Below are 72,089 nucleotides of genomic sequence, written 5' to 3' on the forward strand. Positions count from 1 at the left end.
GATGACTGATTGGAAATACAAGGCCTTGTCAGTGAGGGTCTTTGGAAGGGAAATTCAATACAGCCATGAAAATCATCTCTTTTTATGACATACGATATAAGGCATAAGAGAAGGACTAACCTTCCCCATTAATAAGAACTGAAAATAATATTTACTCATACTTCCCAAATAGCTAAAAAAAACCCAAGAAAAATGTTACTGTGAAGTAGAAGAATCATATGGAATCACACACGGCATAGTAATTCTAAGGAGATTCTCTAATGCAGAAAGCAGTCCATAATCTTTCAAGCACTGTCTTTCAAATATAAAATGACCCAGTTGCTCAAATATCTACCTATGCATCTATAGAAGTGAGATGGAGAACAACGAAGAAGTAGTTTCATCCAGTATCCCAAGAGAGAAAGAAGGGAATTATATAAAGAAAAACTTCCTTTCTTCAAGGACACTGGGCTGATTTTTCCAGAAAAACACAGCCAACTTGTTTATTTGGTCCATCTTGTGCTATTCATTGTACTAGTCACAATACTCAAATCTTATAAATGTACTCTTAATCAAACAACTCTTACTATTGCAGCTATAAAGGCGTATAATTTGGGTGCATAGCAATTAAGAGTTGCATTATAGCCTTTGCTTACGGAACATCTAGTGGGGAATAAGGCATTTAGTCTGCATGTGAAAGGGGTAAATAGCATTTTCCCCCTCTCTTCCCTCCTTGTCCTCAAGTTACTGAAAACCCAGATTCTTAATCTACAGTTCATCCAACTACAGATTGCTGTCATTAGGTCCTTGAAATAGCTTAGGGAACACGCATATGATGTGAAGCCAGATCTTGATATTGTAGAAATTGCTGTGGTTTTTGTGTCCAAGGGAACAGTAATCATGAAAGAACAACTTATTAGCTGAAAGAACTATCAGAAAGGACAACTAATTGTGGAGGCATCTCCTTTATAAGGGGCAGGGTGACCTCTGTTTTGTCTCCCTACCCAATCCTTGTACTCTCTTGCTGAAACAAAACTAAACTCTCAAATTGTTAAGTAGAAACACCATAAGCCCTTTAACAAAATACTGCAGTTGCAGGAATCACAGGGCTAGTATAGTAAGCTGTTTCACATCCTCTACATTGACACCACCTCTCTGTAACTTTTTATACCTCAGTTGGCAGTCTGTTAGCTTAACAGAAAGCTATTAAAACTTTTCTTTTGTTTGGTGGTGAAAATAAGCACCCAGTGGAGATTGTACAGGGACAACAAAAAGAACTGCTGCTAAGTGAAACATGAAATTTCAGAAGTTTAAGTTAGAAAGTAGGAAAAAAACCCAGGCCCAAACGCACTTGCATGTGCATGCTTAGCTACACCCCCTGTGAAATTAGAGTTTGTTAGCAGACACAGTTTTCTGTGAAAAGTATGCAAAGTTTTATCAATCTTAAAAACCCTGAAGACTGTATTTAAACTGATACATCTGAGTGACTTAAAGGAACAAGTTATGAACAGAGTGGGTGGCTTCATGTGGGAAGTGAATGAAAGTATTCAGCAGTGAGGAGTTAACAAATACTGAGTGTTGCCACTATTGTTTCAGGCATGTGAACCCAGATTGCTGTTAGTGTTAATGCAATCTTCAGCTAATCAGTTGCTTAATCTTTAACCACTACAGGTTATTAAAAAGGTATCTGCTCAATCTCAAAACTAGCTCAATTAAGTTGCCTAGAAAGTGAAGTACAAGTTGGCATTTCTGGTTAACTCCTTCACTGTACAAAGCTGTTTCATAATATAAACATTCCTTATGAATCTTCTCCCTGGAGAAATACATGGGTGCCTATAAATAATAAAAGGAAGGATGAATACACACAAAATCTTGTATTTCTACTCTATTTTACTACTAAATTATAGACAAATGTAACCCCCAGTTTCACTTTGTGATAAAAACCACCCTCAATTAACTACTTCTTTTGTAGTTTGCCTGTGGCTTGTAGCCTGGCCTTTTCAGTTCAGACTTGACTGTTCAGCTGTGCAGTGAATGATGCAAATCAGGCTCCCCGTGCAGGTCAGCCTTCTTTACAAGTTGCTACTTTTTTCAAAATCAATTTTGCAGTTACAAGGTTGAGGTAAAATCAGAAGGTCTAACAGTGATAATTTCAAAATTACTTTAGTAATTTTAGTTCATTATTTTAGTTCAAGCCAGCTCCAGCATGCTCCAAGATTCCCAAGTGTATATAGGACCTAACTTCTGTAATGTAAGCAGATCATACGTTGAGGTCAGAATCTGGAGAGGATCATCACTCATCAAGTGATCAACAGGAGTAGCTGAGTGGTTCATGGAACTCTCCAGTCAGAAACTGGCTTGGATATTTTACATTTCTGCATGATTCCTCTGGTGTGACACACCAGATCTGGCATCACGAAAACAAAGCAATGCCTGTTGAAAGAGCTCTGGAGTCTGCTAGCATGTGTCTCTGGAATAGCCTGGACACATCTAACTTTAGTCTCTCAGTGTACCTTGGCACACTGTCTCTGTTATGCAAAGGTCTCTGGAATGTGCTATGTGTTGCTTAGAAAACCAGAATTTACCACACATCTCTTGATCCCAGACCACCAATTAGTTGATCAGCAGCTACTTGGGATTCTCCCTGGATACTGGCAATGCACTTCTGCATAGTGAAGATGGCTCTCCTTCTCTTGAACCACTGCTGCAATACTGGAGTCCAGTTATATTACAGTTTCAAACTGCTCTGACTTTTATCCTGGAATCTATCTACCGAGAGCCTCCACATAGGAACAATACACATACATGACCCCTGATCTAGCAGCCTTGGAAGGCTCCTTGGGAGGCATATATCTGTCCCAAGAACAGCTATGAGCCCTTCGTCTCACTCTCCTGCTGTTTAGCAAGTAATGTTTTACTTACATCTCTTGAAAAAAAAGCCGTTTAAAAAGCAGAGTGAAGCATTTTCTCTAACATCCATTTTGAGAATAAAACTAGAAATCAGTGCTTACGCTGTGGGAGTTAAAGAACTTCTCCTGGGAATATATGGGAGTTTCTTTTCTTCTCCCTCAGCCCAGCAGGTCTTTCTGCCAGTATCTGCCTTGGGAACTATAGGGTAGGGGCACATCAAAACCAGTATGGTTTTTTTCTCTGGCTGTAGAGTCAGAGTAGAAGCCTTCTTTCTCAAATGACACAGTCAGAGCAGAAACAGTACTTTTGGCTGGTACTTGCCTGTTATCCCAGGCATCCATTTCTCTTGCACTGACAGGGCAGCAGGATAAAACTTCTCTTCTCCAAGATGATGAAGCACTCACTGACAATCCAATGTAGGTGCCTCAGCTGTTTTTCTGCACCTCTGACTGTACAGAGGGCCAAGAAATGGGAGCCCATTTGATTTGCATAATCCAACTGCCTTTTTACAAAGGCATAGATTTTTTTTTCCTCTGTTGTATCTAATCCAAAAAACTACAAAAATACAGCGATTTAACACTTTAAGTGTGTGAATGAGTGTGACTTACCAGGGACCAAGATCCTCAAAGCAGACAAGCCACTTTGCCTGCTCTGTCTTTCTGTCACCGTGTACTATTTAAAGCATCATACTTGCATATCAAAATTGCCTATGAGTCACAACAGTACTTTTTAATCACAAAACCAATCTTGCTTGTGCCACGGATGAAAAAATAGCTTAGCTGTGAGTGCTAGCAGGTGGCAGATAATTAAATGCATGTGTGTATGTGAGCAGATCTCCAAAATTGAACTTTTACACTCCCAGGCAGAAGCCTGCTACTTGCTAGTTGCAACTGGCGTGGGGGACAGTTATAAATGTTGGTAAAACCTGGTCTAAACACATGTGACATGTTCTGAATCCTCCAGTTGGTGAGGGGACATGAGACATCACTGAAGAGGCTGATCACACGTCCTGGTTCTGCACAGACTATGCAGGTTGATAAAGCTGGAGCCTGGAAAAGGGCAGGGGAAGATTCCGGCTGGAGAAAACATCTTGGAAGCCAGGGAAGATCCTCGAGATCAGAGAGCTGGGTGGAGATCAGTGCCAGGAGCTGCCCAGAATCCTTAGCCAGTAACACTCATGAGGGGTAACTGTCAGCAGCAGCACAGCAGGAGCCTACTTGACTTTCTGCTACTGGATCAGCAGTGACCTCTCTGCCAGGGATGGAGGTCAAGAACTTGGGAGCCTAATGCCAGGGAAAGTAAGGGAGTGAGTGTGTGAAGAAGCCTTAATCCCACTGGCTTTTACACAAATGCCAATACCCATATCCTTGATGGGTTGTCATTCAATCTGCCTCATTTGTGACAGCTTGAGAGGCTGCTTCATACATTTTTTAATGATTCTGAAAGCATTTCAGAGCTGACATTTACTAACATGTGCCAGCTGATGCACACAGATGCTTTGGAGTGGAGATCCCACTGCTCTTTTCCACAAGTATTGAAAGAAGTGATCATAAAAAAAAGTGCAGAAAGCAATTACCCCAGTGGTTTTGATTGCTGGGAGGTTTTTTTTGGAAAAAGGAATTTTCTGCTATAGTGAAGTGATAAAAGACCAAAAAAAAGAAAGCAATTCTGTTTTCAAAATATTGAAAATTCAGAAAAAACTTCACACTAAATGTTCAGCAAATCCATTTTATCAGCTAAAACACAAGATGGGGTACCATACACAGTCTTCTGTTGACCACTCCACCAACTCATATAAGAAAGCAGACAGATCTCTAGGCATACTGTAAATGTGGAAGTACATTATGGTGCGTCTCTACTAGAATTCTGCAAATACCACTGCATAGCTCTACACTATTTTTACCAGACATTTTGAAGAAAATACAAAATTGTCTTTTGGCAAAATTTGCAAAAAACATGGAGGCAGGGAGAGTAGTAAATACTAGAGTGCCCAGTCCTGTGATCTGGACAGCTTAACTGCCTTGCCTCAAACAAATATCATGTACCTGTTTATTTCATAACAAAAATGAATACAAGGTGTATGCTTATGTAGGGTGTATTTATTCAGCAGCTAACTGTGACATAGGATGGACTATGGTAAATAATCAAGTGAACATGACTTCTCAGTGCAGCAGCATAAGCAAAATGGCAAATATGCTGGTTTCAGATGTATAAATAGGGGCATTACATAACCTCTGCATTTGGCCTTAGCAAGATTGGCTCTGGCGTATCACATCCAGTTCTCAGCATCCACAAAAGACACTGAAGTTAGACAGGATCCAGAAAAAAAAAGCCATAAGGAACATTTAAGGCTGGGAAAATGAGCTATACCTTGAAAAACAAAACCCACAATCTATTTAGCTTGTCAAAGGCAGAGTGAAGGTATCTGCTTGATCTCAATGGAAATGCAGCTTTCATAAGGGGTCCTTCTACTCACCATAAAAGTATTGTGTGTCTGGAAATCCAAGGTAAACAAATCCAAACTATAAATAAGGTGCCTGCCTTCCTTTTTTGCCAGGAAAGTTTATTGTTACTAAAAATATTTTGGCATGTCTTATTAAAGGCCACAGTGAATTCACCATTACTGGCAAATTGTCTATCAAGGTCTTCCTAGAGAGACACCCAAACATGCATAACCTCAGGCATTGCCAATGGTGCATATAACACAGATGACTGCACTAGAGGATCACAAGCGTCCCTCCCTCTTTATAGAAATTTAGCTGCATGTATGGGTGAAGGGAACAGCCATGGAACACATCACAGTTAAACAGCCTCACGTATAGTGTTTCAGCTTAAAATCTGACAGAAGAAGGAAATATCTTGGTATCACTAATGTGAAAAATTGAAAAGTGCATTTTTAAAAAAAAAAAAAGGAAACTTTACTTAAAGTGTTAAGGAAGTCTGAAGAAAACATTGTAAAACCCATAGCAATCCCTTAATGCTGCAAAACCACAAACACATCTAAAACCAAACCTGAACCTGATAGTATTCATATGCAGCAGAAAGACTGCAGCATGGATAGGAGTCACATAAAAGCAAAATTGAAAAAAAGCTGTTATGATGCTAGCCAACAAATTGACATGATAAATAATGACAAGCATGATGAAACAATGTTCTTGGACAACACTTGGTGAAAAAGGAGAACTGATCAAATGCCTCTTACCACTCATACATGGCCTCTATAACATGCCTCTGTTTCACAGAGTTCTGCTTTGTGGCAGTATGCTGTCTATGTGTCCGTAATGGTCCAGTCAGTATAGTTTCCCCACAGCTTTTGCAGATGCATTTCCAACTGAACAATTTTGCTTTGGTATTGTTTTTAGGAGAAGCCCTGTAATGCTTTTGTGAATTTTGTCAAGGTTCTCTTCTAGATGTGTCAACAACAGCATGGGTTGTACAACGTGTTTCCCAGACATCAACTTGGGATTGAAGGGAAATAGCACACCACAAAATTGTGAACACTGTAATTACCTTTGGGGAAAAAAAAAAAAAAAAGACTGGTGTCTTCAGAAGCAGACAGATACTTTGAATCACAGAATGGTTTGGGGTTTTTTGACCTTTAAAGCTCACCTTGTCCAACCACAGGCAGGGACCTCTTCCACTAGATCATGTTGCTTAAAGCTCTGTTCAACCTGATCTTGAACACTTCCAGTCACTGGGCACCCACAGCTTCTCTGGGCAATCTGTTCCAGTGTCTCACAACCCTTATAGTAAAGAGTTTCTTTCTTATGTCCAATCTCAATCCACCCTCTTTCAGTTTAAAATGGTTACCCCTTGTCCTGTTACTAAAGGCCCTGGTAAAATTCTTTCTCTGCCTTTATTATAAGAAATAAAGGAGAATATGTATTGAAAGGTCACAATAAAGTCTCCCTTGGAGCCTTCTCTCCTCTAGGCTAAACAGTCTTAATTCTCTCAGCCTTTCTTCACAGGAAAGATGTTCCAGGCATCTGACCATCTTCATGGCTCTCCTCTGGACTCACTCCAATAGGTCCATGTCTTTCTTGTGGTGGGGACTCCAGAATTGTATGCAGTACTTGAGGTGGGGTCTCATGAGAGTGGAGTACAGGAGGAGAATCACCTCCCTTGACCTCCTGGCCACACCTGCTTTTATGGAGCCCAACATACAATTGGCTTTCAGGGCTGCAAGTGCACACTGCTGATTTATATCTGATTTTTCAGCTACCAGTACCCCTAAGTCCTTCTCCTCAGGGCTGCTCTCAATCTGTTCACCACCCAGCTTCTACTGATGCTGGTGGTTGCCCAAACCCATGTGCAGGATATTGCACTTGGCCTTGTTGAATTTCATGAGGTTCACATTGGCTCACTCCTGAAGCCTGTCAAGGTCCCTCTGGATGGCATCCCTTTCCTCCAGTGTGTTGACCACACCACTCAGCTTGGTGTCACCTGCAAACTTGCTGAGGATGCACACAATCCCACTGTTTATGTAATTAATAAAGACACTGAATAGACACCAGTCCCAATGCAGACCTCTAAGGGGACACCACTTCTTACTGAACTCTATTTGGACATTGAGGCATTGATTGCAACTTTTTGTATGCAGTCATCCAGCCAGTTTCTTACCCATCTAATAGTCCATCCATCAAACATATATCTCTTTAATTTAGCGACAAGGATGTTGTGTGGGACAGCCTTAATGACTGAAGGATCTACCTTACTTACTGGTGTGATTCAAAGGGATAGAGGTTTGATCTGATGCTATGTGTTGTGGTTCTGGGACTGTATACCCGAGTTGTGTTTACCAGCAATGGAGTTCATGCTAATTGCTGGTCTTTAGTATGCACCATGTGTATGCACCTAGTAAGTGATTTCCAGCTGAATATGTCTATAGCTGATAAGTGAAACTGTATTTCTGTAGAAGCATCCCAGACTGCCTAGTCTTTACTAACAGAAACCTGTGCACGGGTAATGAGCAAACTACTGAAGGACCTTGCAGACACGTTGCAGAGGGGGACCTGTGTGTGGCTTCCTGCATGCAATGTCATCATGGGCTCCCTCCAACCAAAAGGGAAACCATGCCAAGCACACAAGTAAGCAGTGCACACAGGTTGACACTGCATGACACTAAATGTAGACACAAGATAAATCTGTGCACACACCCCCCTCCAAAAAAAAAAAAAATCCCGTCTAGAAAATCTGCATGTCCAGCACAGTAAATTGCTAAAATAAACATATTTATTGGGTATCAATATGGCACACACGTGTTATACATATATATATATATATATATAACTTTGAAGTTATACCACTGAGTGCTTGAAAGTCAGAAAGCAAGATGAAATAACAGTAATTTTGTGAGGATGAGTCACACTACTGCAAACCCTCTGGAAAACACAAGCAAAACACAGCCAAAAACTAGGAGTAAGGAAATGGATACAGGAAAGACTAAGGCCCATCAACATCTCTTCTTTTGCAGCCTTAGGAAATAATTTTTTCTAATGTGCTCAATGGTCCCTACACAGGATACTGACCAGTACTCTAGGTTTTAAAGTTTCTTAGCCAGTAGCCAAGATCCCATAAAAGCCTGTTAGGAAACAGGTGAGGTTGGGAAGCATTTGTGAAAGAAATATTTTTATCAACCTTTAAGTGATGAAAACTCCACTTTTCCCCACTTGCTGTACTTATTTGCCTTTTTGGGAGGTAAGGGGGCTTCTATCAACTTCTCAGGTTGAACTTGGGTAAATAATACTGACATGCACATCTACATAATGGTTATCACCAATAAGTTCCTTCCCTTCACCACCACCACCCTCTATCCCTCCCTTCCCTCTCCCTCTTCTCTAAGAGGAACTGTTGGGAAGTTGAAATGTTGTATACCTCAGATAAGAGATTGCCACTTTTAAACAGCTTAGAAGCTCTGTTTTAGATGGAAAGAAGAAACTTGCTATCAACAGGTCATAGAAATAAATTCATTTTCAATTCCAGAACTGATAATCCATAAATCTATGTACCTGTGAATAAATAAGTTAGTTAATTTTGTTTACACACATCACTATGACCACTGGAATTCAGTAAATGTTTCATTTATTTTTTTTTTATTCTCACATATTTTTGTTTTAATAATTGCTGGAACAAAGTGATGACATAATAATACTGTGACATTATTTTTATATTTCTAGTAGACTTCCTCCAACCTGATTACAAAACCTTTCATGATGATTTTACTAGTTGGTTGGACACTAGAACACATGAATAAGTCCTTTGTACAGCTTAGAAATGCAACTGCTGGTTAATACATTGCAATTATTAAGCTTAGAGTTCACAAATCATTCAAGAAGAAAGTTAATTCCAGCACATTCCACAAAGTGGAAGCACATTGGAAAAGAGAGCTCATCAAGATTATCAGTCACCACTAATGGTGACACAAGGCTAGGGGAAGAAGCAGCAGTCATTTACTCCTCTAAAGCAGGAAAAGAGTTCATGTGTGGATAGCACTAAAGAGGAAATCAATAGTAACTGCTCACTTCAATTCCTCACAACAATTTATTTTTGTATAAATGTCTCAAGAATTTATTCTCCTGCTAGTAATGCAAAGTTAGATAAATGTCTAATTACTGACAATATGCTGAAGTATATTATTTGTTTTTATGTGTTTTGAGCATGAAAACAAGACTAGCAAGACAAGTCTTTAAAAGTTAAGTACAGTGGTTTATGATGATGCTATGACTAGAAATCAACTCATCCCATTCTATTACATGTGTTGCATTCACCATGTAATGTAATTCTACAGATAAAGTTTTCTCAGTGAAAGGGCTCAGGCAACTACATACAACCTGGTCTAATTCATTCCTCATAAAGCTCTGTTAACAACGGCAGAGACCAAAGTTCTGTTCTATTCTTTCATGGCAGGATCAGAGGTATAGACTAGCAGGAGTATTGATTCATCCTATATATCCTGTGGAAACTGAAAACAAGTTTGCTAACAAAAACTTCTGGCATGTTTCACCCATTCATGCTTGTACTTCTAGTGAGAGGTGAGTTTTACTTATATTTGTGTAGTATTTCTTGACTTTTCTTAAGAATTTCTCTGGCTTAGTTACTACAATTTCTGTTAAGAACGAACCTTGTTCCTAAAACCCAAAAAAGTCTGTTAAAACTGAACATCAGCCAAACTGTGCTTCAGGAAACTACTAATCAGTGAACAAGCAGGATGTACTGTTTTTAAATTCTAATGATGACATATTTTATGACAGTACTGTGCCAGTATTGGCCCCTTTTGGAGGTGGAAAGCATTAGAAGGTAACTCCAGCTTCTCCTGGAGGTGTCTGAGCCTTGCCTTCCCAAGCCTTTGTAGACTTAGGATCCAAAGGCTGAAAGCTCTGCCTGGGACCTGCAGCGTGAATGTCCATGGTGGGAAATGAAATGGAGCTTGTATGTATGGTCATTGCTTCTTACTCTTCTTGGGTCGGGTAGTTTTCAGGTTTAGGTGGAGTTGGAAAAATAAAGTATTGTACACAGATGTTGATGATACAAGTATTTCTGGGAAAATGAGATGCTTGAAGTAGTGTGTGCTGGAATAATCCTAGCTCCCAACATAATTTCACACTTGAGAGCAGGTATTTATCATGTTTCACTTTATTTTTCTTATATTTTTTCTTTTCACTGATTTAGTTGCTATGTTACAAATGCAAGGTACATTTTGACCACAAAATGCAATGAGAACATTCACTTCTATATCACAACAACAATTATTGTACCCTGATGCTCAAATTCCACAGGCACTTACCTCAGCAGAGTCCTGACAACAGGAGCTTCTGTTTGGTGGCATTCACCCCATGAACTATTTTTCTGAAAGTGGAGGGGCAGAAACCAGTTTTTTTTGTTTTTTGGTTCTTTTTTTTTTTTTTTTTTTTTGTATTTACCAGAAATTACAGGATCAGCTTAGGTGCTCTGAAACTTTGAAACAAGGCATTGAATTCTTGCTTTGTATAGTGTACCAAGTGGAAAAAAAAAAATCACTAAGTGAAAGTGTTAATGATAACGAAGACACTCTAATCCTGCTAAAATCTGTCCCTGTGATCCTAGAAGTACATTGACTGTTTATTCTTCTAGTGCTGAAGTTGTTTGGCTTCAGGACTCTGACTAAAGCCTTATTTCTGTAATTGCCTAGAAGGCAACGAATTAGAAGACACAGGGAGTCTGAAATGGCAAAACAGATTTCAGTTGTTTTAACAGCACCATATCAAAGTACAGTAATTATGTACTTCAATGTAAATGTGTTAATCCAGGTATGATGATTTCAAGGAATCTCTAAAGCTAACATTTCTTTTAAAATGCTATTTAAACAAAATATTGCATGATTTGTAAGAATCTAAATCTCTCTCCCCAGACCCTCAACCATTTTGCAAATAAGAAAGTTATGTCATTACTCTTTAAGTTAATGAGTATGTAACTGTCACAACAGAGCATTACATTTCTATCCAAGGAGGTAAAGTGCCTAGCCCAGCATATCCCAGCAAAACTAAACATGCATCAGTGTAATCCACTTACATTTTGGAAGAATGAGTCAGTTTTTCACAGCCAGCATGGTCTCATCTGGAGCCATGTCAATATGTAGGGCATGCAGGCATAACTGTTGCAAACTAGTAACAAACAAAAAAGTCTGGGAGGAGGGAAGGGTGTTAACCATTTCTCCACCAGACCTCTTCAGGGGCTCCCATGTTCTCCCACGTGACAGCTGGAAAAGAGTGGAAGAGAGCTTTAGTTCTTTTAGCAGTGAAATTATACAACTTCAGAGTGTTTGGAACCCACTTACAGGCCATAAATTTACCAACAGTGGTATTAGTTACTGAACATTTCTTCCTGAAGTGCTAGAGAAAGAAACTGTCAGTGGTTTTGGTTTTCTTCTCATGCATAAATACTGGCTGGATTAAATCTTACTGAAATCAACTGCAGTAAGTATTAACCTTTATGTAAGGTAGCTGGAGGAAATCGGTGAGATCGTTAATGGAAAACCAGGGCTGAGGAAGTCTCAGGTTCTCAGGGGCAGCCCACGTCCCCACCAAATGCAGCTGAATGGTTTCGCAGGAACAGCGAGTTCTGCTGGCTATTGCTCTGGACAGTGTATGTGCGTCTGGGTAGCAGCCAGCACAAAAGGTCGGGATTTGAAGCCAAAAGCCGCACGTAGCCTGGTTTAAGTGCAGCACACAGATACCTAGGGCAGCACACTGGAGAGGACAGCGTACAGTGGGACCCACCTACCTTGGAAAATCTGGCTAGCTGCTGCCACCAGGGCAGAGGCAAGTTGCATGGAGCAGCAGCTATTGCTGGGCAAAGTTGTTTTCACACCTCTGTTCACAGGAGGAGCAAGTGATCTTATGTCCACAGGGCTTGGTCTCTGTTCACCGTATTTCTCAGCTCCACTCCGTCTACTTTTGTTATTCAGTGTCAAAACCAGCCTCTCTCTCACTCCTTATCCTTCATACAGCAAAAGGCAATTTTCCTCACCTGGGGTCACAGCTTGGAATACAGCTTGTTTCAGCTGCAGCCTTAATAAACACAGTAGTATTACCCCGAGAAACACCTTTGCAAGACGACTTTTACAAGTGCTAATTTAAAAGCCTTTTGGTGATATTTTTTTAAAATTTATAACTGCTGCTGAAGGAAGCAGGAAGCTTGTAGGCAAACTGAATCGCATGAAGGATTGTCAATGCCAGTTTTCTTTCCAAACAAGATTAACCCACAAGCCCAATTTGCATTTTGTTTTGTTTTCTAGCTTCTCACGTCAAAGAAATTAGAAATACAATAAAAAACTGCCATGTATCTGAAAAAAAATCCATTTTACCTCATTGGGAGTCTTCCTAAACTACAAGACCTCTCACAAGAAATTACAAATATTGGCACGTAAGAGTCACTTCCACTCGTCCAATTTATTCTGGACACTATGGCCTGACTAAGCTGACAGCGAAGTCCATGTAAGATCATGTAGCTGCTATCAGTAAGTCCACTATTTTTTAAACTTCTTTCACAGCAACCTAGAAAACATTCTTAGGCAAAAAGGCAAGATAAAAGCTGGTGACTTGCCCATAGCAGACCAAAATTAAACTCATCCTGTGCTTTCTCACTGTGTCTTTCTCTCCTCCCACCATAGATATGGAGAGCTTGTAGGAGAGAGAATCTGCTACGCATTTATACAGTGTCAGCACAGCAAGAATTGCAAAGGTCTTTTAATAATAAACTATGTAATGACAAACTTCACAATCCAGCTTTGAGAATGAGTGCCAGTGCTCTTGGTGCCAAGTTCATTTGCTGCTTCACAACCTGATGAAGAAAGGTGTTTTCAAACAGGAATTCAGAGGATACTCATGGTGTTATCCTTGGTGCACATCATTCTGGCCCCACAGGAAGTCTTATCCCAATAATCTCAATAGCAAGCCTCTTAGCATGTGCTCCTGATTGACTTTGGTTGTTGGAACAGAATGTGGTTCTGGAAGTGAGGTTCTCTGGGTTAAAAAAATGCGTTTTTCTCTGCCTTTCCTTTTCTGGAGGCTGTTATTTTCTGTAGACCACCTCCACTGAACGAGGCATTTGGCTGCCTACTCCTGGCAGTTCCGGTACCTCAGCTGGCATCTATTTTCTGCTCCTATGCCCTACTAACATGCAGTACCGGGGCCAACGAGTGAGGAGACAGTCCGAGAGCTTAATCTCGGAGCATGGAGTCCGGCAGAACAGGTGAAACAAAGCAGTAACTGCCACCTCAGTATGCGTGTTTAAAGTTAATGGTATTTTACAATTAAGTCTATTTTTCTGAAAATGTCCAGTGAATTTCCTAGTGCTCCAGGCACACCGCAGCAGGTCACAAGCTGCTGGCACCTTGTGGCAGGGCAAGCTTTTTTACGTTAAACTTTTGAAAGCGGTTACCACCCCGGCGCTGGCTGCGGGCGTTGCCAGACGCTCCCGAAGCGCAGCCAGGCGCCTGGTCTGACCTCCCGCCGCTTCCCGGGAAGTAACCGGGACCCCGGGACCCACGGGGCACTGCTCCAGGCGTTTGCGCTCTCACACGGCAGAGGACTCGTCCCTGAGGGGGTGGTGGCTAGTGGCTTGGAGCGGGAGCACCCCGCGCACTTCGCGGCCACGTCCCTGCCGCCCGCCAGAGCGCCCACCCCCACACCCCGCCCCGCTTCCCTCCGACGGCGCCGGGGCAAGGGGGCTGCCCGGCCTCCCGCCGTCCCCACACCGAAACCACTCCCCGCGAAGAAAGTCACCAGGGGGTGGGGAAATGGTGACAACTTCAGGAAGCCGCCGCCGGCACCGGGAGACGGCGAAGGGCGGCAGCTCGCTGGGTGGCAGCTCCCAGCCAGCGTCCGCCGCGGCGAAGCGAGCCCCGCCGGCCCGCCCGCTGCCGCCATGGGCTCCCCGCAGCGCCCGCCGCTGGCCCACGTCTTCAGGGGGACCTTCGTGCACTCCAGCCGCTCGGCGCCCATGGAGATCCGCCACGGACACCTGCTGGGGGTGGACGATAGCGGGACGGTGAGCAGGGGCCGGGGGCAGGGGTGCTGTGCGGGGGCCGGGCGGGGGGCCGGGGGCGGTGTCAGCAGATGCCCGAGGCACCGGCCCGAGCCCTCCCCGCCCCGCTCCGCCCCGCTCCGGTCCGGTGACCCTGTTCGGTGCCGGGCCCGGCCCGGGCGCGGTGAGTGAGGGGTAGGGCCGTCTCCGCCGGTCCGTAGGGAGGCCGCGGGAAATGCGCACACAACCTGCCGGGTGCCTGCGGGCCGGGCCGCCGAGCCGGGGTGTCGTGCTGGCAGGACGGGGTAGCCGGGGCGCGCTGGGCTCCCCCGGCACGGCCCTGCGGGTGGCCCAGACCTGTCCCCAAGGGTGCCACTCGCCGCCAGGGCAGCAGCGCGCCGGGGCCGGGCGCTCCTTCAGGTTCTCTCAGTTTTCTTTCAGTTTCACAGGCAGGTTTCCCGTTCGCAAACTATCACAGCACGGGCTGTAACTGCAGCGTACTCGCTCTACTCATGCACAGCCTTCTGAGTGAGGCTTTTTTTTTTTTTTTTTTTTTTTCTTGTCACAAGAGGAAACATGACATATGCCCATAAAGGGTTAAGAAAATGATGATGTTGGGCACAACGATTAGTGGTACAAGCCAAGTTTAGAGCAAGCGTTGCATTTACTGGTAAGGCAGGATTGATTCTGGCAGGGAAGCTGTACCGTTCCCTTAACGACCGTGCACGTTGTGTAGGTAGACTGGTGATGTCTTATTGTTAGATTAGTGAATTCTCCTTATACACTCAATAACATATGTAGGTACCCTATATATAATTTAAAAAGGTCTTTTTCTTTCTTGCAGCTAAATAACAGGCATCAGTGTGTCTGGGTTCAGTAGCGTTTGAAATCTGTGCAAAGCACACTGGGCCCTTACTGAGTTTATTTTCTCTGTTCATCCAAGTCCATGAGTGTCTGTTTCAGGGCAGCCCTCTTACAGCTCTTGGGGAGTCTGGTGCAAGGCATAGCAAAGTCTATGAGAAGTGGTATTTTGATGTATGGGAGAGGAATAAAGACTTCCATAACTGTATTGGTTGCTGTCAACTAAAGACAACAGAGCTGAATGACAAAATAGTTTGGTTTGTGTAACTCGGGTGCAGGAGGCAGAAACTCATACCCCATTCTGGTCTCTCTCTAATGACAATTTCTGTAAAAGTGTCCCTACTCAGCATCCTTAGGCTTTAAGTGATTTGTTTGAAAAACAGGTATCTTAGTAAGCTGTACCTAGGAATCTGCGCTCTCAGTCACTGTCTTCCCTTCTCCTAGTGAACAAGGATTCACTGGATATTGTTTTCCTTGCATATAAATTGACACATTCTCATGCAGTTGCTTTAAAAAAAATATATTTTCCAGTAAAACTCTGTTGTCCAAAAATAAAATTCCCACTAGAATACAGTAACAAGGACTTTAATTTTCTTCACTTTTTAATACACATTCTTGGCATTTTACTATTCTAGGGTCTGATACAGTTAGTTATGGTACCCTTTATCCTATTACTCGTAATTTTACCTCATGCAGAACTTCTGCTGGAATCACAGAAGAGTTAGCTTTTCAAGGACAAGCTGGTTAGAAAATTGCATACGTTTATTGTCCAAATTTACACCAAAACTGTTTCAGTATTACTCCCAAAGAAGTAAGTTAAACTAAGTAAGACTTGTTCTTTTGCCTCATGTTGCTGACTGCAACTGACTGTGGAAGACTCTTGCCTCTGACAGGGTGAATAGATCAACTTTTGTGAACAGCCAGGTCCTGTTCTCCAGTGTGAGTCCCTGTCCTCCAAGGGACAGGATCATACAGCCAGTGCCACAGAAACACTGCCCAGACTCCCACTGCACGTGGGGATACTTGGTTGGTAAAGGCCACAAATGAAATGTCGGCTCTCTGTGCTTTGCCTGTAATTGAAAAGGGAGCTTTAGCAAGGAAAACACTGCTGTCAGGTATGGAGACCCAAGTTATCGTTAAGTTAGCAAAATCAGGACTGAGTTTGAGTGGTTTGCAGAGCAGAGTGGTGCTGCTCTTGAAGAATGGCAAACAAAGAGTAGTATTCCTCAGGGTAAAGAAAATAGAGACAAGTGCAAAATGTGAGTTGTCATTGAAATCTTGGTGAAATTAACTTAGCTGAGTACAATATTAAGTAAATTGAACAAGTATTAAGCTAAAAGCTCCTGTTGAAGGCATGAAAAGAGCAAGAGCTGTGGAATAGGGGTACTTAACAGTTGTTAAGTACTGCCAAACATTGAGTCTTTTATTTAAGCCAGCTAGGATAGCAAATGATATGTACTAGCTGTTCAAGGAGGAAGGTACTAAGGTACCAACATCCGTCTGGATGTTCGTTGCTTAGCCTTCCTCCACAGGTTGGGCTGTTTGTTCAGGAGCTGGGTCTAGTGAGTGCTCCTGTCTCTCATCTATCCTCACATTCTAGTTTTGGGAACTAGGCAAGCAGTAGACATCATGTCTCTAGTTGCAGAGGTCAGCTAATTATTGTGGAAACAAAGAGGGAAGAGAAGTGTGTGGGACGGAAAAGAAGGATGGATCCCTTGCTCATGTTCATGTATGAATGTCATGGCCAGAAAGAAGTAACACAGGCGCTGTTGGATCAAAAAACAGCGTTCCTTCAGCCAGTATCATTCATTTCCATTCTTTTGGTAGCAAAGTTATTTGCACTGTGGTGCTTGGAAGGAGTTAGCGTCTACCATGTCAGGGTTAATGCATAGTTTAGCAGACCATCTATGTGTTGATGGAGGAGCTTTGGGCATCCTTTAGAATAAAAAAAGTCAAGTTAAGCACCAGGGTAGGGGGGGGTCTCAGATCCTTGTCTCTGGATCCTTTAGCCCCATCACATGGGTGACACATCAGAACTGATCGATGTGTTTGAGCACTGGTGTTAGCAGCCGTTGATGTGATACACCTTTCCCAAAGTGCTGCTTAGTCTCTGTGACTTCCTTCTTTGCAACCTGAAGGTCTTAGTGTTGCCTGTGCACTTCTTTTGACTCTGCTGTGAAGTTGTTTCTTGCTTTTACAGTTCTAAGGTCCAGAACTAATTTAAAGGATCAGTGCAACAGGTTGGTTACCTTGGATGTACAACCAAATACTCAAGCAAATGTCCAAGCCTCAGACCTCAAAGACCCTAAAACATTCAGTTTTAGAAAGGTGGCTAGAGAAAATATATCCTAAAGCAATGGAGAACATCTTTTGGGTAACCAAAGAGTTCTGTTGGGAAGCATGTTTGAAAAGAAGATATGTCTTGCTGATTCATCTATAGCTGCATTCAACATTAACAAACCAAATGTCAGGTTTAGGGTTGATTTCATGTGTCTGGCTCCTTTGAAACCTATTTTCTTCATTTTTCCATGATTTAAGTGTTTTATTTATCTGCACCCTATGAGTATATAATAGTAATTTCTTTTCCATGGCAACCTCTGTTTCCAGAATTTGTCATCTGGTGTTGCATATTTCTCTCTCTTTTTCCTTTTTCCCCCACCCCCCCACACCAGCAACTCTAACATTACTCATTCTGCATCCATTTTGACTTCAGCATCTAAGTGACATTTTCTTTACTGCTGATCAGAAATTTCAGTGGGTCTGTATTCTAAGCCCTCTGCAGATACATAGCTAGTTAAGCTGGCTATATTCCTCTTTAGAAGGAGAAAGATGCAGCTTCATGTGAAGTATTAACGGACTACAATATTCTTGCGATTTTCACTAGCGTGGTATTTATTTATATTGTATGATTTTAACAGGTTTATTTCTGACTAAAATTTTTAAACATCTGCTCTTCAGACAGTGTAAATCATATAAGCCATATGTGCATTTAAAAGGCTAGGCAACCAAAACCCTCTTGTCTACAGTTGAGCAGCCTTTGCTTATTTTTCTTTACAGAACAAATAGAAACTGCAAAAGGTAATGTCACATATATATTAAAAAAAATGAGCGTGTAACTAACTGCCAAACAGCGCTCTTTTGGTCCTCTTGATCTTCCTCCTAAGTTCCTTCCTGTTGCCTTTTTACAACTATTTTATCTTGCCTTTACATATTTTTAATTGCTGCCTTAGAAACTGCTGGCCTGAGGGTGATACAGGTACTCAGTGTGGGCATCTTCACAGGAGCAGAAAGATACCAATAGCACTAAGATTACTCCCTTGAACTTAGAGGAATGAGGTCTTAAACCAAGGAAGCTGGAAGACTGTGAGTTAGTTTCTGACAGAAACAGTGGTTAGGCTAGAATTCCTGAAAGCTCAGGGTAGACAGTCATTGGCTGGGAGATGCATCCTTTACTCTGTCAAGTGTTGCAGAAACCTGGTTTCTGCTTGGAGCTTGTAGTGGGCATTGTAGTTCCTAGACTCTCCGCTCTTCATTTTTTGGAGAGTTTTCATGCATATTATTGCCAGACCAGAGAATTAAAAAGCGGAGAATTCAGCTGCCAAGAGTCGTGTTGTAGACTAAAACACCATGGAATTTAAAAATAAACAGTAAGTGTGCTAAAATTGTGACTTAGCAACAGAAACTCAGTAGTGGTAGAGTTGATGTTCTCGAAGAGTCAAACGGGGCTGAGATAGGCTCCAAATTGCAGGTTTTTTTAAATAAACAAAGATCTTGAGCATGCTTTTAGTCTGTTCTGGAAACTGAAATCATTATCCGCATTTTTTTCCTCAATTCCTTTTCTGTACGTAGGCACTTAAAAAATAAAAAAAAAAACCTCAACATTAATGATGTGAGCAGAAAATTAGGAGATACTTAGCTCAGTGCCAGTTAGTCCTAGGCAAAGCAATTAATTTGACCCTTCTGGTTTTGAGTACTATAATTGCATTCCCATAAGGCTGTCGCATACCTCCACAATGAGCAGCCATACTGCTAGCATTGCGGTATGTTACAGGAATGCCAGTGGATGCTGAAGTCTGAGCAGTCTTGCCTGCGTATTACTTGAGAATGAATTAATTGTTTTCTTACAAGTTACAAAGTGGGCGCGGTTATTCACTGGATTATAAGTAGGTATTTCAAAATCATGCTTGATAGTCAGGAAGAACAAGTATTTCAATGCAAACCTATCACCTTTGTAGTAAGTGTGTAAAATCTGTTTTAAGCTATGACTTGTTTTGCCTTCATGTAAAGCTGATGTGGGATACAGGCGTAAAGAATCTAACTAGGTTTTGGTTTTTTTTCTTTTAGATTGTGTTTTTCGAACAAACTGATCAGCAAGAGCAACTGGCTGAGAAGTGGGGGTTCAAAACATCTGACATAAGAGAACTGAGTAACTAGTATGTGTTTTGTTTAGATTAATTTCAGCAAATGCCGTTTATTCTCTGAGTGAAGTAATGCAAGTCTTTCTGAATACGTTGTGGTGGGGAGGACGTTAAACCAAATCTCATGGGCAAAACTCTTTTTCAGCTCTGTGAGGGATCTTAACCCAAGAGCTGACCGTGTCCTGGGACTTGGAGGGTGGACAATCTGTACGGTGTTTGCATTCCTTAGTTTGGAACGGCAGCCATGGCTGAATTGTGCTGGCTGAATTACAGTGCACAGAACAAAATGCTGTATTTATCTTTCTTACATGACCTCTTCTGTGCTTACAGAAGTAAATGACATACGTCCTTCAGATTAAATTTTATGTCCATTTTGTTAGCAGTGGGCTCTGCCTAAGTAGCTTGAAACTCTAGACTTTGTAAATGTAGGTAACACTAACACTACAGATATAAAACTCAATTGCTTGGGCTTTGACACAGTCCTTAGTAAAAACTAATAAAATTAGAAGATTTAAACCTTCTAAACACAGAACCTTGGATTTCTAAATGTATTGGCAGCTAGAGCATTTCTTTTTTCTTCAGCCAGTGAAATCCCCTGCCTTTCTGGTGAAGTGAAATAGTTTTGGATGGCACCTTCTTGCTTTGCATGCAGTAGCAGAACTATAAACAACTTGTGGCTTGGAATCTATTGCTGCTGCATCATTTTAGTGTTCAGTTGTTAAAAAATCTGTGTTCTTTGTTGGAAGGCTAATCGTACAGTATATATGAGTCATCAGATGTTTTCTTCACTTGAAATAGCCTGAGGAAAATGGAAGGTTCTGGGAGCATGGATCAGATTGACAAAGATCTTTCAGCATTTTTAGTGTGCAGGAAAACAGGAAGGGGAACTACAAAGAGATGAAATCACCGTTCATTCCTTAGTCTGGGAGAAGGAGAGTGAGAGAAATTTTATACTGTATGGAGTTCCAGCACAAACCAAAATAATTATAGCAACTTCTTGGTGATGTTAATATATTCACCCTGTTACTGCATGAACACTACATGACAACAGACAATATTACAGTTCCATTGTAAATATGCTTTTCGTCTCAAGATATTGAGCAAAGATTTTTTTCACTGGTGTCTGTGTCTTCATTTGTAGACACAGTGGCTGTTCTTCCATTAAACTTTGAAATTAATTGATTGAATATATGTATGTATAGACATGTATATAATGCAGAGAAAAACTGGTACAGTTTTGTAAATGTAATGGCCTGTCAGCTAGAGACATTCCAAATATATCCTTACTAGAAAGGAAGACTGTGCCAAAATCTCTTTTTTGGGTGGGTTCTGCAGTGGGGTAATTTTAGTTATTGTGAAGTCTGTTTGGCTTTATTCAGTGTTGGTATTTAGTCTGCGTAAATATTAAAGATAACTGGATTCATCATGCTCTTATATTGTTTTTCTCTCAGTTAGCTATAAGCAAGTCTTTATAAAAGTTATTATTATGTAAGTCTGTGTAAAAGTTATTCAACTGCTTCATACCATAAAAGGGGTCTGGGTAGCACAGTAGGAATTGATATGCTGATGCTGAAAGAGGAAAGGTAATCTGTACTTGCCATTTACTCTGGTGGAATTTGCTCAAACATACTGTTTAAAGCAAAACTACTTACTGTGGAAAATTTTGTGCTGTTTTGGACTGTTGTAATTCTCATTTCTTTCCCTAGTGAATTCTTCATGCCAGGAATGGTTGATACACACATTCATGCCCCTCAGTATTCATTTACTGGTACAAGAGTAGATCTGCCTCTTTTGCAGTGGTTGACTACCTACACATTCCCAACAGAAGCCAAATACAAAGACAGTGATTTTGCAGAAGAAGTGTACACCAGAGTTGTTGTAAGTACTGCAAATGCCATTTACCTTCTTGACGACACTCATATTTGTGAAATATATGTATGTTTTCAGAAGGTCAGCAGAATTAGTAAAGCATGTTTTAATGTCATGAAGACCAGATAGTATAGCTGCAGTTCTAATTGCCAGACAAGATTGTCACCTGCTAGTTCCAGTCTTGTTCTGTTTTTGCTGGTAAGACAGTTCATTTGATCATATGGATAACAATGAACTTGTTTATAATTTTTTCTGATATCTGAGTACTATGACCAACATTTAAGAGTACTCTCAGAGCTAGTGTAGCCAGCAGGTGCTGACAACATCAATGCAGAAATATCTAAGCATGGTAAAAAAAAAAATTATGTCAGAGTATATTTCCTTTTCTGCACAAAAAGCCTCTTGTGGAATTGTCTTCTGCAAAGATTACATGAAAGAGAAGATGCTTCTCACGGGCAACAAATCTGGGGTGTTCTGGAGTAATTAAGAAAGACGTTTCTACAGCTGAGATCCTTGGAGCAGGAATATATTTCACTGCAGGGGCTTTAGCTGAAGTCTGTCAACAGTGTTGTGACACAGAGATACTGTGTTTGATCTAGACTGATTCTAAGCAATATAAAGGCTTTAAGGTCAAATTCCACTTGATGAACAATGAGCAGCTCAGTCACATTGCAGAGTACTGATTCTGTCCTATAGCTGAAATGTATCCTTTAATATGTAGACTGAAATATCTTCAACAGATTAAATGATTTGGTCAGCATAAGTTGCCTTGCATTTGTCTAATACTGTGACAACATGTGTCAAAATTATAGCGTAGTGAATCTGAAATAAAGACTTATACTGTCCTTGCCACAGAATTTTTTTAGAAAATTATTTTCTGCCACCTGCCATAATAAAAACACAAAGGAGCAGCTTGCTCATAAACTCTAGTGACAAGCACACATGCCCTCAGCTACTTAAGACATTGAAGTGATCTCATGTTCCAGCTGTGTGCCTCAACATACTGTTACTGTCTCCATCAGTTCAAACTGGGTGACATTAGCACAGCTAAAGTACTTGCTGTGCAGGGTGTTTAGTAACATCACTTGGGAAAGAACTGCCAGTGAGGGATGGGAGTTACCTGTAGGAGCTTCAGCATAATGGTTAGGCTCTCCCTATGTCTATCAAATGGGACAAGGTCAGGAAAATGTTTTCACCCCAAAATGTTTCAGAATATCAGCTGCTCTGCAATGTCTGATGGGGCTGATAATAACCTTCAACTGTTAGAAACAGGACTAAACCTGCAGGAAGCAGATGCTGTTTCATATGTGTCTTTGTACTTTTGGAGTTGTAATGAAAACATAGTGATTTTTTTTAAACCAAAATTCTGTTTCAAATAAACACTTTCTATACCAGGTAAAAGAAACAGATGAGGTGAAATTTGCCAGATTTTAGCTGGAACCTGCTCTGGTCCCTCAAATTTTACGAAAGCCAGTTCTTGATGCTGATGATTTAGAAACCACGTTTTTAGCTTTCATTTAACAATGATGTTAGGAATCCAGAAGTGGAGAATTCTGGGATTTAAAAGCTAAGAAAGGAAAAGGTAATTTGTCTCAGTAATGAAATTTTAGGAACCCTTAAAGACATTTTTTAAATTTTTGGCTTTAATTTAAATATTGTAAGGAAAAGACAGAGCTTGGCTTTGTGTTTGTCAAATAATTGGCTCTAGCCATTCTCAAAAGTTGTGTTGGATGCTCCACCTTCTTTCTCATAAAAAAAATTTCTCAGATTACATTGTAGCCAGAATTCAAAAATGCAATTTAAACCTGTATGTTGAATGGGTTGTCGAATAGTATGCATTAGTCCCAAGATCAAGTGAAGCTGTAAGTTTAATCGTGACTTAATGTGACTGTAAATGGCTCTTCATTTATACATGTTCTCCAAACATAATATGAACACGTATCCACTACCCTCTCCTTTTAAATGGTGTAATTAAATAAATAATTAACTACACTGAAGAGTTGTTCTCAGTTTACTTTTACCTTGCAGTTTATTACTTTGTATTCAGGGATAACAAAAGAGTTTTATACTATTTATTCCAAGCCACATCAGGTAACCAAATAAAACCAGCTACTTTTTCCCAAAAGCCTTGCTTTGCTAATGTTAGGTAAACAGTGCTTCACTGTGGAAGCCAGAGCCTTTCAAAACTAGGAAATAACATAAATGACTGGTTGGTTGTATTTCTAAATATGAGTCAGAATTTATTTCCAGTTTGAGTGAAGGAAATACAGACTGGTTTCTATGGGTTTAGGTGTTGTTAAAATCCTTATGTATTTGGAAGAGAAAGTTTTGTATTTATCAACACTCAGACTTAAAAAAGCAATTGTGAAATTAAAAATCTATATTTTACCTTCCTACTTCACTGCACAATTTCACAATAACTAAATGTTCTCAGAGTTTGAAATGAGACTGCCTGTTCTGCAATTTGGCAGCTTAACTATTTTTTTTCCAGACAGTTGAAACTGATTTCTTTTTATAGAGACGAACTCTAAAGAATGGCACGACTACAGCTTGCTACTTTGCAACAATTCACACAGATACTTCTCTTCTTCTTGCTGAAATTATAGGTAAGACTAACAGTGAGTTTTGAAGGATGTTGTGCAGACTGTGTTAGCTGAAGGAAACAATGCTTAGGAGTTTTAGACTAGCTAGGGGTCTGTCTTTCTACTAATTTGTTTTTTGTTCATTCTGTCTGTCATACTGCGTCCCCAGAATCCACCCAGGTTACCCTTGTTCACCTAACCGCCTCTCTCCTACTGCTGTTTTGTCTAGTCTCTTCATTCCCACATCAGCTGCTGGCTGAGCTTGAATTAGGTCTGCTGGAGCTGCTCTTCAGCTGCAGTTCTCTGCTCTTTCTAGCTTTTGGTATTTGAGGATTAAAGGACTGAATGTCAAGATGTGCAGTCAGTGCATTAATTTCCTGATATTCTGAAATTGCCGTTGAGAATCAATATCAAAACTCTCCACGTGCCCTCCAAAACCAGAACAGTGGGAGTTGCATCAGGATCTTATCCCTCCCTTTTGTTCACTGTTGCAAATGCCTGCTGTCTGAAAGTGCTGTGGTTCTTGCAGGATTTCTCAAGGCTGAGCTAGCTCCCAAAGCAGACCAATTTAATGAGAATGTTTCCATCAAAATCTCCCTAGCCTTTCTAATTTTCTAGGAAAACCTAAAACTTCGAGGCCATTGTATTCAACAACTCGGACAGTAAAAATGAACAAAAGAGATCTAATTTAGAAACACATTTAAAATCTTAGAACTGAATATTACATGCATTCCTTTTAAGTCTCACACATGACTTCTGAGTCCTAGCATGAACAAATCCCAAGGAATAGGCTAGAAGTAGCTCTGGTAATTTTCTCCATCCAGCTGCATGTGGGAGGCATATAAGGAACCTCATTCCTTTCTCTTAAGGAGAGATAGTTTGCCGAGATCTTTGTGCCTTTTCTCAGCTCAGCTCATCTACCACAGCTACTATACTTTGATGCTTGTGTTTTGCATCCACGACTTCACACTGGTCTTTTTCATATACTAACCTTATGAATTCTGGTTGTGGTTAAACTACAGTAATCTTGTCTTCAATTATAACATTTATAAAGTTGGGCACTCATGTGGAAGAGGAGAACTGTTTAAATGTTTGGGAGTTTTTTCTCTTTTCTTTTTCAACTTTCAGAGTCACATGGATGTTCCCAACTTAAAGATAAGAAAAGAGCATAAATTCTGTTTATGTTAAGTGAAGCTGACTTGAGTGGAATTTTCTATTTTGATTTCAGTACAGGCCTTGGTAGGAGTTTTTGAGAACCAGTGATTTTAAGTTCTATATTCTTATGCATCTCAACAGATAAATTCGGTCAACGAGCCTTTGTTGGAAAAGTCTGCATGGATATGAATGACAGTGTGCCACAATACAGAGAGATTACTGTTGACTCTGTCCTAGAGACAGAAAGGTAAGGTGATTAAATTGATGGCACAACCTTTAGAAATAAGACTTTTTCATACATCTGAAAAGCTGACTAAGAACTTACAGGTGTAAGTTCATTTGGAACAGGTTTTTTCTTCCAGAAGTATTGTTTCCTACAGTCTGGCCATTCCTGCGTACCCAGTCGCTGCACAGCCCAAGTGGCTTCTCTCCAGCTCTTCCAAAGAATGGGAGAAGCTAGAGCTGTAGGGTTCAGAGAGAATATGTATTTGTTATTGTCTGTTTTCTGCCTCCTCTTTTTCCTTCACAGCTCAATGTGTGTAGGTGGTGTGACCTGGCATGAGATGGCAGGGTGGCAATCAATTCCTTCACCCCCGTTAACTTCTGAGCTGTTTTCTTCCCCCATTTAGGATAATGCTTTACTGAAGTTGTAGGATTCAGCTTTCATATTTTAAACATGCTGTGGTTCTCCTCTCCTTTAGCATAGTACCGGTGAAATCACTGTAACTTGCAGCTAAGAGAATGAAGGAGAATTAAATTGAGGGAATGTACGTGGTGGAGGAGACCCAAGACACCCTGCTGTCTTAGGTTTCCCTTGTCTTTTGCCTCCATGCTCAGAAAATGCTTAGGCAGACATACAGATTTTCACATGGGACTATTTATTTAGTTATATAAATGTTTCAAATACCATGCTGAAAAAGAAAATATTTAACAGTAATATGATCATCTTGATGCAGTTGTTTGAAGTTGCAACCTTATTTTTGCAAATCATGCTATAAGAATGCCAGTAAAAGTTAGAAGTGGTCATCGATTTCTAATGGTGTTTATATTTAAAGACATTTAAAAAATATGTAGTATTAATCATTTGCGCTCTCCTAACATTTGTTTTCCTTCATGTAAATCCCCAGTTTTTGTAATACAGCATGAGTCCTGCTGAATGGGTCTGAAATGGCAGAACTTCCAGTTTTGATTTTTTTTAAAGCTTCAGAATGATCTAAATAGCTTTATTTTATATCCAACTCCCCTTTTATTTGATTGTGTTAATAACAAATGTTTCTCAGCTTTGGATGAGGGTGTGCCACAAGTACTCCGGAGCTGTGTAGACAAGAAAGCTGTGTGCTTGTCAGCATGGATCAGAAGTACTTACTTACCTCATCAGGCCTGAATTGCAGCAATGCAATTGCAGAGGGATGAAAAAGCTCTTCCTTTTAAGAGGGCAACATTCGGATATTTTTTTTAAGAACCTAAGAAATGTGATCTGCCACACTGTCAGGAAATGGATTACACTGTTTTCAGCTCTTTACAGTTAACCTCTGGAAATACTGATATTGTATGCATGGAAATAATATACAATTCCAGGTACTTCATAAATTAAATCTAAATTCAAGTCAAGCCATCTGGGAAGAGGAGGATCCATGTTCACATCTATTCTGCTGCAGAGGACAGTGGTTTGAACCTGAGCTTCTTTCTTTCCTCATAGAGGAGTACATAAGCCAACAAAGTGTAGGGTATTTTGAGAAAGGTGTTTCAGTTTTTAAACAATGCTTACACTGTTCAAAGAATTTGAAAAAGAATTAAAACAGTTATCTAGAGGGTTTGGATTATCACCTAGGAGTTATACTTGTGCTGCAGTTTCTGCCTCAGTGAATATTGTCATTATATCTGGTGGATCAATAAGAGGAGGGACAGACAAACGATACCTAATTCAAACTATGTATTGGCTCTCAAAGTGAGGCAATGGTGGGCTCAAACTGCAGTGGTCATTGTGGAAGTTGAGTTAGGTCTCTCGTGTGAGCTGGTGATCTAGCACTGGCTTCAGTGTTGTGAATCTAGCCTACACCATCATTTTCTTCTCCATCTGAAGACATTTGACAAATCTGATTCAAATTTGTTGTGACCAAAATGGCAGCTTCTTCTGAATATAAACTGTGACATAAAAATTCACAGAGATCTAGCCAGAACCTATCTCGAACTGACTTTTGAAAATTATTTGCATATGCTGTGCTTACGAGTTTTCAAAGAATTTCTTCCCTGCAAAATCAGAGGAAGTTTTATTTGCTCATCTGCATTATCCATATTGATTACTTGGAGTTTTTTGTAGAGGTCCCTGAGGTAGCTGCTTTTATTTAACAAAGTAAGTGAATCTATATGTATTTTCCGTAAGGTAGCTTAATTTATGCTAGCACTAATATAAGCATTTCCAGAAAATCGAAGATTCTTTAAGTGAATGAGGATGTATACAACTACTGTAAGTGAAGTATGAAATATTATAGTGTTTTTTAAAAAAAATATTTAAAATAAGAAAATATATTTAAAGCTGTGATTTAAATTCATGGACAGACAAATTTGAGTGTGGGTTTTTTTTTTCCTCTAATATTGGCAGCTGTAGCTTATAATTATGTTTTCAGTGAATTTAATGTAGCATGTATTTGGTCTTCAGTGAAAATTCAGAGTAATTACCACGTCTAATGTTAATTATTGCAAATAAAAAAAAATGTATATTCACAGTCAAATTCACAGCTAGCATGGTTTGATGTAACTATCTTGACTTCATTGTGTTCTTACTATTTCATCTGAGAATCTGGCCCAGCTTTCATTAAAAAATGGATCTATGTCTGAAATCTTAATAGAGTATCTAAGTAAATATTTTCTGTATTTTTTGTATTTTATAGCACAGATGACAGATTTATGACAGATTTTTTCTACCCTTTTTCAGGTTTGTTAAAGAACTATTGGAGAAGAAAGTAAGTAGAATTCTCCTTTGTATGCACTCCTGTATTCAGAAGATGCTGTGTGAATATATGAAATAGTTAATCCTACTTGAACAAACGTTGCTGACTTAGTGTCCAAATCAATAAATATACATCTTTCTGTGTAGTAGACACGTGTTATCAATCTGAAAAATGTTCTGTTAGCCATGTTGCTGGGAGATGGACTTGAAGCAGTGTAAATTCAGTTTCATGTGGTCAGAGCACATCAGAGTAATGTTCTGTGTTTGCTCTATTGACTTTAAAATATCCAGCTTCCTAGAATGGACAATTTTCTGTTAAAGGAAGACAGAATTCACTGTCTCTCTCTCACTATCTGGTATATAAATAGACTGGTAAAAGAAGTTCTCACCAGCATAAATCAGTGTTTTTACAGTAGGGTTACTAATGCATTACCAAATTAGTATTTTGGGTCAGCACATGTCTTCCACTCTGTTTTTAAAGAAGTTCAGGTTTACACTCCTGAGGTAAAGATAGAGGTGTAGACTCCAGTAGTACAAGCAGGGATACTTTTCTTACCAGCCTTTTGTTTTCAATGGCTTAATTTGTTGACATTTGTGTCTTAAAATATTGAAGCACAGATGCTTAGAGTTTAATGCCTAAATCATATGTATTAGTAGAGTAAGTCAGCTGATCTGCAGAATTCCTGAGTTTCTTGTATGTGGGAGGTGGTATAAGAAACTGCAAACTGTGCTATTATATACTGTCTTGTAGTGGTGTCACGTGCACAGCTGTGGCCTATGACTGAAGAAAGGCTTGTAATGCCATTGTCTCTTTTTTATGAAAATATTAATTCAGAAGTGCAAGCTGTAAAGTAAACATCTGTAGCTCTAGTCTTGGTGTCTTCTGCACTGTTTCCTACTGTGTAGCATATCTGGTGCTGAATCTTCCTATCTAGGGAATAGAAGGACAGTTTGTTGCTGTCATGAGTGAAGAAGACTGAACAAGAAAAGGCTTTGGTTTTACAGAACTTTGCAGTTTTTTATTACATCTTTGATGTGTACAGAAGCACAACTTGGAAAAACATCTGGTCATTCATCTCAGTTGTTTCGCATAATGCATACTGGACTGTCAGCAAATATGAAGAAGCGTCTACTGCTTCTCCTGAAATCTGGTAAAATCTTGATGACTCAGTGAAAGAGTTCTAATGAAAAATAACTTCCTTACTAAAGTTCATTAGAAACGTTTTCAGGAAAAAAAAACTTTGGTTCTCTGTTTCTGAGGTGAAATTACTAATACAAATAAGGAAATGACTATACAGCTTAATTTTATTTGGCAAGGATGCAGTAAACAGTAAGTGGTGGAGACAAAATGTAATTGCTGTGTAAATGCTTGTCTTAATTGTGGTTACTGAGTTACATATGTAGAATCCCAAGTGTGTCTTTTTAATATTTCCAGTATCCAAGGGTGCAGCCTGTAATAACGCCCCGCTTTGGCCCTTCCTGCACAGAGGATTTGCTGTATGCACTTGGCAATTTAGCACAGACCTGTGATCTCCATGTGCAGGTAAGCTCTGAGAGTTCTGTATACGATTTACATAGTTTGGACAGATAGCATGCCGACCAGGGTTTTTTCATAATGTCAGCAAAACATTTAAATCACATTCTTTCCTTGGAGTCTGACTTTTAAATTCCTCTGAAATGATTGATGGTACTCTGCAAGAACGCAGTGATGTGCACAGGAAGTGAGGGGGGTCATGACTGGAAGGATGCACAGTCAGCAAGCCCCAGCGCATGGTTGGTAGGAGACCAGCTGCCAGTATCGTAGGCTAGAGCAATCCTTGGGTTGCTAAAGGTTGCTCTCCCTAATCCAAGGTTGTTAACATCTGTCTCTTTGCCTTCTGCTGTTTCTGTACAGAGCAATTTCAGTAGATAAAAGAATTACTTACCTTTGTATCTTATCTAAAACTGTTAACATAGCTGTAGGATTTCCAGTGTGATGAAGTTTCTGTGTTTAAAAAAAGACATATTTTAAAGCTTTCAGGTCTATTGAAACTTCAAGGTGTTTCTTTTTTTGGTTACACCGTTCTAAGCATATACTGTTTTAAAGCTATCCAACATTAGGATTTTTCATCATTATGAAGTGGGCATTTTGAAAATATATGCTCCAATGGGAGTACAGGAGGATCAGATTTTTATCTGAGACCAGGAATTAATCAGCCCATCTGAAGATACATGGAGCAGCTACCCATATGTTGCCCTGATCCCAGGGTCCACTCTGTGGTAGGCTGGTTCTCTCTTTTACCTCACAGTCATATGTATTATTTGATTTATTAATTTAATGTTTGCCAAATATCAGGTGGGCCATTATGTCACCAAACTACTGAGACAGACTACCCAGGCATACCATCTCATATCACTTTTAAAAGAACAAGTGGAGTTACTCTTTTGGGTCCCAGGGACCTCTCTGATGAAAACAGAAAACCAAGGACAAGATCTAACTATAGGCTTTACAAATACTAGTTTCTATTATCATATGTTTAGCACCAGTAGTTTGCTTAGAAGGTTGTTACTTCAAGTTTAATGCTGTTTAAGCCACTCATTGCTATATATTTTCTTATTGCAGAGTCACATAAGTGAGAATGAAGAAGAACTGAAACTTGTGGAGAACATGTTCCCTGCCTACCAGAATTATACTGAATTGTATGATAAAAACAAGCTGCTTACCAGCAAGGTAACTGCATAAAAACTTGCACAGCATAGCTTACACCTATCCATGTAGAGAATATGGTGGTTAACTGTAGTTACCTGAAAGTTTGCATTGTTTTGTCAAGGTCAGTGACATCTGGGGGAGGGTGAATTGGCTTTATATTCCCTATTGCACAGGTGTTGGTCAAGGTTTTGGAACTTTAGACAAGCCCACACTTTTCCTAAGCATTTTAGGGGGGATGAACAATAAAGATCTTTTATGCTTCCTGATACGTTTTCCAAGAGCTCCAAAGAAAATTGGGGCAGTGGGATCAGAAGAAGACTAGGTAAATCTAGTATTGTAGGAGCTAGTAATTCTTCAGGAGTGCCCAGTTATCCTTAAATTACAATGTTCTTGCACACTGGTTTTGCCTGAGAATTTGTTCTGTGGTATTATGGTATGACCAACTTCATGTTTTGGCAGTTTCCTGCAGAAAAGCAGCTGGTCCTCTTGTCTTCTGTGTGTGAACCTTACATACAGAAAGGCACACTTTACTGTTCTAACTATCCGAAAGCACTCTCATCTTGTCAGCTTATTTTACCAAGTATTGAGAGGCACAGTGTTCTGAAGAGTTGAAATTCATTAAAGCTTTAGGCTGGCGAGATAAATGCCAGCAGATCTGATACCAGTCCACACTAAGTACAGGTTTGGTTTTGCCAGGGGACACCATATTAGATAGTGGAGAGCCCATGCGAGAGTGAATATGAACAGCCAAACTACAGTCAGAGTGCTTAAACATCAGTCAAATTAATTTAAAATTTTAGGAGGGAATTTTCAGAGGCACAAAGGGCAGCTGCCAACTCCCTGGGAATTAGCTATTGAGCTTCCATTTCTGTCTTTGAAGCTATACCCCAGTAAATTACTTATATACAGTCCTCTTTTCCTGAGAAATCAGTATGGTTTACTTAAGTACGCACACAGTATTAACTTCTGCTCTCTTACACAATCCTATGCATGCTGTTTTTTTGCATCAGTGTGCTGAAGAAAGTATTAGTGCTGCAAAAATGTAAGTCTTAATTCTGTCAAACTTTTATAGGCTCAGCGCTGGTAATGGTCACTGAAAATGGGGGCTACTGGTTGGCTGGGGAAGCATTCTATTGAACACCAGCATGACAAAACCACAGGCATTCACCCCTCCGCAACCACCAAAACTAAGACACCATTTTTTTAATGTTTTGAAAGTATGTTTTTCAGAGCTGTGCCTGAAATATTTCCTTCTTTTTAAAAAGTAAAGATATGGTTCAGCAGCTACCATATGGATATCCTTAACATAAGATGTGGCTATTCTCATTGCATTTTCAGTTATGCTTGAGTTTGATGAGTAGAGGTGGCAAGGGTACAGTGCTATTAGGAGATGCTCAGTGGAACCTGTCCCTATGCCCTTCTCATTTTTATCAGCAGATTGCAAGGCCTAACAGAGTTCTTGCTCTTTTTGAGTGGGCAATGGGCATATGAGGCAATTCCAATTAGATTTGTCTGGGAGTAATTGTTTTATGTCCAATTAAATGATACTATCCTATACTTACTTCTATGTTTTGTGCGTACTGCTTGTGAACTTACTTTTAAAATCAATTATGTAGGCCAAGAAAAAAAGTCATTAATCACTTGCATAACAAATTAAATTATTTTAATGGAAGAATATTCCAGAGATACGTATTTACCTGGTGAAAACCTTTAGAGACACAATGGGAAACATGCTAAGAGTACATACATCTTTCATTGCATCTGATGTACTCCTAGCCCTAGTACTTAATCTCTGTGTTAGCTACAAAATACAAGTCATAAGGTTGCCTCAGTGTTAGGGCATTTTTGCATTTGTTCCTTGAAGCTGTTAAGTCACAGCAATCACTGCAAAAGTCAACACCCTATCTTCTTTCATTAATAAATGAAAAAAAGCTGAGGGAGTGATACATCAGGCATACTAAAGTTAATGAATTTTTCTCTCCTGTCAATTTCAAGAGCTTCATCCAACAAGTGCATTTATGTCCCTTGATAGTAACAGGTGTCCTTTTGGCTATTAAAAGCAGTGCATCAAAAATCACAGGCACTGAAGTAAATGCAATATTGAGTAAACTGGTGATTCTGATTTTTCCTTAGACAGTGATGGCTCATGCCTGTTATCTTTCTGAAGAAGAGCTGGAAATATTTAGTCTTCGTGGAGCTGCAATTTCACATTGCCCCAATTCTAATTTTTCGTAAGTTAATAAAAAAGAGTGGTGTACAGCTAAATAAAGCTCTTGTTCACTTAGTGGCCCGAGTCCAGCCTACTGTTAAAAGGACATTGCACAAAAGTGACATTGGATTGAGCTTGACCATTCATGCTCCATTTCTCAGTATGGTGATATATATATATATGCGTGTGTGTGTATGTATGTATATATATATTTATTTTTTAAACTTTATTTCTTTTGACTGTTCTATCAGTGGCAGATTCAGGCCATCTCCCTTCCCCTCAAAGTATGCATATGTATTGGGAAAATGGGAATGGGCTATATAGCCATGTTTGTATTAAGCAGAAATAAGATACTGTATGGTATCCAGCCAGGATACTGTACTAAATGTTGATAGTCATTTTGCCTTTACCATAATCAATATCTTGTTTGTGGTGATGTACAGGAGCTCATGAAATGACTTCCCATCTGGAAAATACTTTGCATCATATTTGAATTTTTTCATAGGTGTATTGAGAGCGCTTTTTCAGTACATAACTATAAAAGTGTGGGAGTTTTTAATTAAGAAAAACTGCCTTTATTTTTAGTGATTAAACCCCATCTTTCAGATGTATGAATGCAAACGCTCCATCCCAGTTTTGTAACCCAAATCTGTTGCATACGTTCTCATGAAATGGCTCTGTAGCCTTACTCTTCCTGAACTTTCTCTGCGTGTATCACACAGAACACATTTCTTCTTCCAATCCAGATTGCGCAGTGGTGTCTTAAATGTGCAGAAGGTCCTGAAACACAATGTGAAGCTTGGCCTTGGCACAGGTTAGTAGTTTGCTCTGACAACATTTTTTTTTTCTTGGAAACCATTGGGAGATACAGAACCATGCCTGTTATGTTCATATGTCAAATTTAGTATGTCTGGAAGTTATGGACCTGCTTTACCTGCCTGCCCCCACCCCCCACCCCACCCTTCTAGAGTGCTGAAATCTAGAGCTGGTCCACAAGCATTTTAAAATAAAAGCAAAAATGAATGAAGAAAGTTTTTTTCCTGTTGTGACAGTAAACAGGGCTTGAACAACAATTGTTACGTGTTTCTGTGTTGTGTTCTATTTACCTATCTTGTATGTGAGAGCGTTTATATTAGATATTATATATTCAGAGACAGTGCTTGCCAGGAAAACTTTTTGTGTTTATCACATCTACCACTTTATAACATTTGATTACACTCATAGAAATGGAACCCAGAGAATTATTCCCAAAGCTTGTTTCTAAGAATCTGATCCCTTCTAGATGTTGCTGGTGGATATTCAGCTTCTATGCTTGATGCCATCAGGAAGACAATGATGGCATCTAACAGCCTGCAGATCAATAAAGTGAATGAAACAGGATTAACACTTGAAGAAGCTTTTCAACTTGCCACTCTGGGAGGAAGCCAAGGTAAGAAGAAATTTCTATAGGATGTGTGCAGAGAGCTACAGCTCTTTTTGATACTACATCTCCTGTCTTTAAAAGATGGCTGAATTCACAGATTTTCTGGTGCTGTAGTAAAGTCAGTAGTAATATCTGCTGGGCAGAGATACCGATACCCTTCAGTCTGTAATACCCGTACTAGGCTCATAACAGAAGAGTATTTGTATTGATGTTGACAGTTTAATAAGAAACTTATTAATGATTTTACAGGGTTGTACATTTTCTTTGCAAAGATCCTCAGACTTCTTAATCATTAGTGCTTGTACGTTTATCACAGCAATTGGAAATCTGTTTTCTCAGCAACCTACACTTGGAGGAAAAGCTGTGCAAAATCATGCATCCAGTTTGTCATCAGTTTATTTTTGTTTCTGCTTTTTGAGCTCTCATTGTCCTGATTTCAGCTGTGATAGAGTTAATTTTCCTCTCATCAGCTAGTACACCGCCGTGTTTTAGATTTAGTATGAGAATAATATTGATAACACACTGATGCTTTTAGTTGATGCTGGGTAATGTTTATACTAAGTCAAGGACTTTTTAGTGTCTCATGCCCTGCCAACCAGAGGGCTGGAGGGGCACAAGAAATTAGGAGGGGACACAGCCAGGACAGGTGAACCAAACTAGCCAAAGGGATATTCCATACCACACAACATCATACTTAGGTTGTAAAATGGGGGGAGTTGGCTGTGAGCTGCTGATTGCTGCTGGGGGGCTGGCTGGACATCAGTCAACGGATGGTGAGCGATTGTATTGTGCATCACTTGATGGGGGTTTTCTTCTTAATCTTTTTTTCCTTTTCCCTTCGCTCTCCTTTTTATTACAATTGTTGTTGTTGTTATTATTGTTATTAATTTTATTCCACATACTAAATTGTTCTTATCTCAACTGTCGAGTTTTACCTTCTTCCCAATTACTCCTTCTCCCCATCCTGCTGGGTGTTGTGGTGGGGCAGTGAGAAAGCAGCTTGATGGTACTTAGTTGCCAGCTAAGGTTAAACCGTGACAGCAAGGCAATTTGTTGCTGTCTTTCCAGCAAATCAAAACATCATGCAAATCACTTCTCAGTCAGAGAGAAGCATAAAGTTTAAGCATGATATGCACCATGGTTGTTTAATACACAGTTACATCTGCGGAATATAGTCATATAGTATATGGGTTATTCTGATCCACTGGCACGTTTTGTCACGATCACTGTGCCCATACTGATTTATACAATTAGAAAAGCTTTAGTGATTTAGCAGAGAGCAAATCCACACATAAGTAAAGATTTATTACTTTTTCAGTTAGCAGAAACAATCTCACTACCTGTTAAAGAATGGGTCCCAAGTCTTTTCAGTGTAACTTTCTGTAGCTGTCAGAAAACACCGTTGACAACTATCAGTGGAAGTTTGACAGATGTAATGAAAATGTCATCAAACAGGTCTTCTCGGGAGTGTATTTGAATTTCTGGAGGGTGTAATGGGGAAACAGAGAACACAGAAAATGGGCAGGGGACAAAAAAGGAGAGATCTTTTATATACTGTTCTCATATATATATATATATATATATATATATACACTGTTCTCATAAAAGGTGAGAACAACTTGGGTGAGATATGGAAAGGAAAACCTATAAAAATCCCAAACTCACACGTGGTTTCACAGCTACTCTTGCACTTGTTTCATCTGGATTCTTAGGTTTACTTAGTAATGTATTTATACTATATCTTGGTTTGGAGCTGGTTTATCCTTAATGAATCACTTTCAAGTGTAGGATATAAATTACACATGCAACCTGCCAATAGCCTGGACAAACACAGTTTGTGGAAATTTAAATGATTCTTTGTTGCGGTAATTTTCTTTGCTAAGACTCCTAAGCACTTGTCACCCTCTTGTGTTTAACTTAAAAATTGCATCCTGCTCACAAGGCCGAAGCAATATGAGATCATTTTGAAACTAGTTGGTAATCAAAATATTTCACCATTTGGAGGAGTTTAAACATCTTTAAGGTTTTGTGAAGTTCCTGCCACAGACAAACTTCACTGAAGGCTGAAGTTCCCTTGTTGGACAGGAGCAATCTGAAAACAAGTGAAGAAATTATTTGCAGATATTATCCCCTTTGATAACTTAATTTAACCCCAGAGCACTGGAAAAGTTGATTTAATACACAGATATTTTGTACAACTTAAAACTCTCCAAAACAATTTCCAAAGAGACACAAAGCCTCTCCTTAGGTATTCTAAACACTTGTAAGCACCCAGTCACTGAAGAGGAACCTGTAGATTTTCAGTGCTTGTGGACCTGAGAACCAGAAGCTTTGAATATAGACCACAAGACAAGCCTTATAAGTGGGTATGAGACCTTCAGATCTGGCTATGATTTTTTCCCCATACCATATTGTTCTCTGTTCCTGCTAATTACTCTTAGTTGTCCTCCCTGCACACATCTTTTATTATCATATTATTATATGTTACTATAGTAATAGGTCTATACAACCTGTCACAACAGTAAACAAGTAAACTTGTTTAAACGAGTAAATCTAATACTGCCTTAGCAAAGTGAATATTACTATATACTTTACTATTTCTGTGACTTCATGTTGTTGCCCCATTTTGAGCTTTAATGATTTCACAATCATTACATTGTAAATTATTGTTATTCCACTTTAGACAGTTAATGGCTTATACATCAGATCAATGGAGAACGTTCAAAGAACAAAAATCAAAAGAGAGGTTCAAATTGTTTTTCAGATTTCTTTTACCCTTAGCAGATGCCCTTCAAACATTCACCAAAATATATGTTTTTACTGAAGAGTTGCTTAAGAACTAAATGCTGACATACACACTGTTGAATTTGCTTTCATGTTTTTCCTTATAATCATCTAAATTCTTGTAGGTTTTCTTATGAACACCTCAAGTAAGTTGCCAGGTGCTTCCACGTGGTGGAAAGAGACTTGTGTTGAATATCTGTTTGTGAGCTTATTTTGTTCCTCAGCTCTAGGGCTAGACAACGTGATTGGAAACTTTGAGGTTGGCAAAGAATTTGATGCACTGCTGATCAACACGAAGGCTTCAGACAGCCCTTTTGACTTGTTCTCTGCTGATAAATTCGAGGTAATCAGAACAGGATTAGCGGTCAAAAAAAATTAAGGGGAATTATGTGGGGAAGGTCTGTGATACAGCCAGAAGTGTCTTGAAAGTTATTTCAGTAACAGGGATCAGCTGTACTACACCACTGCTGTGTTTTGGCCCAAGAGGTTCAGTGGTTGGTTTTTTTTGGAATCATGCTGTCCACAGTGACAGTCCTATATCCCCATGAACAAAACCACATGTAACCTTTTTATAATGCATGTTTTATTAGCCCAAGCTGACAATTAGTTTGCTATTCACAGTGACAAATGGCAGCCAAGAAAAAGCAATTTAGTTTTAGTTAACACTTTGAGTTCAAACTTGAAAATGGCCACCTGTTCCCAGGTAAAGACTAGGTTGCCCTGACTGCACTGCTATTTTAAATTTATAAAAGAAATCAAGATGGCTAATTTGAGTTGAAGGCACAGTTTTTGTGCAAACGTACAAGCAGTATTGGCATTATGCGATGGGCACACTTTCTCATACAAAACCATTTTATGATTAAAAAAGGTAATGAACAACAGTTACTTGAATTTACTGATGCAAGCCAGACTGTCTATTGCTGTCTCTATTCTGAATGTCACCATTTACTTAGAAATGCAGACATAAATGGTGAGCTAATTGCTCCTTAATCTGTTTTAGCCACAATAACTGGATTAGATTAAATCCTTTAAATTTTAGACCTTCTCCCTAGTTCAAATAATTCTGGGAAAAAAATATTTATGTCTAAGCCTTATTAGCTAAGTTAGTGGTTCTTAGGACTTTAAAAATGCTTACAATTTTTTTCTTAGTTTTCAATAAGTAAATGAATTTGAGAAGTGTAAAAAAGAAGGGGAAGTATTGTGTTTTAGGCAGGTATTTGTTTCTACATCAAACTTGTGCAGTATTTTCTTCCTGAGACATACACCCTCCTTAAGCTGAAAGTTATCTATAAGAAAACGTGCAAATTAAGTTTTGATTTTCCTGTTAGTAGGAATATTTGTATTTGGGAAAACTTTTATTATTATCAGTTCTTTCAAGCTTCAAATAATTATGATCTGGTATAGCAGATACTCCTTTCTGAATTTGGTTTTCTCCTATTTTTTTATAGGATGCTCTCCAGAAGTTCCTGTATCTAGGTATGTTCAGAGTATGAGCCCACATAAAGTTCTTTTGTTGTTTTGTACATCAAAAGTTGCCTAAATTAATGTGGAAGTTAATAATAAATTTATTTCTACATAATTAATTATACACTTGTTTACAGTAATTAAATATATTTGTTTACAATGTATATAAACATTAATGCCACTATCTGTTAACATTAATGTTACTTTAAATTAATTAGTTAATTATTGATTTGCTTACATTTCTTAATATTTGTTTATAAATACTGAGTAAGAATTAAGTGGTTTAACTTTTGTTCTTTGGGACATAGTTAAATAGCCAGTTTAACATGATCAGATGCACCAGGTTTGTCAGATTTATTACCACAGCTATCTTTAGCTACAGTATGATCTAAATCATATTTCACAATAAAGTAACACTGACATGCTAATCACCAGTTCACAACCAGTTCAGCTCAGAAGGACTTCTGCAGACCAGTTGCCATTGTGAATTTTTTTACTCCCAAACAAAAACGATGGCCTTTAAAACAAACACAACCCAACTCAAACAATCCCACCCCCATAAGAGAATAGACAGGGCGCCTTCTGGACCAGAAGCTGTGCTGCCCATGATGCTGTTATGTAGAGGTAATTGGTGTTAGCTCGGGCCGCATTTGTGTCATTGTCTAATTAGGCTTTTGCCTTCTTGAGAAGCTAGCTGAGTCAAACCAGCTTTCCTTCTCCCTGCTACCTGAGTTAGTTCGGATACTGTGCAATAATGTGTTTTCTGCACAGATATACAATGTTTTCAGGGTTTGAATCTACTAAATGTATAGAAAACCCATGACACCATTGCAGAAGCTGAGTGCTATGTTTATTTCTTAAAAAAAGCCTAATATTTTGAACATTAATTGATCTTTGTGGTAGCACTGACTATTTCTCTTTTAAGTAAACTTTCAGAGTTCTAGGAAGTGGTTGCTACACATGATGTATTCCAAAATAGATTTTGTGGATTGTGTAATTTTCATTCATTAAATCAGCACATAGATTGATGTGCTAATCCCTGTTTTGACCATATTATTTCAGGTGACGATCGGAATATTTCTGAAGTGTATGTGGCTGGAAAGCAAGTGGTTCCTTTTTCAAGTTCCGTATAAATTTATCTCCCTTTTCCAAAAAATCTCCGCTGATCATTCTGCATCTGATTTGGAAAATATTGCTTAAACACGGTGCCTGATCATCAGGAACGACACCTCATTCTTGTTTCATGTTTTAAGGCTAATGAACATTAGAAATTTTGTTAGACCTTTCAAGAATTACTTCACCAAAATTGTCAGAGTTCTAGAGGAAACGGATATTTAAATTTCTCTGTAAAAATAGCATGTGTGCATTGATAAGGGATTTGGTAAATACCTTAATTAAAGAGGACACTTGCTGTTCCTTTTAATAATAGTGTAGGAAGCATTACAAAGAGCAGTGAGACTCTTATTGTCTGTAATGCATATGAATTTCAAAAAAGCCAGTGCTAGTAAATTAATTTCACAGATAATGAATTTTGTAAAGAATGCAATTTCCATAATATTATCACTAAGTATGGAAAAATCAGTGACATTTTGGGGCATTTAGAACATTTTCCAGTTTTCTTCAGCAGCCTATTTTTTGGAAGTAATCATTTCATTTAAAACATTGGGGATTTTAAGAGAAATTGGATAAGAAGCATATATTTATAAATAAATAAGGGTCCTTATTGTCAAAGAGTTCGGATTTGGCATTCATAGTCAGATAGAAGAAACAAATAAGAAATGGGGCATTAGTCACAGGGAGATGGGCTGGGAGAGTGGAAGGCCTGCATTGTTCTGTGATACTGTCAGCTGAAAATGCATTTCTGCAGACTTTGTTCCTAAGTCTAGAAGTGGTCTGCCTGATCTTCTACCCAACTCCATTGATTTACCTTTAGCTGAGTGACAGCTGAATGAAATGTGTTGAATTAGAAGCAGGCACTAGGATATCTGAGCAGGCTATGCAATTGCAAACAAATGCAGAGGTTTTTCTGAATTAGAGGGAGTGCTTCATCTAGTTCAGCCTCCTGCAGAACCTTCCCAAGCTCATTTACTCCTGGCTGTTCAAACAAGGGGATAACCATGACCCTTCTCCTTTCTGTAAGGGAAGTGAGTGGGTTTTTAAAAAAATCCGGGAGAAATGGGCTATTTCTGGCCATTACCACCTTTGATTTGAGGTGGAAATTGTCAATGGAAAAAGCAGTTCAGCCTTAACGTGCTCTGTGTGGCAACCATAATTCCAGCTCTTAATAAATCCAGGTAAAAAATGTTCCTTTTTTGTTTGGGAAATCTATGTGACTTCCTTTCTTAAAAAAATCTATTTCCCTACCTTTTATCACCAACTTTTTTTGTTTTGTTGTTGGTTTTTGGTTTTTGGTTTTGGGGTTTTTTTTAAGATTATTTTGAGGAGAGCATTTCTTCTTGTTTCTTTATTACATTTTTGTAACACAAAGGATGTAAGCTTTAATTTCAGTGTCAACAGAGGCAATACTGAGTTACTATAAACATGTTTTAAGGCCTGCTTCAAATTCCTTTGATTTCACTAAGCTTTGTTTGACGCTTCTGTCTCACTGCCTGGTGATGTAAAGGCACAGGACTTCCCTCTGTTCACAGAACAAGGGAAGTCACTGCACCAAAGTCCTACTTCATGTCTGCATCTGAGAGGGTACTTGTCCCAATGTTGCTGATAACATTCTGATTGTAAAAGCATATTCAGAGTTTATGTACCATTACGGTTATGCCTACATGAGACAGTATAGCATCAAGTGGAAGTGTAAAAGCTAGCTAGCTTAGGCACTTATGGCAGTTCAGTCTTTTTGGTGTGGCTTTTTTTTGCCAAAGCCATGTAGCCCTACTGAACAGCTTTCATTTCCTCTACGTCAAATGCTTCTTAAAGCTTTGGGAGTCAAAATTTAAGGATTAAGATTTCCACATTCCATCAGGCTGTTTTCTTAACCATTTTGGTTTTGTTTTTCATGTGTCCCAATCACCTACACGGTTGCACACTTGCTTGGCAAATACAATCTTCAGCTCTTTAACTTTCACGATTCAGGGAGCATTTTTCCTCATGAATTTTGACATGAATTGACCAAATTTCACGTTCCAAAACCAAAGATCTGTGAGATGTGTTTTAATCCTCCCAGTTATTGTTTGAAACTATTTTTAAGGAGTTGCATGGTTTTCAGCTTTGGCTTTCTTGCAAGAATATTTTCTGGAGTGAAGGTTACACAGCCTTGTGTACAATGTATGTTTGTGCCCTATTTCTTCACTTCCAGAGATATGAATTAAATCAACACTTTTATTTTAGTGGTAGTCTTAACTGTCTCCGACTTCATTGTTTTCCCACTATTTTGTAGTGCTGTTAAAAAAGAAATTCAGCATTTCTTCTTAAAAGATTTGCAGGGAAGGAGGGGTTACTTCTTTGAAAACTAGGAACACACAAAAACTTAAACAAATCCGACATTGTACCACTGGCCCTGTTACAAAGGGGCTCTCTAGATTACTGCTGCCAATGAGCTTTGTATCTGAATACTGGCTGCATCGTGAGCAGTTTGAATCCTGTTAAATTCAGGCACACAGTAGGAACTCAGCCTTTTCATTATAGTTTTTCTAGTGTCTAGTACCCATATACTACCCAGACTTGGAAATGGAGAATCAACTTTTTAAGAATCTCAGCTGCCAGAGCTGCTGCACCTGGCAGTGCCCAGGACTGGGAGGAGTGAGGATTCAGATGGATAGCGTGACAGTGGGTGCTGAGATGCTTAGGGTTAAAGGAAAGAAACCTGAATTTGATGTGAGAGGAAGCCAGTGGAGGAATTAATACAACAAATAAACTGGGAGGTACTTTCAACAGCAGCATCTTAAATAAAATTGAATGGAGGAAGACTGTAATGCCAGAAATAAAATTGTAAAGTGAGGTTCCCTGAGGTAGTCCCAAAAGCTTGTTAGTGGGAGGTGGCTTACGCATGGAAATTTTAAGTTTTAGGAGATACAGGTGATGTTGTAGCCAAACTTCTCTGAAGTAATCTTGGGGAAATCATTGAGGATCCCACTGTGAAGTTTTGGTCCTTGGGGCTCACTGGCTATGAGTAGATTACCGAGATACTTGATACAAGAGGGGAGGATCAGTAGATTAGAGCAGTACTGCTGAGACTTACACATCTACAATGCAGTTTAAGACTACATACAGACCATTTCCTTGGGTAAATGTCCCCACTGCATATGCAGTTTGAAGCAGGCCAAATAATTGGTTCAGGCTCTTAATGTCTCTTTTAGAGGCTGGAGTATATTGGGCATGCAGCTGAGCCTCTGGTGCAGTTTCCTCCAAAATAAACTTAATCCTTTTGCAAAACTACCCTGCAAACTGAACCAGGGTTGAGTAGGGGAGGGTGGTTGGGGTAGGACATGACTATTCCCACTCCATCCTCTTGTCTCAGAACTTAGCAGCTGAAGACAAATTAAAGCAACCTCCTTCCCTCTTCCTTCCTGTTGCCACCATCCCCAACACCGCCGCCCCCCCCCCAAAAAAAAACCAACAAAACAACACCCAAAAAAAAAAAAAAGGAATTAAAAAATTAGGCAAACACTAAGGGGAGATGAGTAACTGGAAGAAAAGAAAGGGATAATTTTCAGTCTGCGTAAATTGAGACAGTGCTACTGACTCAAGGTAAAACCTCTGGAAAAATGTACATGCAACTGTTTCCAGATGTCACTCCCCATTTGTTCTCTTTCCAGACTGTGGATGGGATCTTTCTTTCTTAATGTGTCTTTGTGTTCAATGTTAGCACACCACTGAGACACAGGAAAAAAAAAAAAGGGTAGTTTGTGGAAAGCTTGCTTGCTGGGACAATATGGTTACTGTGTTCTATGTTCAGATGAGCACTTATTTATTATAAATGGAATGTATTTGAATTACTGTTATATGTTGATCTCATTGTGTCACTTTAGGTTTTAATGAAATGCTAGTAAGTATCGTCTGTGCATTATTCAGCATTATTTGAATTATTCATGTATGGCAAGTGGAGTTCTGCACTTTAAAATGTTGCCTTGGTCTAATGTTTGTATTTATTCTGTGTTTTCTGTGCAATCAGAAAACTTTGTAGGAAAAAAAATGTGCATTTGTTCACATCCTGAACATTTTCAGTATTGTAAGTGGACTTCCTGTTAGAAAAAGAAAAGTTAAAATGACCCTGATTAAAAGTCCGTGCCTAATTATGCACTCATGAATGAAAAAATTGTAATGGTTTTATGAAAACTGACACAAATACTAATGTTTTAATTTTAAAATATTTACAGAGAAATTGACTTTTAAAATTTTAATCTTGATTTTGCAGTGCAGATTAGCAAAAGTTAATAATTATTGCTAAATGTCTACTGTTCTACTGAACAAAGGAAAATGTAACTATTCTTAGTTACACATTTTAAAAGAATTCACAAGTCTTGAAAAATAAAATCCCAAGTGCTTTCAAAGAATATCCCAGTTTTAAAAGGAAAAGATTAACAACATTGCTCGGAGAAGCTGTTTCAAAGTACTGTTTTAAGCATTTCCAGGAGCAATCTGTAACAGATGATAAAGTGGACAGCTTTTAAAATACTGGATTTGCACAAATAAATCATGCTACCTTATCTGCAGCCTGGTGTGCAGCAGTGGTCGTTGTTTCTAAAATGATAGTGTACAACTAAAAGGTATTTAAAAAAAAGCCAAGGGATTCTGAAAATTTGAGAAAGGACTGGGGAAAGAAAATGAGAGGAGATTGGAAAAGGGTGCTAGCAGAATACAAAATAATGCAAAGTAGAAGGAAGCTAGATCAGAGGAACTCATGAAAACAAGATGACATGTCAGTGAAGTTTTAGGTGGGAAACAGAAAAAAAGATGTTTTCTGGCAATGTTCTGTTAAATCACAGCCCTCATCCCTTCTGAATGTCATTGTTGCCCAACAACTGAGCCTATTTCCAAAGCAGTTACTTACATACTTAATTAGACAAGCCCAAATAATTGTAGCTAATCATAGCATAATTATATAACACTTCTCAACTTCTTAACCTCTACTTCAAGATTTAAATCAAAATTACCTGTAACAACTGCAGAAGAAACCTAATGCAAGGGCACATTATGCTTTACCTCCACGTGCCCTGTGAAACATTTGGCATTGGCCAGGCCAGAGACTGAGCTGGTCTGGTCCCGAGGAAGGCTCCGCTCCTGCATGCCCCAGATGTCATCCCCTGTCATGTGCCTGGTGGCGCAGTGGTGACCGAGTCTGGCACAGGAAGACACACATCTGGTGTGACTAGAGTAACTGAAAATAAGCTGCTTTAAAAGTCAGATTGTTTTGAAGTTAAGCACACTGCAGAGAGCACAGCATGTTTTAAATTACATCAGCGTATACCCAATAGTGAACTTCTAGGTACTAGGAACTTTGGCTTAAAGTTGCTGGTCTGGTTTTGTTTTTTTTTTATAAGCCCTTGTACAATATGTGCAACAACTTGTGCTTCTCTCAACAGAGAAGCCAGCAAATTACATCTGCAAGGCTCTCTGTAGAAAAAGCAATAACAGCAGCAACAAAAACAATTATTGGGAAGCCAAAAGGACATCAGCAACATCAACAACAATCTGTTGTGTAAAGCTGATAGAACTGTTAGTTTTTCTTGAAAGGCTGAGCAATGTTTTTGGAGGGATGTTTCCTGGAAATTTCATTGGAAATTCTTTCCTGGAATACGTCCTGAATCAGAGTGTACTCCAACCACTGAGGTCCCCTGTGGCTTCTGTAGAGGCAGTCACTTCTGTAGATGTGAATGCAATAGTCATGCCCAGATCCACACTTCCTCCCCTGTCAGGACTCAGAAGCATGGATTTGCTTTAATTCTGGCTTTAGTTTCTGGCTTCTCATACACTTGGTTTTAGTATGGAAATAACTATGCTGAATCAGTGAAGCTGGGAGAAGGATAAGGCTAAAAGGCAATCTTACACCCGCCCACCTAGCACTTTGACTCAAAATATTTGTCCTGTCAAGTAGATGTTACTATGTTTGCACAGGTCTTAGTGATTTGGCTTCATGACTTGAGTCAGCTAGTAACAATCCAAACCAGCCAAGACCAGGATGTAAACTGTGAGCAGCTAAGAAAAGCATAAAAATGTTTTACCTTGATCTGCACTTCAGCTACCAAAGGCTTTGCTTAGCCCAGTGCTCCTAGGCACATTTAGGTACAAATATACCCTGGAGATAAGCCTTCAGTAGAAGGGACTAACATTAGTGACAACTGAAGGCTTTGATCTCTGTGTCCTATCTGGCCTTGTGGCTTTGGAGCTGGTTTATGTGTTCCTTTAAAGAGCTTTTACTGATGATGCTTTTAAAAAGTAGTTGCAGATATGCCTTAGCTGAGGAAGTTTGCAGCCCTTGCTTCAAGATGAACCTTCTTTCCCCAAGGGAGAATTCACATCTTGCTGGAATAAGCGCTTCTGATTCTGGTCTGCTTGTTGCCTGTTGTGTGTAGGCTCTGGTTCTTTCGTTTGTGAAAAATGCCTAACTGGATTTAATGTTGTTGAATTTATCCTTCCTGTTGTACTCATGTAGTTTCAAGCAAAAGCAATGTATTAGGGATAGTGGTATATGTGATTTCCACTGTTCTGCTTGGTTTTGATCATGCTAAAAGGGAAGTCATGTACTGTTGAAACAAATAAAGAGGCCTTGTGTTTACAGCAGCCCTTATCTCTTTCTGTGTTTGACTTTGGTGGAGAGAGAGAAAGGTGGCAATCTGACTGATGAAGATTTTCAGTGAAGACTATAATACACAGCAAGGTGTTGGAGATGCACAGAACTTACATGTTCCCTGCAGAACGTGGGCACACCCGTCACAGAGGTTTGCATACTCTGCTTAGTATGCATAACGTTATTTTAGGGAATCTTTTTTCAGATTCAAGACTTACAGCTTTTCATGTATCTTTATTACCAGATTTGTTGGCTCAATAAATCACAGCCAGTACTTCAGTAACCTTTTTATTATTTCGTGTCTAAGTAGACTATCCTGAAATGCCACCATCTAATGTTTGGCAGCAAGCATACAGAGTCATGTCTCCTTTAAAGTGTTTTTCTTCACTTTTTTTCAAAGCTTAGGCATAAAAGTGTCCCCAGTCTCAGGAGCACTGAAACTCATCAGAATTTTTTTAATTTTTTAAAAAATAAATTCTTTTTAATGTTTTATTTTCTTAAAACAAAAACTACCACAGGAGAGCTACTAATTACACACTGAGGAATTGTATGCTGAAATTTTGAGATTTATGTGCAATTTATTACCAACTTACGCAAAATTATGTGCACAAGAAATAAAGCTGTTCTGTATTTTCATCAACAAACTTATCAGCAGAAGTCATGCAAACTACAGAGGAAAGATAAGTGAAAGAATACTTCTTTATGGACTACTGTTCTTAATAGAAGGATCCATTTAGACTTCCAGTTTAGGAATTCTGCTTGTTAACATTTTATTTTGGAAAACAGCAGTAAGAAATGCTTTGTTGATACTTACCTATTTAAAGCGGTATAAATCCCAGATGTGAGCACAGATGTTACAGTATAGAGGGTTTTTGAGTGAGTTTGAAAATTTGAGAGCCTTTGGGTATGTTGTCAGTAAATCTCAGGCTACGATTACCTGTTTCACCACAATGAGTTGATGCAGGCACAGTGTGCACAAGTGACCACAGAATTTGCAAGCTTAAAAAAAAGCCATTGAATAATCATGAACACATCACCAGTGTAATTTTCACCAGTCTTCTCCCATGGCTATTAAGAATACAAAGACTTCTTGGTTTGGAATCAGATACTAGATCATTTATAACTGGGCTTAATAGGGTTACAGTTCATAAGTTAAGAGCATAGTTAAAATGCAAAATGAAAGTTCCTTGCCCTGTGCTTGTACTCTGTAATTAGCTGTTCTTCCTTCCGAAGGAGTGAGTTTGTGACTGCATTCTTGCATTAATTCTGATTAAAACTGTCCTTTAGGAATATGGCCAGAAATGCCATGAAATCCAGATGAAATATGAATGGTGCCTCTTTATTTCGTATTTTCTCCTAGAAGTACCATCTGAAAATATAAAAGGTGTTTTGCTTCTTGGAACCTCTGGATGTATTAAAACCATAGGCACACTTCAGTCTTAGCCCTGACTTAAACAAATCTCAATCTCCCAGCACACTGGTGAAGGTTCATAGCTGTAAGAAACCCAGCTCCTCTGATAATTCATACAGAATATCAGTTCCAGCTAGCTGTGGGCAATGCTAATGCTCATATTAGTGCTGTAAAATTGTTCCCTGAGCTTTTAGTTTTGAGAAGGAGTCACCATTGTTTTATTTTCATGGCTTGTGAAACATCAAACAGACTTGCCAAACAAGAGCAGTGCTGCCTTGCAGCACCTGGCAGCCAGTGCTGAGCAGTCCTCCCCTATGTCAGCTGAGGGGCTGCATATCTTGGGGGCGCTTCCAGCATTGTTATGCAGATTCACATGCTCTGAGGGATAATTGGGGGGAAAAAAGAAAAGTCTGAACTGTGTGCAGAAGATGCTATTACAGAAAAATTCACAGATTTTTTTAAGCCTAAACCTATAAAGAAATGAACTCGTACAATCCTCTGCTCTGACGTCTCCAAGCCCTGAGAGAGGGGTGGCTGAGTCATTCCAAGAGGCTGTGCCTTCATCTCATACCCACCTGTGGGGCTGAGCACCTCGGTGAAAGCCAGGACACACACAGAGTCGGCTGGAGCAATTAGGGCTAGGGTTGTTCCAGGCACAGTGTGTAGGAGCAGCATGACACCATGCACATGCTAAACACTGGCTCGGCTCATTAGGGGAGTCTTGTTCCCTCAGTCGCAATGCTGTGCTGAACCCTGTGTTAATGGTTTGGGAGCTTGCTTGGACACCCCATCGCTCAGCCGGCCTAAACAAGCAGTGCAAACTCCCACTGGAGGCCTGTCGGAGAGCAGGGAGCTGAGCGCAGTTTCCTGCACTCCTGAGCTGGTGCCCCCATCACTAAGGCATCCTCACCTCAATGCTGTCTCAAACTGTCCAAGAGTAAAATTAAACTCAAATTGCTATACTTGCACTGCTTCTGATACAAAAGCCATCTCAAAGTGATTCGTGTGTACAGACAGCTCTCAGCTGCAACTCTGCCTGGCCAGGGAGGAGCTGCTGCCGCATCGGCCTGTAGGTGCTGGTTTGGGGCTGAACCCAGGTGAGGCAGTGGGAGGTAGGACGTGGCATGAGCAGCCTTCATAAACCCCTGCACTTCAGTTTTTTCTGTCTTTAAAAAGAACAGTGGTTGGCAATACCGCCCCTGCTTTGTGAAACCCTCCGAGGAGTTGCAGGGGAAAGGGAAGAAAATAAGAGAGAAAAAGGAAAGCAAAACCAAAGGAAGTAATGAAAGGAAGAGCAGGAGGGGAAAACAATGGAAGAAACAAGCCTTTTCCTCCTGCTTTTCCCTACTTTATTTCCAAGGCTGTATCTTACAGAAGTGTTTTGGACCAGTGGGTACAGCCCATGGGTGGGGGCAGTGGGGAGCAGGCTGTGAACAGAGCGTGGTACCCACCTGTGCTGCTCTCCCTCTACCCTTGCACAGCCCCTCTGCCTCTTCTCCTGGTGCACATCTCCTCAAGGCTGGGCTGCCAGGGCATCTACTATCTTCCTAGCCCACGGCAAACCGCAGCCCTCTAACAGTGCCCCCTCACAGTGTCATGTGCCGTCACCTTCTGTGAGCATCTCCACATCTTCAAAGTATGGGCATCACCTAGAGAAGCAACTGCTTGCAAGAAACATAGAGCCACTGCCCTACACACTTACTGCCATTTCACACTTTTGACTCCAGTGACTTAAACCCTCCATTAAAAAAGTCTGACCTGTACAGATAGTTGGGGTAATAGCTGAAATCCAGGGTAGGAGAGATATGAGGGTCTTAGGTGCTACACTGTCTGATAGTTGTAGTACTTCTTTGAACAGTGCTCCAGCCTTCTTGCAGTGTTGAGATCTGCACTGTAGGACACAACCTGCCCAAAGGAACACTCAATTCCTTGGTGTTTAGGACATGAAAATCACATTTAAATTCAAACCACTACAACAACAAACAGGACAGTAATGTGGACCTTCTAGGATCTGTGGAGTCACCTGATGGTTATTGTCCAAACAGCAGATGCTACACAGGCTGCAATGCTGAAGGCTACAGCCTGTGAAAGCATGAAAGACATGCTGAATGCATGAGTTTGTGAGTCACCAACACCATTATATGTGTGTGCCTGCAGGATCTGTGCCAGACACTGCGGCTGAGCTCCCCTGTAGGACACCTAGCAGTAGGTTCAGGTGTGTTTGTGCTTGAAGCTGACCCTCCTTATGATTTTCTGGGTCTTTCCTGCAAAAACGTGATTTAATTTAGATTTCTTGGAATTGGTCTGGTAACCTTTTCCCACAGAGATGCTACTGGATGAGAAGAAAGTAAATGCAATTTTAAGGTGATGAAAAAAGAAGCACATAGTAAGAGCTGCAGGATGGGAGAAGGAATGGTAAAGCCCATTTCTACCTTATGCCTTCTCCCGTTCCCCCACCTGTACACATCATAAGTGCAGTTCACCTTTAATGCAGCCTCAGGGAATCTTACTCTAGGTTATTTTTTCTCTCCGAGGCTGGCAGGAGAGCCTCAGCAGGGCCTGTCACTGCCCGGAGAGCAACGGTGTGCCCTCTGTGAGGCATGGACTGCTTTCTCTTGCTGTAAAGGGGAAGCTTAAAGAAGAAAACAAACCCAGCACAAACTCTAGTTTTCCCCGTGGGAGAAGAGGTCAGCCAGCTCTTCTAGTCCTTTTATTCAGTGCAACTGTGGCCTCCAAGAGGGACTATTTTTATAGCAATGTTCTAGCTTTTTTGCTCCCTTTTAATCCCACACAAGAAAGATAAAGTCAAACAGCAAGAATGGATTACAAAGGAATTTATTTTATATATGCTTTATATATATATATATTATACATATATGAGCATTTTTCATCCCTGCTTGAGTAAAGAGTATCTGTTGCTAATGCTGGCAGGGGTGGCTTTTGTATCTAGTCAGGATGGTACACTGCAATGAGAGATACAAGTATTTAGGCACAACTGACTGTGCAGAAAGAGTGAGGCACACTATCAGTGCAGTAAAAAACAAACTTTGTGATAGAGGAAAGTAAATGGCATTACCTCCTTAACACATCACCTCATTAAACTGATGGGTGATTTCAGGTATGGAGACTATGAAGGCATCCCTGGACTCCTGGACAGCGGGGTCCAGGGCACTCTTCCAACTCCTCACCTGGGCACAGGGTGGACTTGGCATCATCTGGAACTATGGTGGGGATTTGCAGAGGGAGCACCTTCCCGGGAGATGGCACTGCAGAAACAGATCAGTTCCCCACCAGACACGTGGCTACCTACCCCTCATTACCCTAAATATGAACCGTGAAGATGCAAAATTATTCTACCTTACAGTCAGCAACATCCCTGCCAAAACAGCCATCTGATTGCCCTGCTTGCAGCATTCAGCATAGAGCTGCTTTTAAAATCTGATGTGAATCATTTTCTGGTGGGAAAAATTTCTTTTGACAGAAGTGTTGTTTCTGGTATTTCATCAAATACAGTGGAATTTAACTATCATTTGGGTAAAATGTTATTCAGTAGGAATTTTCACAACTGGCAGGATGTATCCCCCATGGGCTTTGAGTGAAATAGTTGGTATCTCTGAGCAACCAAGTGAGGCAAGCACTCAGCTGAGAGATCACGGGAGCAGTGTATCCCTGTATCTGCCTGGAATCTTTTTTCTGCGATGCTGAAAAACAGCCACTCCTAATATTAACTCATTAAGTGTCACTTCTAGGGTATCCACTAAATCCAGCTTAGGCTGTCAGCAGAGAAAGTTGCTTCAGTCTAGTGATTGTTTAGTGGCCTCTGGTAACCGAAATGCAACTGAATGAAAAGAAAAAAATAGGGGTGTGTGTGTGTGTGTGTGTGAATAGAAGTAAGTACAAGTTCACCCATCGTAAACAGAACTTATTTTCTCCTGGCAAATGATGTCTGTAAATCCTGCTGGGCATATTAGCCAGCTGTGAGACTAACTAGGCATCAGGCAGTTTGCACCTACACAACACTGCTTCTGTGAATCCACAGAGGACTTCAGCTTCACACTGGTAACCCTGGCCCTTCCATCTTCAGACCAAAAAAACCTCACCCCTTTCTTATTTATTTAAAAGCATCAATCTGGGAAAAACAAACAAACAAACAAACAAACCTACAGCAAAGGGGAGTGGGCTCAGGCAGCCCAGGGCTGTTGGCAGTGCTCCTCATGTGGAGAGTGGGTGCACCCCCAACGGCACACCAGCCACTGCTCGCCTCCTCCATCCTCCTGCAGGGGTAACTGTGCTCTTCCTTACACAAAGATGTAAAAGGGACTGAGTGGGTCAGACCAAAGGTTTGCCTAGCACAGCTACCCTATTTCTAGTCAGGCTGATAAACATAGATGTACGGGACAACAGCAGGACACAGCACAAGCCTCTCCTCACAGTCTCCCCCGCTTTCAGTCAACAAGTCCAAGAAGTTTAAAGCCAACATTGCAGCAGAGAAATTTGGTGTGGCTCCTTAGTTTGTCTAATCCCTTTCTGAAACATTTACATTTCTGATCTCTGTAACATCCAGCGACTGAGAGTCGTACCTGTTCATTATATGTTGGGTGACGCAATCATTTCTTTTGTTTCTTTTAAACAGGCTGCCCAAACACATCCCTGCTTCCCAGAGTGCCAGCTACAGTGAATAATATAGTGTCACCTGTTCCATTAGCATCACTATCCTTAAAATTATTTTCAAGGAAAAGTAGGAATGTTTTGTGCTTCCTATCATTTTGGCTTGGATTTATCAAAAGGGTATTTTCATCTGTTTTGCAATTTGGTTTGGCAGAGAAAGCTTAGGGCTCGACAGCAAATCACAAGTGAAGTAGTCTGCGTTGGTTTCACAGAAAGCATGGGGCAACAGCTGGTCCTACCTATCCCCCAAACAAACCAGAGCGTTTCATAGATCCAGAAGCAGCAGAACATTTTGTACGTGTTGTGCAAGGGCCAAACAGCTTGGGATTTGCCTGCTGCCACAGAAATATCTGGCTTTTCCGTGCCAAGGCTGATAGACGTGCTGAGCTGGGCATTGCTGAAAAACGGCATCAGATTCAGGGTTGGCCAGACCTTAGAAAAAATATTGTACAGCCTAACATCCTTCTCTTGATCAATGACTGATTTACAATATCAAGTGTCCATGGTTTCCTTCTCCCTGTATAAATGTGGTATGTGGGATGACAGCTGCTATGAAGAAGGGCACAGTAACTGTGTGCCAGAGTACAGAAAGAGGGGAGAGAGGGAAGAGGAGGATATTTCCTTCCTCTCCGTGCCCTTACTTACATAAAATGTAATTCTTAAAAGAAATCCTTTCTGACAAAAAAGGAGTACAGTAAGAACATGGTTATTTTACCCCCTAAAAAGGACACGAGGGGAAAAGGCACCATAGCTGGCAGCAGCGTCACCCTTCACCACTCCTTCCAGAGGTGTTTTGTGAATTCCTGCTGCTGTGTAGTCTGTGAGCACTAACAAAACTTTATGTTCTGGGACAAGTTTAAAACTCTGCATCAAACTACAGCCATACTTGGACTCCCATCCCAGCAAATTCAGTTAAAATAGCTTGACTGGAAATAGATACACAAAGTGCAAAATATCCCTTTGGATCATTATTCGTACTCACTTCTGTTATTCACATGAGCACTCAGGACTATTATATTTTGTTTTCTAAATTGTCCTCCAAGTACAGTTAGGTAAACATTCAGATACTGTTGTGGGAAATGTGGGATGGATGGACGAACTGCATAATATTAGCACATAGCAGGGATAAGACCTTACAACTTGTTTTCTAAACCCAAGATTACCATGCAAGCCCAACCTTCCCATAGATGCAAAGACCATGAAAATTGCAGCTAGCCTCTTGTGGAGGAAGGTTACAAAACTAAAGTCCTAAATATTACCAAGAATTACTTTGTAATAACCATGACAGTGCTGTAATATGATTTACTCATCCTTTTGCACTAGAGGGCAAGAAAATCAGCAGGGCCCCATTGCTTTTTGTGTCTTTGACAGAGCCCAGGGAAGACCAGCTGGATGCTGCTGCTTCTTTGCCAAGAGTGGGGATACAACAATATGCATCTCCCTTGCCCTTGAGAATTCACCTGCCAAGCTCTGCCCCTCTCCAGAGAAAAGCAAGCCACCACTCACTGCTTGCAAGGTCTGAGCAACCTGCTCTGACAGGTAGGGAAAGACTGCATCATGTAGCTCCCCTTTGTAACGTTTGTGCTGCTTTGGAACAGTGAAACCTTTTTGCAGGCATAATTTTACCAGCTACTTCCAGCATTAACAGCATGGGAAGATGTTTATGAAGGGGACTCTTGCCTGTTCATCAAGGAACACTGAACCCTAGTTACTAATATCACCTAAATGATTTCTTTGGGTGGTTCTGTTATTTCAGTAAGCTTCTGATGTATTAATTGTATACGTGATACTAGTGCTAAATGCACTGAACTGTCTTTTGCATTTGCTGAGATGGTGACTCACTGAGATCATCTCTACAAGTGCAACTCCAAAATAAAGGGGCTGAGGTAATGGATTTCAAAGAGGTATTTAATAAGCAGATTCCTCCGTTGTCCAAAAAGATGCATACTAATCAGGCAAAATTAAGCACGAGTATGGTTTGTGTGGTATCTCTCACTGGCATAAATAGGTCTGACACTCCCCTCTGCACTTCCCTTGGTCCATCTGCTGTGCAGAGGGTCACCACCTTTAGGGAACCATGGCCTTTTCAAAACTGAAATAGCAGTTGAACATGACAGCAGAAGTTAAAATATTTGTACACTGGATTTTGAGACTCCTATTTTAACATTTTATCATATCATCGTAAAAACAGAACAAATGTTTTTACAGCTGCTCGCATGTCTGTTCATCTAAATATGACGGAGATTTTCTGGTTGCAAACCTGTATAAAATCATAACACAGGAAAAAAATACATTCCCCCTACCCCCTATCCCCAGCCCCTTTCCCTGTCAAGAAATAATTTCTCTTGCATTTTTCCCTTATTTTTTTGAAATTTGCATGGGCAGCCAGGAAAACTTTCACTGTAAAACCTCACAAGTTATGTCAGATATGGGCAAAATTAATGTGGAGGCCCTATCTTCATTACTTTAAAAGGAAAGACATCAATATAAAAATCAAAAAAGGGATGCAAGACACAACACTCCCTTGCTGGAGCAACACACGTGGCAGCATGCAAGATTTTGTGTGGGCTTTGGTGGCACATCTGTGCCTTGCCTCTAAGCACAGGCAGAAGCAAGGTCAGCATCCCTTGGGGAAATTCAATGTCCCCTGCACCTGCAGCAAGTGTGGCGTTATGACACTGCTTGTGCTGGTGGAGGGGAAGCTGGCCTGCCCCCATGCAGGCTCAGCTCTACCTTGTTGACTTCAAGCATTTTCTCCATCTTTTAGTCGCTTGCTCCAGCTTCCTGAGGACTAGCAGAGGCGGTGTGATGGGCATAAATGCTCGTGCCCTTTGCCATGCACCTAGGTAGGGCCTGGCAGCTGGTGGGACCCACATGCTGCTGAAACTCCACATCCAGAATCATAGCAGTGGTGTGGCATAGGAATAACCCTGCCCTTTCAGGCAGCCTTTTGGTTCACTCGAAGTGAAGAACCAACCTCTGAGCTCCAGTACTCTGCAGGATACAGTCACAGCTGTATGATTTCATGGTGCTGCAGATTGGGACTATCAGCACAGATAATATAAACACACCTGCTCAAAATATTTACTTGGCCCTGAAACCTTGCTCTGGGAGTAGCTGGCATGCCTGATGATTTCTTTAGCTAAACAAATTGAGTAGCTTTGTTCTTAGTATGCAGCCTTAGAAAAGGGAAACCTTAAGATGCCAGTTAGTTTCTTTAATTTTAATTTCTTTCTAAATGCAATTTCCTTATATTGAAATTCCTAGTAAATACACAAGAGGGACAGAAAAAAAAAAAGGCTATTATTCAGCTACTAAGTCACTGAAGGGAGAGGCTGGCCATGGCTGGAGGAGGCATTGCTGTGACAAGACGGAATGGGCTGGGGTGGCACTGCAGCAGGTGTGGCTAGGACTCCCACAGCCCTGCTAGCCAGCCCAGGACTGCTGAAGGGGCATAGGCAGACTGGATCAGGCTGTTGAGAAGAATGGCAGCCAGGACACCCGCTCACACCAGAATGGTAGTGTCAGGGCTCAACCCACAGCAGGGTGACCTTGCCTTACTGTCCTGGCCACCCTTTCTATCCAGCAAGTTTTGTGCAGTGGTGGAACCTACACAGCAATTACTTTTGGACATGTCAGCAGGGAGCAGCCATGCAGAAAAGACTGTGGTTAGCCACAGGTTATTTTAAACTGAATGAGACTTCTAAGCTGGTTGTGTTACCACCTTCGTGGGCTGAGAACAGCTCTTCCCAAAGAGTAGGAAACAAAAAAGCCATATACTATGCTTATGGCTGTAAACCTGCATAAACAAAAGGTTTTAAAACAAGTGCAAAAGCATGCATTTGGTCTCTGAAAAACACGAGGATTCACTTCTCTACACATGGCACTCTGACAACTAAGGTAGGAAAGCGAGGTGCAGGGGTTTTCAGATCCAGCTTTCATCTAGGAAAGAGCTGCACACCGATGAGGTGTGTTTGTACAAAGTTTTAAAAAACCCACAATGACTAGGTTTGGGAAAACACAGGGATTTCATACAATCCCTTTGCCTGTACTCCACCTAACTAAATTGTATTTGGTTAAAAAAAGTAGACAGAAGTCAGCAACTTAACTGGTGCTAGTAAAACGTGCCCTAAAAGAAGTCACAGTTAGCAGAAAAAAAGTTCAAGTTACTCTGACTGCTTAGGACTTGCAATCAATAGAGACGTTGTGTCAGCTTTTTTAAAAATAGCTCTCTATTTGTAGCCCAAAACAGCATACGAATACTCAGAAGGAGGATGTGCATATATTGACTTTCTTTCTCCAGTACTAGTAGGCTCTGCAAAGATGTTCTTGGCATAACCTTTTACCACACATAGTTAAAAAAACACCCACCCACCCTAGCAGCTTTTCAAATCATGCAAACTGCTTTAAGAAAATCAGACAGGTTTGCTTCAGACTGTTCCAGAGCTACCAGGAGGAGAGTGGGATGAAATGAAAGAGAGAAGCAAAAGCTGCTGCAGGAGTTGCAGAGTAAGAGTGTTTCTGAGGTCTGGGAGCAGAAGCCCAACCGAGTAAGGATATTTTTGCCTATTGCTGCTTTTATTGTTTGGCAGGGGTGTGACACAGTTGTTTACTGAACTGCAACGCCAGCAATTAAAGATTTTCAATAGCCTGATCAAGGAGGGGGTGGGTGGATTTTAGCCTCCATAGAATCAGGTAAAAGATTTTTGGGACAGTGTTTGCTGGAAGGTAGGAATGATCACCCCTAGGCTTCATCTGTGTTTGCTTGCTAGCACAGCCCAGCGGAGGTGTGGCTGGCACAGTGCCTGCTCAGCCTTCAGCCAAAGGGCTACTGCACGTCCCCTGGCCCTCCCTGCCCTTGGGAAAGGGATAAGCTGTGGCAACCCCAGAGCTCAGGATAAGCAGGGATGTGGCAGAGACACCCTTGAAGAATCAAGGAGAGCTGCGTCTGGAGCCTGGCACTGTCACTGCTGCTTTAGACACGTATGATGTGCTTCTCTTGCTGAAAGATGGGTTGGGTCTCTGCAGTTGGGTATCACCTCTGCTCCTGGTACCGTAACTCACCATCCCCCTCTGTGATCAGTGGTATTGTAGTCAACCAGCTTGCAGATAGGTGATTAATAAAAGACCAGGCTATCATTTTAAGTTTAAATTTAGACAAAATAGGTAAATACCTATAATAAAAACAAGAAGGAATTTGCAAAAAACAGGACGTTAAGAACTGTTAACAAAACACGGCGTTGGGAGAACTGATGAACACCATGAATATGTCAAGCTAGGGCATAACAAAAGCTCAAGGGGAACCAAGTTGTTAATAAGAGCCAACAGAAAATTACTTGAACTGTGAACTGTCTTAATTAGCACACTAAAAGATCCACCCTCGTACAAAGAAAGCCCCTTACTAAAAAAGCCCCCTCCTCACAGAACATCATGTGAGGTGGGAAAAAAAAAGCTGTACTTTAAAATGGAGGCAAGGTTTGTAAGAACCAGTGAGAACTAGATGTGACTAAACAGTAAACGATTGTTATAAGTCTATGAAGTGTTTTACTCTGCGTTGAGAGGTAAGTTTTTGTGAATTACCACCTAGCTCCCACTTTGCACAAACTAGAATAAAAAGACAGTGATTTGAAGAATCAGTCAGCAATATGCAGGCGAGCGGAGGTTATCTTTATTCGGCAGCGCTGGGTGCATGGGGGATCGCTCCACCAAAGTCATGCACACCGAGGGGACTTTTCAGTCCCCCCTTTATACAAGCTACTCATACCTATTCATTAGTTTTCCAAGAAATCGTTTACACATTCATTACAATTCTGAGAATTCATTTACATATCACGTGCCTGCACAATGTCCTTGAGGAGTTGTCTCTACGCAGACTCTATTCCTTAGCCGCCACGTTTAGTCTTCATCTTCACCACGTTGCATGTACAACAGGAATCTAAGACCAAATGTCCCTTCTAAAGATAACCAACCCAAGGACTTAGCAGTCTGTGCATCCGTCATGTTGCAATAAGGGTTCTTGGACATCTCCCGACTTTAAGCATAGGTGCGTCATCCTTTAGGTAAGTGGTACAGTATCACTATTCATTCCCCCCTTTTCTAACAACTTTTGCAAATTCAAAAAAATCATTATGCCTTATGATCATTCTTTGACAGCACCAAACAAAACATTGAAGTAATACACATATTATTCCTAAAACTATTACAATAAGTATTATAACAAAAGCATGCTTTAACCATTCCAAATTAGGTAACCACGAAGTCAGTTTGTTCCGTATAGTTTCAAAACTCCATGAGAAATTGTCTGTAGTAATTTCATCCAGGATCTGCACCATGTTCCATATCTTATGGATGCCTTGTTTAATCATTCCATCCATCAGATTGGGAACAAGTATTTTGCCCTGGGTTTCCAGGACATGCTCCTCCTGCCTTGTTTGAGCTTTCCAATGAGTTATTATCACTTTTCATAACGACTGTGGTGGTTTGGTTTAATATTTATAAATCAAATCTAGGACCCAACATATATGTTTTGTCATCATATAGACAGTATCCTTTACCATTGCCTGGCTTTTTCCAAAAGTCTGGCCAGTTAGGCCATTTGCCATCTAGATAATTCCAGTTTTGGGAGGCCACCCCATACAGGGGTGTTATCAGGCCTCCCTTAGGAAGAGAGGTACATATCCAGCATTCCTTAGCTTTCGTGGCATTAACAATTCTTGGCAGTGTTTGAAGATGGGTATTGTTTATCCATGTTTCAGTTTCTAAAATCTCTACAGTTATTACAATTAAGATCAGAATAACTGTACACAAATATCCCTGATCCTTTTGACAGTCCATTGTGTTTCTAGAAGTTATTACAATTAAATAAATTACTATTACAGAAATTACTATTATAATTATGATCTAATAAATTGTAGTTTCATGGGTCCTGCTGAGGTGACAGCCCATGATTTCTCAGGAGTTTTCTTTATCCAAGAATAGTGAATCCAGGCTGGTTGTTCTCTTATCTTGAGGGCGGTGAAGGTCAGCAGCAGCACCTGATAGGGTCCTTCCCACTTTTCTTCTAAAGGTTTCCCTGAAAAAGTCTTTATATACACATAGTCACCAGGTTTAAAGGAGTGAATTGGTTGATCTAACCCCCTGGCCCTTGTTCCCAGTATTTCTTTATTTATAACCTTTAATTGTCCCTGGAGGGCCTTCACATATTTGCACAAATATCCCTCTCCCAACTGTCTTAGATCTTCTCCAGCAAATTGTAACTGGTACGGTCTCCCATAATATTTCGAAAGGGCTTAATTTTTCCTTTGTTCTTGGCTTAGTTCGGATTCTTAGTAATGCTAAAGGGAGAGATTGTGGCCAAGTTAGATTTGTTTCCTGCCCTATTTTTGCTATTTTTCGTTTAATTAAATGGTTCATTTTTTCCACTTGCCCACTTGCTTGAGGTCTGTAAGGAGTATGTAATTGCCAATCTATTCCTAATACTGTACTCACTGGTTGTATTATTTTGGCACAGAAGTGTGAGCCTCTATCAGAAGAGATTGTTGCCGGTACCCCAAAACAGGGAATAATCTCATTCAACAATCCCTTTGTTACCTCTCTTGCTTTGTTTGTTCAACAAGGGAAAGTTTCTGGCCAACCGGAAAATGTATCAGTCATAACTAATAAATATCGGTACCCCCCTTTTCTTAAGAGTTCAGAAAAATAAACTTGCCACTGTTATCCTGGATAATTTCCTCTATTAATGTTCCCTAGTTTTATTCTATTCGTTACATTGGGATTATTAAGTAAACACAATTCGCATTTCTGAGCCACCTGCTTTATTGTAGTGTCCAAGTTTCGCCCTATCAATTTTTGATTTAGACTTTTATATATCGTGTCAGCTCCCCAGTGAGTCTTATTATGTTGTTAGGGCTGTGGTCCATATTAAATTGGATGGTACCACTATATGACCATCTGCCAAATAGGTCCACTTATTTATTTTACCATTCATGTCCTGAATTAGCTTTAGATCTTTAGAATAGTTTGGCTCCTGATCTGTACTTACAGTTTGGATTTTACCGTCTGGTATTAAGGATAATTCCTCCTTTCCCACCTCCTCTGCTACTCTTCTGGCCTCATGGTCGGCCAGGTGGTTTCCAGTTTCCAAATCAGTGCCTCAATGGGCCATCTTATGTTCTTCCTTCCTGGATGACCCTCTTATAACAGAGGGGGTCATTCCTCACATCAAGGTCTTGCATGGCATATGTTCCCACTGCTCAGCACCTACGGGGTTGCAGCCAACAGCGGAGCTCAAGATTCTTCTTGGTGGCAAACACAGGCCAACCCAGTCTTGCCCTTGACTATGGTAGGAGCTACTTGACCAACCTTATTCCTTGTACTTCGTTGTCAATGCAGTTTCATCTGCGCATCCCATAACAAGTCACCGTCATAGCAAAACACACAGATTCACATTAGTAGAACTACTACAGAGTGTATTTTATTTTAGTTTTTACGCCAATATCCCCCACAGCCCAGTTGACCAAGGGATATTGTTTTACCTGAGTTAGGCAGGCCTCCTGCTTATCATTTTTACTGTAACAGGTAAAGCATTTTTCGCCTTACCTGGAATTTATTCCCAGATATACCTGGTTAAAGATTTCTTTTACTTCAGGGAGATCCTCTTTTCCACTTTTCTGCTGAATTAAAGATAAGCTCAAGATTTCAGTTAATTGATTATTTTGGTGAATTTGGGATTCTTATTGTTTTCTTAGTTTGTACTTTAAAGGTTTCAGGATGTTTTCCTGGTGGCCAGCAGCTCCCACAACTGTAACAAATTCTTTTCACTGGAGTTTAACACCAATAAGTTGGTTTTGTATTCACTAAAAATTCCACCTCATTTTTCCTAGTCCCTAGTTCACCAGAACTAGGTTCTTTAGCTTAGGGCAATCTCGCTTCCAGTGCCCACTTTCCCTACAATATGCACAGTGATCTGATCCCATAGGAAAGGGATTCACTCTTTCACTTCTGCCTGACATTCCTCCTCTGTCTCTGCCTCTTCTCCTCTACCAGTTTAGCACGACCCAGCTCTTCTTTTACCTTCTGTACACCTTCCCTATTCCTTCTATCAACTTTTCTACATCACGATTATCTAGTAACAATCAACTCGAACCTTTATCTAGTCCTATTAGATTATGCTGATAAGTCTTTCACAACCAACTTTCCTAAATTTCCCCATCAAAGATTCACCTCTATTCTCCTCATACCCACTGCCTGCCCTAAAGGGGCCGTTACCGGTCCTGTTGTGCTGCAAATGCTGCAGCAATTGGGGTGACATTGTCAGGTCCTTCTGCTCAATCGTCAGCAACAGCAACCCCCTCCTCCTCACCAGCAGGATTCAGGGCAGGAGATGCTCTTCCTGCTCTGCAGGTTACACAAGCCTGCCTCTGCAACAGCACTTCTGTTTTAACTCTTTCTTACCCTGAATGCAAATCTGCTCCTTGTTGCTTTAAGTCTGTGTTCTTACATATCAGCCTTTGCAGGCAAACAGCAAACACCCTGCCATGCGTCCAGCAGGACTCAGCCGCACCTTCGAGGGGGTACGGGGGGGTACTGCGTCCTTCCTCTGTGCACAAGGGACAGCAACCCTTACCTGCCACCGTGAACTACCCTGGGAAATGAAGAGGAAGAAGGCTGTAAAAGTCCTAATGTTATTATTCACCAATACTGCCTCCAGCAGCTATTTGCGGATGAGTGCTAAATGCCTCTATTTACTCAAGACCAGTTCACACGGAGGAATGACTCTGTCCTGACCTGTGATTCACCCTCACTAGGTGACAAACTGGTAAACACAACAACTTCTCCTTAGGTGAAACCTGAGTAAATTAACTTGCACCCTGAGGCCATTTCCTATCATAATAGGATTTCTAAAGTCTGGCTTAGAAGGTCTTGCTGAGGAACCAGTGAACTATTCTCACTGATGGTCCTTTTATTTATTGCCAGGTGATTACATGTAAGCATAGTATTATCTTGAAAGCAAATAACCCACTTCTGCAACCTGCAGGTTAAGGGCTCAGACTCAGCTAGCACACCTTGAAGCCATGGGTGGTAAATGCCAGCCTTTGCATCACTGCTACACACTTGAAACTACCAGCTAATTCCTCTCGACAGGAGACTGAAACGGCAATTCCTCAGCAGCCCTTGCAAATCCATGTGTGGTGGTCTTACCTCTCTGGCCTGTCCTTAACTCCTCCTTACCCTAAATCTGCTATTTGGTGAACTTTCCGTGAACTGTTGTGACTGAACTGGCAGCAAAACATCCAAGTCTTTGGTCCTACAAGGTCAAACCGAAGGTGATCTTCTAGTAGAAATACGTAAGCCCATATGGATATTATCCATCAGGTAAGTCCAGCATAGTAATCAAAGAAAACTGCTCAGTCTCACTTTGAAGACTGTAACCAGATTGAAAGGGATCAAGATTTTTCCAGGGTTATAAACCTACTTTCCCCTCATAAATCCCACGCTACTTAAAATACAACTAAGGAAAATCTACTTTAGCCTAATCCTGTTTAAACCTGGTCTGACCTGGTCTCCTCTGGGAGTCAAATGGTCCTGTGTACAAACCATTGAACAGGCTCCCTTGGGAACTCAGGGAATAGTCATCACATACCAAACTTCTTGCTGACCTACTAAAGTAAGCTTGAACCAGATCTACAGTAAGAATGCTGTCAACCCAAGGAAAATCCTCATCCACAAAATGAGGCAGGCTGGGTGGGTTTTAAACAGTGTAAGTGTACACTGTGGTAAGTAGGTAAACAGGAATGAGGAACAGTGAATTAGATTGCTTTTCCTCAGATCTGTGCTACAACCTTGGTGATACTACAAGTGAAGATTCACAGTGGGACTTCATCCTGCCTCACTACATTGCACAATCACCAATCAGACAAAAATATGAGAGGGACAAATGTAGGTCTCTGAAGATGAAAAGCCTGAGCTGTGTAGGGAGCATTTTTCCACCTACACGTTTGCCATGCAGTAGCTCCGCAAGCACCTTGTGCTTCTAACACCTCTCACAAAAAAGTACACCGACAAGCTGTACGAGTACATCACCACCACCAAAACGCTTTCAGAAGACAAAATACATGAAGTACATGTAAAGACCACTGTCAATGAAGTCTGAAAATAAAAATCAACCAGTAAAAGCAAAGTCCAAATATCATCTCTAAATATGCCTGGTTAACATTTAATGACTCCTTTCAGACACTGGATAAAGGGACAGAGATACCTATCTCCGTAGGTATCAGTGATAAGATGATGTAGCAGTGGGAAAATGAAGCTGAAAGAAAAAAGGTACGAGCAGGGCTCCATACCAAATCATGACTTCAGTTAATCCTTTAAGTCATGTTGCCTCCATGTATATTGACTGAATTGTTGGAGCTATAGGAAGAACCTAGAAACACATGAACAAGGAAGACCAGGTTAGAAGTGACTTACCATCAACAGTGCTCACAGCCCTACCAAAATGACCACAAAAACCTAACAACTCCTAAACAAAGCATTTTAAAACTGTTGATTTTTCCCCTAACAGCAAACCGAATCACAGTGAGGCTGGTTGCCTATGGGTATGGGGGACAGTAAAACCAATTCAGATCTAGCCGTGTTTTAAGTTTAAAAGTAGCTTAGCAAGCGAAGCCATGGGCAGCTAAGGTGTCGAGTCCAATTAGGCAAGTACATTTGGCTATTATGCAGTCAATGACCAACTCTTTCCTTGGATTTAGACATTTTGCATGAGCAACACAGCTTTAGTGATCCATTTAGCAAACACAGCCCCAGTTTGTCATTAGGGACGCTCATTTTACTCTGATATTCATGCTGGTCTTATACAGAGAAGGTCACTTTATAACCACAGTATATGACATTGCAAATATCAGACTTGGGTCCAGTCAAATCCTTTGAGATATGGCATGTAACTGGAAGAAAAATGAAAAAGATGAAGGCACTTTATATATGAATTCCTCGATATACACATGCTTCCTACACATATTTACAATACATGCACAACAATTAAAAAAAACAAAACAACTTGCTGCATAGTCACAACAACATAACTGAGAAATGTCACCTCTGTATGGAGTATAAATAGCACCACACTCCAACGGCAGTCATCTAGCATTAAAGGCATCCCAATGGGACCTTGGAAGGAGAAGGGGGGGTTTGGAAATGCCTTCACTTGGCAAAGGCCATGGACAACCTCACTGTGAAACACCTGCAGAGGCAGACACTTGACCCATGTGGTTAGTTAAGTGCAAGACTTAACCTGCCTTATTATGCCAGGACCAATAACACAATATAGTCTAGCCTGCATCCATGTACTCAGGTGCAAAAGTAGATATAGTTGTCCTATTAATTTTGTTTTCTCTCCCTATTGAGTAAACCTCAGTTTATGATAACAAGGCTTATTGCTACCTGGGAATAAATGCTGTGAGTGGTTGTAGGCAGGGACAAAAAGGCTAGGACTACAAGGAGGTAAAGATACAGATACCTTACTTAAGTTGAGTCAAAGTAACAGTCAAAGTAACAAATCAGCAGTCGAGCTACAAGTGTTTTGTAAGTATACTGCCATCTTCAACAGTTCTACACCTCTATTTTCATTTTGATCACAGGCTGCCTGTAGTCTGCTATCTTGCATCCCACATAGCAAGACTTGCTTCTTCCACTGAATACAATTCTTTAGACCTGTCAGAAATCCAGTTCTTTGTCTTGTTGTGCTGTTGTCCCCTTTCAAGCAGAAATGGTATCTGCATTCTTTTCAGTCCAGCAGAAAACAACAAAAACCACAAACCCCTAAACCCAACCCTGTTTATTCTTGGGCCATCACCAAATTACTACTACAATGGGCAATTTACAATCTACTGAAGCGTTTACAGTAGATTAAGGGGTAATTCAGGGCTGTGAAATGGCACTTAAAAAAACCCCACAAACCACCCAAACTTTCCTCTGTTAGGTATGGACCTCACTGTGGGGGTAACTAATCCTAACTGCACTCATCGAGAGAACTTTGGTCCTGGACTATTTTTTAATGTTTCCACAAGTTTGCACTATTTTTCCAGCTCAGGTTTTCTATCTGTTCCCCTCATGTAACTGTTTGGGTTTATCACTTATTAATTCTAATGGCATCCAGATACTTTCAGGTGTATTACTCAGGAGACAAAAGGTCTCTGGCAACAGCACAGTCCAACTTCTCTGGGCGTTTCCAAAAAAAGGGAGTCAGTAATAAGTCATTTGTGATAAAATGCATTTTCATTGTTTGGCTAGCTTAGAACCCAATACAAACAACAACAACAAAATCACACACCTATACAGAAACCAAAGTTCCTTTTCTTACTGAATCACTGCTACTTAACACACCTGGATACCTGAAATAAGCCAATTTCCTTATTTGCTGTGCATTTCCTCCTTCAAATATATGCATCAGATTACATTCCTCAGCAGCTCTACAGTATTAAGAAACCAACATGCATTTTGACTCAGACAAGAGGCATGAGTCAAATCCTTGTTAAGTATTCTCTGAGTGACTAAGAGACATGATAAATACAAGCAAGTGTCTAAGACATGGCCTTACACTTGTGAATACTGACCTTCCAAAACACATGGCAGAGTAACGAACTTTCAGAAGCACGTGTTCAAAGAGCTAAGTATCAGAAAGACAGTCAGGGCTTCTCGACCCCATGGCATCCTTATGCACCACAACCAAGTCATCTGGCAGCTCATCAGCCTTAGAGCAACAGGTTGTAAACACCACAGGAAGCTCATCATTGTACTCCAAATTCCAGTAACAGCTGTCAGTAAGTTTGCATAGGATCCTGTGGAACATGGTATTGCAGTTACAACACTAGCTAGGCAAGTATTTCCCAGATTGAAGATTACCAAACAGCTTTTAGCCGCTTTTATTTACACATTTGTTTGTATGTTCCTTTTTGTTCCCTAACTAAAATAAAGTCCCCATCATCTGGTATGCTTGTTTGGGACAGAGGAAGACTCTTCCCAGAACAGCATGTTTATGTGTAAGTTAAAAACATCTCAGTCTAACAGCCAAACATTAGACAAGGATCAGTGTCATGTGAACTGATCATGTTTCTTTCCTGGAAGACGTACCACAGTGTTCGCACCCAAGTATAAATACTACCCCTGTCTCCTTTGTCAATACCTGCTCTTTTTAAACAGCCTTCCCCTCCTTTGGGTGTTCCTGAGCCTCCACAGAATCAGGGCTCCTGAATGATTAGAGACACTATACAGATTATTAGAAGAACAAAGCTCAGGGGAGCTTGCAGACTTACATTTGAGTACAGGCTCACACCCCACTTGTGAGCAATTTACGCATGATACAGTTCATGATTTTATAGGACAATGATGAATTTTTCATTCCACACACTCCTCCAGATCAACTCTTTCAACAAGTCTTCCCAAGTACTGCCTTTGTTCAGATGAAAAAACAGGGAGAATGAGACCATCATAATCATTAACTACCAGTATCAGTACTATTACCTGTCCTTACACACTGTAGCCATGACTGTATCAAACCCAGACACATTCTCCTCAAATATCCAGTTACAGGGCATTCTCAGCTTCAAAAGAAAAAAGTGAACAGCATATTATGCCGCAGTGCAATAGTGATTATGCTTCAATACAGAAGGCAGAAAAATGATAATTTTGCTGCTTTAAAGTAATTCCATGATTAAGTTATAAAATTCATCCTGGAAAATGAAGTCCCAGAGCATACCTGTGTTCCCTTATTGGAGATGTATATAGTAGCTGTAGTAGTAACATATCACGTGAGTGGCAGCTGACTGGTGGGATGCACATTATCCATTTCTGATACAAGCAATTTTTATGCATAATCCAGCAGTAAAGATTTCTTCCTCCAAGGCAAAATGTGCTGTCCTTCTTATTGGGAAGGATAAATCTGGCATATTTAACATCGTATTTGGATGCTGACCCTGACAATAACTCTGCCCAGGTCTGCTGATGAAGATGTGGACAGAATGGCGAAGCCAGTGTACTGGTTCTATTGTAACAGATCCACTGGAAAAAAGTTTTGTAGGCAAAAGAAAAAGCCTTTGAAGTTCGTTGCTAGTGCCTTCCTTTGCTCCCTTTTAAGCACGCTGCTGTTTGCTGGTATTTTTGTCAAGCCATCGAGTAGTTATCTGTATTCCAGCTGCTCACACAAGTTATTTTAGAAGTTGGTATATCCAAATAAGAAATGAAGACATAGGCAAGCTTAAGCATAAAGACAACATCTATAAGAATTTTATACTAACTTTGCACCTTGAACTTTACAAGCCCACTTTCTGATCACAGCAATAACTAAAACCAATAAACTATCACAAAGAAAGTATTGCCTTCTGTACATTACTTTTATTATTTACATAATACAACGTAGCATAGATGCTGGGTAGCATGATTATGTGCAGTACATAAATATGAACTATCTGTACATGTCTACAGATCTAGTAACTCAGAAGGATGAAGTCAGAAGCAAAACTGAGATGCTTTTAGTAATGAAGTAAAAACTATGACTGACTACTGCAATAGAAATCAGAAGTTCAGGAGTAGCGCCTTGTATACATACATAACTATTTACAGATGAGAACAGGCATTACCACAACACTAGTCTAAACTGTACTTGTTTTTATATAAACACAAGTTTCATACATCACAAAACCCCCTTCCATTATAACACAGAAGTGATATTACCAGACAAGCATCAGTGAAGTATAGTGCCTTTTCTAGAGTTGTTATTGTACAATGCTGTAGATAATGCAGCCCATGCAATACACCCAAGAACACTACAGTTCTACACTCAAGTACAATTAAAAGTAATAAAACAACCCTTCAAGAGTGGTTCCATCTACAACTGAATTCTACAGCAGCCATGTTGGGGATGGTTTTCCATGCAGAATGGTGCAACTGTTACACTGAAAACAGGAAAAAATTATGCCCTTATGAACTGTGAATACACAGAAGGTAAGCAGACACCACACTTCAGGAACTTACCCATCAGACACATGTCAGTTGACAGAGTTGCTGTGGCATGTCTAAACTTACATAGCTTTTTTTTGTAAGTCAACCTGTCAAGCTTGTGCTATGTAACATTTCTAACTATACAAGAAAAAGCTAACAACTGTTGCAGGCCAGTTCACATTTCCTTTGGGAACCTATGAAATAGCTTTCCCTTTATACTTATCTGATTTTATCAATTATACTGAGAAAAATGGAAAAGTGACTTTCTAAAATATGGCACCAACACTGATCTTACTGGCATGGTGGACCCCTCTACATAGCTTACATTCTGCTGAAAAACAATGGAGTGTGAAAACTAAAATGAGAATGAGATTTTAAATGATAGAATTAGACTACCAACCTTTTTGACATACCCTTCTTCAAAACAGGCACGTAACACTAGCCAAAGATGATATACTTCAAATACACTTCAAACAGTAGATATGCTGCAAACGTGCAGATAGCATATATCTGTTTGGCACATGTTAACTAGAGGGTCTGTCCCCTGTGCAAGTTTCTAACCATCCAATTATATCCTGGGGAGAGCATATATATTTTCAAGGGCTGTTATCTACCCAGTTCTGCCTGTAAGAAACACCCAAACATCCTGAAATATCATTAAGACAGACAAGGCTGAAAGTGAAACTTTGAAGAACAAAGGAAAATGGCCATGCACCTGCTCTTTCATGTTTTCCTAGGATGTATTAAGAACAAAACAAAGTCAGTCTTTTCACAAGCAGGTTAATTTATATTCTCTGGATTTTTTCAGCCACCACAACTGGGTTCTCTTTCCTGATTTTTGCTGCAGCTTCTGCTTTGTAATCATATGGGCAGTTATGCTTGTCAGAATAACGATGAAGTCCACAAAATAAGTTTCCACATCGGCAGTCAAATCCTGTAGATAGAAAAAGCAGCAACATCAATAGGAAGCTTCATATATAAGTTGTAAATTAGGGGCTTAGTCACTACAAGCAGGGTATGTTCATGTACTCTGACATACAGAGTAAGAAAGATGAACAGCTGTACTAATTTGTTGGGATCCTGAAGAAGCAAATTAAATTTAACGGTAGAGACATTTCACCAAGTTTAATCTAGCAAGAGGCAACTAATCATACCAATGTGTTCAAAATTGACAGGTGTTCTCATACCTGTAAGGCCAACCTTCTTTCTGCACATGAAACATCTGTTCTTCTTTGGTTTGGGCAGCTCAGGGGCTCTCTCTTCATCCTGGGAAGTACTAGGCTGAGAAACTGATGGGCTTGGTTGAGTAACAACTGTTGAAGCAAGTAAAGCAAGTAAAGGTTAAATTTCCTGTTCTTGACTTCACTAGCTATTCAGTAGCATGCATGTATTTCTTGTGTATTAAATACCTCTACTAAAGACCCTGATGTTTGTTTTCCAGAGGACTACATAGGCAAGTCTATGAAAATGTAAATCAGGAATAGGGATTTCCAGGTACTCTGTTCTTCCCTTTTGGCTCTACACAAAACAAATCAGATCTTCCCCACAGTCCCACCAGCTAGAAAATACAAGGCACTTGTTACACCTGTACAGGCGCATACAGGCATTAAGGATTTGGAAGGCACTCCAGAAATTCTAAGCACACATTTAATATTTTTAAAAAAATCATGTGATCAAGTAAGATTTAATATAAAACAATAACAGTATTGTCAGGGCTAAAGTTGTTGAACAGAGGGGATACCTGTAGAGAGCATAACTAATAGGAACATATTTTAGAAGGATTACTCTGCCAGTACACTTGTGAAGTCAAGATGCCTAAAATAGTTCACAAGGACAGCAGCTAACAAGCCACTGATTCTGTGACAGATCCAGAACACAGCTACAAGACACGCACAGTTTAAAGATTTCTCATGTTTTTGACACTTCCAGTAATTTAAAGAATCAAGTGCAGATTCACACTGACTATCTGTATTATTGTACTACATTCAGCTTCAAAATAAGTCATTCCTCAACTGCCTCTGTTATGAATACCTGCAGACAAAATGAGTCAGCTTTGATTTAAGTTCTCTGCAGGATAAAGGTTTGCCCTTCTGTGAATCTGATTGTTAAAAAAGTACTTTTTTTTTTTTTCCATGAAACTTTTAAAATGTCATCTTTATATCCAAACTAGTACAGAGGAAAGCTGAGTTGGTTTTGTACACAACTTAACACCTGCTCCTGGTACATTTTTCCTGAACACTCCCAGCTGTATGACACCTATTGTTCTAAAATAGAACAAACTATAGAACACATTACAGAATAGGTAGCATATGTAGGCTTTAAGGACTTATTTGTAATAAACTCTACACACACAAATAGGATTTGTTAGTTGAGATGCTTTTGGATCAGTAAATGTTGTATCCTGTGAAAAGTGGATTTTTTTTTCCCCTGACTTGAAGAAACAGTTATATTGATTGGTTTTCTGTTTACCCTTTATACTCGTTTTTTAAAATTGTGTTTGCATTACCATGTTCACAGGTACTCTAAACACCCAGCTCACTATTACCACTAACCTAAAAAGCCTCACAATTCACTGTATAAGACAGCCTCCAATGAGGACTTCATAATCTAAACAAGATTTAAAAGTGACAAGCTCTCAGAGGTAATAAGGAATCTTCAGCGCTTAAAAAATTTCATGCAGTAAAACAATGGCTGCTAATATTTTCTTATACATTATAGCAACAGTCCTAACAAATAACCAAGGCCATTCATCACTTCACTTTAATTTCTGTCACCTGGCATAGATCTTTTCCTTAAAGTTTTGGAAATTCAGTCTCAGTGCTCTTCTGCCAGGTCTGAGTGATAGAACTATTATTACAGCACTAGCACCATGATCACTGATGCTATTGCTACTTCTTGGAGTAATTTCTGCTGCTTTGCTTTGAGAAAAAAATTTGGCTTGAGTAACATTCTAGATGAATTGATACAATCCTCTGAACTTGTGTTTAAATCTCAAGGAAAGCAGTGTTTGGTATCAATTAACCAGTTTGAGAGCCTGTGACTAAAAAACAGGTTAAGACCAGTGACATCACAAAGAGCATAAGCCTGCTGGATACTATGCACCTTGGCTAACAGCCACTAGCTACGGCCTTGAAAGTAATCACTAAACACCTCACAAAAAGCATGGTCAAACTCCTTTTAGATTTGCTATATTGCTAATTTGTTTTAAAATGAAGTTATAATCCTAAAACATGGCAGATTAAACAGAGGAACCAGAAATGCTCACACACTTTGCAAGTGGTGTATAGGTAGTCAAGGGAAGTTTCATCTGCATCAGAACCAGCTTACAAATATGAGCCCTGGGAGCATGCATTCTGTTTCAATCAGATGTAAAAGAAAATGCGTAAGTCATTCACAATACACACCAAGAGAAAATGAAAAGAGGAGCAACCTTTATCACTGCCTATCACGCCCACAGGGAAGGAAAACTGGAAACAGCAAC

General features: G+C 40.2%; 2 protein-coding genes across 2 annotated transcripts in view; one reads left to right on the plus strand and one right to left on the minus strand.

The window, feature by feature from the left end:
• Nucleotides 1-14,169: 14,169 nt before the first annotated feature.
• On the plus strand, nucleotides 14,170-41,175 carry GDA (guanine deaminase). The gene is made up of 14 exons (XM_037373797.1): nucleotides 14,170-14,415; nucleotides 19,597-19,685; nucleotides 21,377-21,548; nucleotides 24,058-24,145; nucleotides 25,418-25,523; nucleotides 28,212-28,239; nucleotides 29,662-29,769; nucleotides 30,829-30,936; nucleotides 33,049-33,146; nucleotides 33,871-33,938; nucleotides 34,407-34,553; nucleotides 37,556-37,674; nucleotides 38,780-38,807; nucleotides 39,858-41,175. Exons 1-14 carry the CDS (start codon nucleotides 14,293-14,295, stop codon nucleotides 39,926-39,928), a joined length of 1,353 nt encoding a protein of 450 aa, XP_037229694.1. The 5' UTR covers nucleotides 14,170-14,292; the 3' UTR covers nucleotides 39,929-41,175.
• Nucleotides 41,176-67,982: 26,807 nt separating this feature from the next.
• ZFAND5 (zinc finger AN1-type containing 5) overlaps nucleotides 67,983-72,089 on the minus strand; it is an 11,873-nt gene continuing 7,766 nt past the window's right edge. Inside the window, exons 4-5 of the mRNA XM_037374096.1 lie at nucleotides 69,796-69,921; nucleotides 67,983-69,542 (exon numbers count right to left, since the gene is read on the minus strand). Of these exons, the coding sequence (XP_037229993.1) occupies nucleotides 69,394-69,542; nucleotides 69,796-69,921 (275 nt within the window). The 3' untranslated portion in view covers nucleotides 67,983-69,393. The remainder of the gene's footprint in view (nucleotides 69,543-69,795; nucleotides 69,922-72,089) is intronic.

Source organism: Falco rusticolus, chromosome Z (assembly GCF_015220075.1).
Source record: "Falco rusticolus isolate bFalRus1 chromosome Z, bFalRus1.pri, whole genome shotgun sequence".
Taxonomy (NCBI): Eukaryota; Metazoa; Chordata; class Aves; order Falconiformes; family Falconidae; genus Falco; species Falco rusticolus.

Excerpts from the sequence above, each read along its gene's own strand:
- GDA (XM_037373797.1), top strand. The coding sequence starts at position 14,293 with ATGGGCTCCCCGCAGCGCCCGCCGCTGGCCCACGTCTTCAGGGGGACC. Across the intron at positions 28,240-29,661 it reads AAGAACTATTGGAGAAGAAA|TATCCAAGGGTGCAGCCTGT; the intron begins GTAAGTAGAATT and ends TAATATTTCCAG. Across the intron at positions 33,147-33,870 it reads TGCCCCAATTCTAATTTTTC|ATTGCGCAGTGGTGTCTTAA; the intron begins GTAAGTTAATAA and ends CTTCCAATCCAG.